Source organism: Dasypus novemcinctus, chromosome 19, assembly GCF_030445035.2.
Source record: "Dasypus novemcinctus isolate mDasNov1 chromosome 19, mDasNov1.1.hap2, whole genome shotgun sequence".
NCBI classification, from domain to species: Eukaryota; Metazoa; Chordata; class Mammalia; order Cingulata; family Dasypodidae; genus Dasypus; species Dasypus novemcinctus.
The window spans coordinates 28,021,960-28,094,048 of record NC_080691.1 but is presented as its reverse complement, the minus strand read 5'-3'; the positions used below and the strand labels follow the sequence as shown (position 1 = coordinate 28,094,048).

General features: G+C 42.1%; 1 long non-coding RNA gene across 1 annotated transcript; it reads right to left on the bottom strand.

Moving 5' to 3' along the window:
- Positions 1-19,999: 19,999 nt before the first annotated feature.
- LOC101430972 (uncharacterized) lies at positions 20,000-66,787 on the bottom strand. Its single transcript, XR_009181847.2, has 4 exons — positions 66,553-66,787; positions 65,928-65,999; positions 40,155-40,321; positions 20,000-20,495 (listed from the first exon to the last, which is right to left on the bottom strand). It is a non-coding gene; the product is annotated as an uncharacterized lncRNA (long non-coding RNA).
- Between the last annotated feature and the right edge of the window lie 5,302 nt (positions 66,788-72,089).

Genomic DNA, 72,089 nt, shown 5'->3' with positions numbered 1-72,089 from the left:
ATTTCAAAATAACAATGATTGAAACATAAAAAGTCTGCAGGGTGGCAGGCCAGGGCTTGCATGGAGGCCCTGCACTCATCGGGGACCCAGGTTCTTCTAACTTTCAGTTTCCTTATCCTACTACATGGTGTGATGGTTAGGCTTATGTGTCAGCTTGGCCAGGTTATTGTGCCCAATTGTTTGGTCAAGCAAGCACTGGACTAATTATAATACACGGGGCATTTAAGAACTTTAGTCACCATTGAATTTACTGCAGTGTCACAGATAGCTGATACAATTACATCCCTGTCCCTGCTATCAGTTGAGAGTTGAGAAAGGGATGAACTTTGAGCAACCCCCACTCCAGTGTCCATAGGTACTCTTGCAGAGGCAAGGCTGGTTCAGGAAATGCTAGGTGCAGAAGGGGCTCGTATAGGAAATCCCTGAGGCCATAGTTCCATGGCGTGGGCACCCCCTGCTCACTGTGGCCCATGCCAGCCCCTCTGGCTCCCAGGAGCTGCACATGAGGAGGACAGCACCTTTGCAAACACGGTCCGAGCAGCGACTTCTGTGAAGATGCTAGTCCTTCCACCCTGGGGGGTTGCACAGGGATCCCTGATGGACAAGCTGGAGGGCCTGGGAGGGGCAACTTCCAAAGCACACTCTGCAGGGACACCTTGGAGCCTTGGGGATTTGCCCTGACCCCCTGAAGTCCCAACCTCTCCTTCACCCTGGCCACGGAGGCTTAGCTGCACAATGGAGAGAAGGGAATGAAGCTTGAGTATGTCCTGGGGATGTTAAGGGATTCTCCATGACCTGGTCAAATAATTACTTGTAATTACTAAACTGCTAAAGTCCTGGATTGATATATCTTATATTAAATATGTGAATGGGAACCCTCCTGGTGAATACCAGTCTCTCTCTTGGGGAGCTTGCAGTTTTAGGGAGCAAATCAAAGGTTGGGGGTTCTGAGCATCCACAAGCAGGGAAGACCTTCTCTATTGAGAGATGGAGGCTTTGCAGTGGCTTTTAAAGGGTGAGACAGGGCTACCTGGAAAGAAAGAATTCGGACTTCATGGCTTAGTGGGTGTAAAAGAATTAGGTGGGAAGGTAAATATTTATTACAACTCCAGCAACAACTTATGGATTTGAATGACAACACAAAATTCACAAGCATACCTGTTATGGGCATCCCAGAGAGAGAAGAAAAGGGAGAATGAACTGAAGGAGTATTGGAGGGAATAATGGTTGAAAATTTCCCAACTCTATTGAGGAACATGGATGTACATGTCCAGAAAGCGCAGCACACCCAAACAGTACAAATCCTAACAGGCCTACGGCAAGACATGTACTTGTCAAGTTGTACAAAACTCAAGACAAAGACAGAATACTAAAAGCAAGAGACTGGATATCCATCACATACAAGGGAAGCTCGATAAGATTATGTGCTGATTTCTCATCGGAAGCCATGGAGGCAAGAAGGATGTGACATGACAGAGTTAAGGTTCTAAGACAAAAAAAACTTCCAGCCAAGAATTCTCTATCCAACAAAGCTGGCATTTAAAAATGAGAGAGGGTTCACTATATTAACGGATTAATAGAAATTAATAGAGTATGCCAATAAGAAACTTGGCCTTCAAGATATACTAAAGGGAATTCGGGAGGATGAAAGGAAAAAACAGAAGTAAAGGTGGAGGAAGTATAAGAACTGAAAAGATGAAGAGAGAAATAAAAACAACATATAGCATACACACAACTAAAGAAAATTTGACTAATATAAGTATTTCCTTCACAGAAATAACCCTGAATGTTAAAGGCTTAATTGTTCAAACAAGAGATACAGATTGGCAGAATAATAAAGAAATAGGACCCATCTATATACTTCCTAAAAGAATCTCACCTTAGACTAAAAGTGCAAGGAGACTAAAAGGGAACAATTAAAAAAACTATTTTATATGCAAACAATAATCAGAAAAGGGTGAGACTAGCCATACAAATATCAGATAAAAGAGACTTTGAATGCAAAACTATGATAAGAGACAAAAAAAAAAAAAAAAACCCGTACACTAATAAAGGGAGAAATCTATCAAGAAGAAAGAATCATTTTCTAGTTACATTATCAACTAGAAAATGACCTTCAATGAAAGGGTCAACTAGGACCAGCAGAATATCTCAGTCTACATATAATACCAGGAGTTAAAAATGCTTTTTGACCTGAATAAAAGGGGGAAATGGAAAGGACAAATTAGTTTATATGGCTATGAGTCTCCAAAAAAGAGCAGGGAGGTTATCAGAGGGGTTGCCCTTATGCACACTTCAGCAGAGTCCCAGAGACAGATAAAGTAGATACAACCCCGGGTATTGGTTCTTCTGAGGGCTACAGAGACCCACAGGTTCTATGGTCATGGTAGATGGAGTTCAGTGCCATGTCAGTTGGCCCTTCTTTGGAGTTTGTGCTTCTGTGTGATGGAGCTGGACTCAGATGTGATCTTTGTTCACAAGCCTCTCCTGTTACTTTTACCGGAACTATAGTTGGTGCTGGGGTTTAATATATACCCAGGGGACCTGAATCTCTGGACTGACCATGTGATAGCCAGGCCCTGAGCCTCAACAGACTTCAGCTCCTACACTCTGGTTTATTGGACTTACCCCACTCAGCTAACACGGAGTTGAAGAAGGTTAACCATGACACCATGGAGCCAAGAGTGCCTACAACTGGCGGTGGACTTGGCCCAGTGGTTAGGGCGTCCGTCTACCACATGGGAGGCCTGCGGTTCAAACCCCAGGCCTCCTTGACCCATGTGGAGCTGGCCCATATGCAGTGCTGATGTGCGCAAGGAGTGCTGTGCCACACAGGGTGTCCCCCGCGTAGGGGAGCCCCACGCGCAAGGAGTGCGCCCTGTAAGGAGAGCCGCCCAGTGCGAAAGAAAGTGCAGCCTGCCCAGGAATGGAGCCACAGACATGGAGAGCTGACACAACTAGATGAACCAACAGAAAGAAACACAGATTCCCATACCGCTGACAACAACAGAAGCAGACAAAGAAGATGCAGCAAATAGACACAGAGAACAGACAACCGGGGTGGGGGGGAAGGGGAGAGAAATAAATAAATAAATAAACAAACAAATAAATCTTTAAAAAAAAAAAAAAGAGTGCCTACAACTGAAAGCAGGATTGCATCCAGCATCCATGTGGAATCTAAGCCCCCTCTTGTTACAGATGTGGAGTGGACACAACCATCCCAAGGTCCACAGGATGGAGGAATAGAGTATGGATTAGAGTGGACTTACTGATAATCTATTCATGAACTATTGTGATTAGTAATTGAAGAAAATGTGGCATTGGTGAGGAGAAAGTGGCCATGGTGGCTGCTGGGGATAGGGAATGGGAGGAAGAGATGAGATGTGGAGGTGTTTTCGGGACTTGGAGTTGTCCTGGGTGATGCTGTAGGGACAGTTACCAGACATTGTATGTCCTCCCATCGCCCACTGAGAGTGTGGACTATGATGGGGACCATTGACCATGAGGTGCAGCGGTGCTCTGAGATGTATTCACCAAATGCAATGAATGTCTCATGATGATGGAGGAGACTGTTGTTATGGGGGGAGGCGTGGGGGGAGGCGGGTGGGGGATATATGGGAACCTCATATTTTTTGAATGTAATACTAAAAAAATAAAGACAAAAAAAATGAGGTTCCGTACACCACCCATCCCTCAGTGCCACTCCTCCCACACCAACAACCTCCTCCATCATTGTGGCACAGTCATAGCAAGCCGTGAACACATGGTGGAGCACTACTGCAACATATAGATAATAGTTTACCCTGTAGTTCACACTCTCCCCCAGTACATTCACTGGGTTATGGTAGGATACATAAAGTCCAGCATCTGACCCTGCAGTATCATTTAGGACAACTCAAAGCCCCAAAAATGCCCCCACATCACATCTCTTCTTCCTTCTCCCTGCCCTCAGCAACTACTGTGGCCACTTTCTCCACCTCAATGTGACGATTTCTTCTATTACTAGTCACAATAGTTTTATAGTAGAATATCAGTAAGTACACTCTAATCCATATTTTATTCCTCTATTCTGTGAACCCTAGGATGGTAATATCCACCCCACCTCTAGATCAAGAGGAAGCTTAGATTCCACATGGATAATGGATGCAATTCCTCTGCTTGCAGTTGTTGGCACTCTTAGTCACCTTCCTGGTAGCTGACCTGGTAAGTCCAAAAAACCAGAGATTAGGAGTGGCAACTCTGCTGAGGTTCATGGCCCAGCTGGCACATGGGCAGTCCAGAGATTCAAATCCCCTGAGTATACACGAACCCTAGCGCCAACCACAGGTTCACTAAAAGTGACAGAAGAGATACGTGTAGGAAGGTCACATCTGAGTCCAGCTCCATCACACTCAGGAGCACAAATTCCAAATAGGGCCCTCTCACATAGCACAGAACTCCAAATCCATCTGCCATGACCATATATACCTGTGGATTTCCATAGCCTTCAGGAGAACCAGCACATAGGGTTGTACCTACTTTGGTTCTCTCTGGGATCCTGCTGAAGTGTGTTTAAGCATGACCCCTCTGATGACCTCCTGACTCTTTTTCTAAGACTCTTAGCCATATAAATTCCTTTGCCTTTGCCATTTCCCCCTTTCATTCAAGGTCAAAAAGCGGTTTTTAACACATGTAGACTGAGATATTCTGTTGGTCTGAATTGACCCTTTTATTCAAGGTCTCTCTCTAGTTGCATCACCAGTTAGTGATTGGTAATAATCCCTCGGTGGCAAGGAGGATCATCCCCAGGAATCATGTCCCATGCTAGGGGGAAGGTAATGCATTTATACGCTGAGTTTTGCCACATTTGAGCAACACGGAGGATCTCAGGAGGTAATTCTTAGACACCTTGTAGGTCTAGGCCTAGTTTACTACCCCAAGTAATGAAGATTGTCACTGTGGGCCCTGAGTGGAGGGGGAGAGAGGTACAGAATAGATGGAAGCAGGACAACTTGGTGGCAATGGAAGTGCTCCACAAGATCATGCAATGATGGACATAGGACATGTTAACTTATACCAAAAGTGTATAAAAGTCTATAAGCTAAAATGTAAACCATAGTGTAAAACACAAGGAAGCTAAAAATTTAGAATTTTATACAGTCTAAAATATAAACCATAATGGAAACCAAAATGGAAACATGTTTGATAGCTATGTTTCAAAATCTGTACATCAGCTACAGAAAATATAACATGAACATGTAAAAAGATCATTGCTGGGGAAAGGGGAAAAAAGGTTTGATGTTGGCTATATGGGAGTCCCGTATACTGTGTATGTGAATGATGATGATCTAAAACTTTTTTGAAGACAAACTTTAAAAATTAGGAAAAAAAAAAAAAAAGGATGCAGACACCGAGGAAGAAATGAAAGAAAGTGCCTTGCCACTGTACATACAGGGCAACAGCTATTAGAATGATGAAAATCAAAATGTTTGAAAAAAAGCTTTATAATATTTTTCATTTTATTAATACAACCGTTAATTTTTACTTTATTGTAGTATTTCTAACTTGTTATGTATTCTATTTCTAAACTTTAAACCCATCACTATATTTCATTTTGCTATTAATTCAATTTGGCAATATATTAGGCTTCATTTTTGTGAAGTTTTGGACCACAGAGAGGTTCAGCTCTGGCAGGGGAGGACACTGGTGTGGGGTGTTATTGATGGGGGGGCACGTGAGTAGGGGGTAGTTCTCCAGGGCATGTGTATAGGGGACATAAAAATGTTCTGATATATGTTGGGTAATTTTATTTTTATTTTTATTTTTTTGACTTGTGGAATTTTTTTTATTGAAATATATCACTTATACACAAAATATATAAACAGTAAGTGCATAGTAATAGTTGTGGACTTGCAAAACAAACATATATAACAGCATATGGGGCTCTCATACTTCACTCTGTCACCAATGCCTAACACTGTTGTGAATCATTTATAACTAATGATTAAAGAGCATCATCAGAATATTACTACTAACCAAAGTATCTTACATTTGGTGTATTTTTCCCCAACCCTCTCTGTTATTTTTTACATGATTTATACATATACAGACATAAACAATGTATATAGTAAAAGTTGTGAACTGACAAAGCAAACATGCATAACATCATACAGGGGTCCCATACATTAACTCAACACCAACACCTTGCATTGTTACGAGACATTTGTTCAAATTATGAAAGAATATTGTCATAATCTCACTACTAACTACAGTCCTTATCTTTCATTTGGTATGTTATTGCTCCAACATACCCTATTATTACTTTTTACATACTTTTTATGACAAAGTTGTAAACTTACAAAACAATCATACACATGTGCAGAATTCCCATATAACACCCCTCTCTCAATACAGCACACTGTGGTGGCACATTTGTTACAGATTATGTGATGATGTCATCAGATTATTACCAGGTCCATAGCTTACATTTGGCACACTTTTTCCATGCTTCCCCATTATCTAAACAGTACATCCTAGGCATAGATGCATAAATGGTACATTATTACTGTTAACCACAGTCTGTAGGTCATTCCAGTTGTATATTTTCCATGCTTGTCCACATTCCTACCACCCTGCAATATGTATATCTGCAGATGTATATCTTCTCTAGTTCACATAGGACACTCTTGCATCTGTACCATCAACCACAATTCTCAGCCACCTCTGGGTTTACTGTGTTATTCATTCCCTAGAATATTCTCTAGCTTTCTGTGAATTGACATGTACATCCCTAGACTACACTTTTCAGCCACATTCCCATTTATACACCAACTATGACTCACTATAATATATTACTGTCAACTCTATGTTTCCACCCTTTTACAGTAAGATTAATTAAAACTTCTACATACATTAAACATCAGTAGTCCATCTCAGCCCTGCTCTTATCCCCTTTAAGAATCTACCATCTGCAGCAGTGCCCCAAAATGTGTTCACTCAGTGCGATGAGTGTGCCACAATGATGGGGGAGGTTGTTGGTGTGGGAGGAGTGGGGTAGGGGGTGTGGGGAGTACAATTTTTAGTGTAACATTTTTTATGATGTATGTATCTTCAAAAATTACAATTTACAAAAATGTGTTGGGTATTTTTATAGTAGTTACAATTACAAACGTCAACTGAGGGAGTGCTGAGTTCCTACCCAGGGGAGCTCTGTCACATTCCCCAGTGGAACAACAATAATCCCCAAGTGTCACGGCAAAGACCAACAAAGAAGAATGGTCCAATAAGGAGCCCTTGATACTGATGACTATGCTTATGAGACTGTGTGCCTGAAATATAAAGTAGGCCTAGAGCTGAGAATTCTTTTTAAACTCTTTAAGCATGCTTACTTTGTATACTGCTTCTGTATTAGTCAACCAGAGGGGTGCTGGTACAAAATACCAGAAATGGGTTGGTTTTTATAAAGGGTATTTATTTGGGGTAGGAGCTTACAGATACCAGGCCATAAAGCAAAATTTACTTTCCTCACCAAATTCTATTTTCATATGTTGGAGCAAGATGGCTCTGGATGACTGTGAGGGTTCAGGCTTCCTGGGTTCCTCCCTTCCAGGGCCTTGCTTCTCTCTGGGTTCAGGGTTCCTTTCTTCCCAGGGCTTGCTTCTTCCTGAGCCCAGCATTCCTCTCTTCCTGGGGCTGGCTTCTCTTTCCTCTGTGAGCATATGTCCTGGGGCCCCAGCTGAAGGCTTCACCATCAAACTCCAACATCATAAACCCTTAACTCTGTCCTTTGCCATGCCTTTGATCTGTGATCCCCACCCACCAAGAGGCAGGGACTCAGTGCCCTAATGACGTGGCCAAATCAAAGCCCTACTCCTCACTTAATCATGCCCAGATTACAAACATAAACCAATATCTATTTTTGGAATTCATAACCATATCAGACTGCTCCAGCTTCATACATTTTTAGTATCTCCAGTTCATACTTAATTTCTGCTGCTTGCTCAAAGTTTCTTTTCAATCTTGCTCAGGGTAAATGGTTTGCTCATCTATTTTCTAAGTATAAAATAGGAGCAATATGTTTGAGTTTAACTTTAGGAATCTTCAGAAGATGTCAAAAGGTGATTTGACTTGGTTTCTGCCAGATGCTATGGACTTAACAATTTGGATGGATTTTCATGCTGTTTCTTTCATTGGGATCCTCATTCTGCGAGAATAGTATAATTCAAATACTTGGATTATATGAGGGAGAGGCTACAGTTAAAAATTATTTGGAAAGATTTTGATAGTAATTATCAAGTTCCCACCAAGTACCAACAAAAGCTAGATGTTTCATTCACTTGGGCATCATCTACATTTTTCTAAGTTCCTCTTTTCAATTAAAGACAAAGATCTTTTGCAGCAGATATGTGACATTTTGATTACATGGGATTACATATCCAGCTCCTCCAATTAGCCAAGTTGCAAGGCAGTTCCTCAGTGGGGCTCACATTCAGTGAACCACTAGGATCATGCATTGGGCACAATTTCAAGGCTACCTGGACCCAGTGTGGTCTTTCCATTCTAGATCCAGTCATAAGTTTAATACTCTTTTGATTTTCATTGTTTGTTGAGATTTTTCAAGCGGTGGCTGCTGTGATCCATTGAGGATTTATTACAAGCTCTGGAGAGCTCAGAAATATTTTTCAAAATGGGCTCAGTCTAAATAATCCAGCATTGTGATATTTTCAAGTGGGAGGCCATTTCTGAATGCCTTGTCATCTTAAATTACATTTTAATTGTAAGAATTTATTATTTGAATTGGGCTGAAAGAAATTTTAAAATAAAGTCCAATTTTTAAATAACTTTATTTTTAAAATAACTGTAATTTTACTCAGATAATGTTTAGATATCAAGTACTTCAATAAAAATAATAAAAGTTTTAAAGAACAATGAATCTCATAGTCTCCTGTTGCAGTTACTTCCTTTTTTTTTAAAGATTTATTTATTTATTTATTTTTATCCCCTTCCTCCCCAACCCTGGTTGTCTGTTCCCTGTGTCTATTTGCTGCGTCTTCTTTGTCTGCTTCTGTTGTTGTCAGCAGCATGGGAATCTGTGTTTCTTTTTGTTACATCATCTTGTTGTGTCAGCTCTCCGTGTGTGTGGCACCATTCTTGGGCAGGCTGCAATTTCTTTCACGCTGGGTGGCTCTCCTTATGGGGCACACTCCTTGCTTGTGGGGCTCCCCTATGCAGGGGACACCCCTGTGTGGGAAGGCACTCCTTGCGTGCATCAGCACTGCGCATGGGCCAGTTCCACATGGGTCAAGGAGGCCCGCGTTTGAACTGCAGACCTCCCATGTAGTAGACAGACGCCCTAACCACTGGGCCAAGTCCACCGCCTGCAGTTACTTCTTCAGAACAGCTTCCCAGAAGCAACTTCTTCAAACTATCAGCTCTTACATTATTGACCTCCATACTTTAAAATACTATTTGCCCCATGATTTCATGAATAATTAACTTGACATTTAATTCGACCTTTCCTGTGGTCAGTAAGGACTTTTCTTTCACAACCAAACTCATTATCACCCAATAATCATTATGAAAAATAGTCTCTGACAATTTTGGTGAAATCTTGGTTCTATGCTTACACTATTATGAGTGGGAAATGATTGTGTTCAGTATGCCAAATTTGTATAAACATATTCATTTTTCTAAGATTTGATTTTAATCTAATGTTATCCTTCAATACATTAAAATTTTAATCAGATTAAGTTAAACATTAAATGGCAAGTTTTCTGAAGAGACTTTAATGAAAAACAAAGAAACCTCCTGAAGTCAAGGGAGAATACATAAGGCACATGGCTTGAATTGTAAGTTCCCTGGGTCAAGACGCTGATGGGGAAGTTGAACTGGAGAAAGCTGGTGGAGAAAAGATCTGCCAGTTCTGGTAAATTCTCTACCGAAAAGAAAAATCTGGCCAAAAACATTACAGAAAAGAAATATCTAACCCAAAATTTCAGTAGTGATCATGGGGAGAAACTCTGATATATTTTAGGGTATTTCACACACTCACATACAAAGAAACAAGCAAGCAAGCAAGCAAGCAAACAACAACAAAACAGGCCACTAGGCTTGAGAGAGACGAGTCTCTAGGTGTAAATCAAGAGTTTTAGCAAAATTTCTGGGAGAAAGTCACATTGTCAATGGTCATGGAATTGGTGAATTAGTACACTGGTTAGTAGATATTTCTGCCCAGAGTGAAATGGAAAATTATACTGAAATTATACCAATGAAGTGAGTAAAGTATGTATTTGTAAAATAGGAAGCCACAGAAAACTATGGAGAGAACAAGAGGATGAGGAAGGGTATCAGTGGGGTCAAAGGATAACAAGGTAGTGGGGGATGGGCTGTGGGGACACCTTCCTCTGGTCATCCCCTCCCCCACCAACTGAACCACTGTGGCTCTTTGAAGCCCTGTAATGTCACCTCAGAACTCTAGGCTGGAATGTGCTTCCTCAGTGCCAGTTCCCTGAGGCAGCAGTTGAGTGTGCAGTTTGGAGGTGTTTCTTTTCATTGTAATTCTTTTCAGTATCCTGTGGCTGAGCAAAAGCACAGCCATAGGGGTACTAGGATCCTCTTCTTCCTCTTCCTTGGAAAGGGGCTTTAAACATCTTGACCCACTCTTAAGAAGAGGAAGGTGAAATTTCGGGGAGTCCAGCGACACCTGGACTTGAGTGAGGTAAGGGACCCTGGGATCAGTTAATGGTCGAGACTCACTGTTTTTGCCTATCCCACTTCTCACTTTCTACACCCATTATGTAGGCCCAGAGGGACACCTTAGTAATAACCTCTCACAGAGAAGAGCCTATCATCTAGGGAGCAGGCAGGGGAAGGCTATTTTGAAGTGGGGCAACTATTTCATTTCAAAACTCATAAATCATCCATGTGGGTGTGGCAGAGGGCTCCAGGATAAATTCAGTCATACTTGGTGGCAACGGGTTGTAAGTTTTAAGAAGTTCAGGGTATTCAACTAAAGACAGTCTCCCAACACTTGCTCACTCTTCATATCCCTCAGCAGGTATCCCTTGGCCAAGCGGGTTCCATGTGGCAGGGTTGGTGTGGAGAGCAGTGCTGAGCCCTGGGAAGGCTCAAGGACACATTCTTGTCCAAGTTGGGATATCAGGGACCAGCAGCCTTCTGTGAAGCCACACTTGCTCCTCTAGAGTGCAGATTCTGTGTCCTCTTCATAAGAAGGCTCTTCTCAAAAAAGACTCCACTAAAAATCAATTGATAGCTCATCCAGAAAAAAATGTGTCATTCAAAGATGAAAAGATAATCATTGTAATTAACTCCCTAAAAAGGTTTAGCAGACTAATACAAGGGATACGTTATTGATGGATAGGGTTCTGAAGGTTTCCTTGAAAAGAGAGATTGTATCCCATGAGATCCTATCTTCTTTTTTGGTTTGACAGTGTCAGCGCAGAGGCAAGAGAATCGAGGAAAAGGGTGAATTAACAGGTAAGGTTCTGTTCTCCCAACACACCTGCTCCAAGGGTGAACCAAAGCCTCAATCCTGCACAGCCAAAGTCACCTTCCTAGTCTGAGCCCGTCAAAGTTGTTAAAGACCCTCTCAGAGAGCAGAGGTCCCAGAGCGCATGAACACAAGGAAGACTCTCAGACCTTGGGACACTCTCACATCCTCCACACATCCTGACAAAGAAAGAGGGAAGGGGCGATTTCCCAGCTTGGAGAGCTTGCCAGGGAGGCGCCGTGGGGACACCAGGTGTGAGTCCTCCTCGGAAAAGGTGATTCCTGTTTATTCCCTCTTTCCTGCTCCCCCTCCTGAGCATGGCCTGTGCTCTCCAGGTTCCCAGAGCACTCTCGGGTGGATAAGAGATGGGACCATAGAGACGAACAATGCACAGGAAAGCTGTGGGCATTGGGTCAAATGTCTACAAGAAACCCTGGGACACAAGCAATCAGTTGGGACGGAGGCAGCAGCAGCCCCTCCCCGGCCAGGCCTGCTAGGGCTCCCTGCCCCCTTCTTCCCCTAATTAAAGCCTCTGATTTCTTTCCTGCAGCCCCCTGTGCAAGGAACCTGGACCGGCCAGACACTGTCATGTCACCTGTCACCCGTGGGCCTTTCCACCTCCCCGGGATGACCGCCCGCCAAAGGGGGACCGTGCGGAGGGTGCTGCTCCATCTGGGACCCCTTTGGTGGCCTGGTGTCTGGCCGCCAGGCGACCTCCACACCCACAGAGTGACCCGCCTGTGAGATCTCTGGCTGGGTCCTCTGGGAGACTTGCCTCTGGCGGCCCACTCTTCCCTCCGGGGGCACAACCACCTGCCCCTCTGTGGGAGGCCCCAGCAGCACTGCTGGGGGTGAGAACCTCCCTCCAGGTGGTGTCTGGGGAAGCCCACCCTCCCTTTGGAGGCACCATCCTGGTCCTTTCGTTTCCTTCCTCTTTCCCTCCCTTTTACTCCTTCCTCCCTTATTCTACCCTGGCCACCCCCTCCTCCCCACCACTGGCCATTTCCCTCTTTCCACAATCCTCCCTGGCACTGCCCCCCACATTCTCAACCTTGTTTTTGACCTTTACCCCGGGCCCACTCACCCCTGCATCCTGGCTTCCCCCACTCCGCACCTCTTTTTCTGTCTTCCCAATGTTCCTGTCATCCCCACCGGCAGCTCTTCCATCTCTGCCCCAGGTGGCTTGTGGCCCATTCCACCTGCCAGTCCTCTGTTCCTCCCTTTCCTCCCCCACAACCCTGTCCTGCTCCCTGCCCCTGCCCACCCCTTCCCTTGCCTTGCCTTGCCTCTCCCCTCTGCCCGCTGTGCCTTCAGGAAATCTACAGAGGGCATGGGCAAGAGGCATCCCTCTACCTCACTTACATGCCTTCTCCCTCCCCTTAATTTAGCCCAGTCAAATCAGGGCCAATCCTAGCCTGTGCAGGGGTGTACTGGGCAGTCGCCCTCTACCCCTGACCCCTGCACACCTGGCTACTGCTGCTACAACTTTGAGCAGCACAACTAACCTCCTGTCCTATGGGGTTGAAACCACTATGGACATAGAGCCACAACTCCAAGCCAGCCCAGTGGACTTAAACCTGGAATCAGGTACGTTGGCTTCTGGGGCCACTCAGGCCATGCCCAGGGAGGAACCAGTGGGGGCCTGGCCACTTCTCAGGTGGTGGGCCTTTAGGGAGACCAGGGAGAGCCACCTGTGGCAGGAGGACTTCTCTTAGCCCTCCGTACAAAGAAGCACTATAATCAGACCATGTTCCAGCCACTTCTCCAATAGGGGAACAATCTAAAATCCTCCTTAGAAAATGTCAACCAGAGAAAGAGCTGAGGGATCCCCAAGGCCAAGGGAAGAGAAGCCCCTCACCCAGATCAGAGATTTTCCTGACACACTTTCTTCCATGATCCCATCAGGCCTGGAAAACACACAGCAACCCAGACGAAAGAACATCTTACGGAGGGCCCTTCATTGGATTACACACAAGAGAAAGACAAAGGGGCAGGAAGGACCTGTGAAAGGTGCAAGAGGAAGACCAGCCCCTGGGATGTCCTCCCAAAGAGGAGAAAAAGACTCCAAATTCAGCGGCTCCCAAAAGGGAGCTTTAGCTACAGGGAATGCATGCACTGAGCCTCAGGCTAGACCGGGTAGGGCTGGGGCCTCAGGAAGAAGCAACAAAAACACTGGCCAAAAAAAGTCCACTTTGAGGTCTCCTCAGATTGTGTCATCTGTTATCTCACCTCTCCGCCCTGTGAGCTGCTGCCAGGCACGGTGGTTTTCCACGTTGAAGTGAAAAAACCCAATATTCGGGAGATATTTTAAATGCGGGAGACTATTGTAGAGGGTGTTTTTCCCACATGAACTGAATGGATTCTAGGAATAAACAGTTATTCTTCTTTCAAGCCACTGCCTTTCATGATAATTTATTTCTCAAACAACTCACACACCAAGCACTAAACAATGGAAAAAGCAAAATGCCACAGTAGCTCAAGACTCCCTTACAGTTTGGTAATGTAATCTGAGAATTTCCCCTCATTGAGAACTCTTAAGTGTGACTTTTGAGCAGGTGGTGAGTCAACCCCAAGGCAACACATTCCTCTTGCCCAAAATGAGTCATTCATGGCAGCAATGTCTCCAAGTATTGGCAGGTTACTAATACTTTTATATAGCATCTATGAAACGCTTTGTGTTTGTTTTTTTTGAAAGAATTTTTCCCACACAACAGGGATGATGGAATGCCAGGGTGTCAGGAGCTAAGTGGCAGCACTTGACAAAGACCAAGTAGACGTGGCTAGTGTAATGACCCTAGACTCAAAGCATCAGTCGCAAGAGTCTGCCCTGCAGAAACCTATGATATTGGGTAGGGGATTGTGGGATATGTGTAAGTGAAATAGAAAATCTACTCAATCCTTTCTTGATTTGTATAAGAGAAGGATTTTAGATCAAGTGCCAAAAAACAGAGTCATGCCCCCTCAGTCAATTCCAAAATCAGGATCATTTACAGACCTGGAAACCCTGACTGAAGGGACGCCTGGATCTTCTTCAGAAGGCACTCTGCTATGCTTCCCCAACTTTATACTGTTCATCTTCCTCCCAGCTTTCCCCATGAGAAAAGGAAATGATCAGACACTCAGGGATTATTAGACACTGACTCAGAACTGACATTAATTTAGAGACCCAAAATGTCACTGTGACCCCAATCTTAGCATGCAGTTTTGGGCAACCATGGGGCACACTGAGGGTGAATGCTTTGACTGGTTTGGGATCCCAGAGTTGCAGGGAGGAGGGTATCATCTCTGAAGAGATGTGCCATATGGATGCCACAGAGTCCATGACATTGGTTTGCCCATGAACCTTGGGTCTTAGGGTCCTACCTGAAATAGCACCCTTCTGTGGATTAACGCAGCCCAGAAAACACCAGGGCTGGCAGGTGTTGTCAGCCAAAAGCCCACCTTTGAAGAACAACTTTTGGAAGGCTGGGAGGAATGGTCAGCCTAAAAGTCTTGCTTTTAGGCAAACTGAGTCACATCTGCCCAATGTCTGTCTTTAATCCTCCTGGGGGTTGAAGGAAGTGAGAGACACAGTCAATGGATCAGCTTTTGTGTTTCACTTCCCCATGTGCCTCTGTCATTGTGAGCTTCATCACTGCTCTCACCCCCCATTTGACATAAACAGCATTCCCCTGCAACTGGGCCTTTCAAACTGCAGTTTCATAGCCTGTCCAAAAAGAATGGATGCTTCCATCACATTACAGGCCAAGTGCTGACATCTCAACCTCAATTTCATGGCAACATTGCTCTCTGTAGGCGGCTTGTTATTCAAATGAGAGAGAACCACTTTTACCAAAGAGAAAAAAAATAACAGAAATTTCTGACTTTCTTCTTTAGATATTGCCTGTTTTCTTTTTTCTTTCTTTCTTTCTTTCTTTCTTTCTTTCTTTCTTTTTTTTTTTTTAAGACTGAACTAGTTCTTCTAGAAATTTGGCTCCCTTAAAAGGATTATAAATGAAATGAATGAATGGGTGAATGAATGAATAAAAGTCTTTGCTCAATGTTCAAATGGACTCTTCAGTTTTACTTTGGCACACCCAGCTATCCAATTCAAATGATAAATGGAACAGGCAGCAAGGATTTGATACTATTGAGTCATAAAGGCCTTTACCCATGAAAGGAAATTTGGGCAAGGGGGTGGGGTCCAGCCAGGAGGAAATACCTGAGAAAAGCTCCAGAGGTTCTCAACAGAGATTCTTAACAGAGGCTTGGGTTTTGTGGTGTCTCCTACGTTGTCCTACTGGCCTATTTCAGGAGCATCTGAGGGGGACTGAGAGGGCTCAGTCTGGTCCTTTGAAGTCGACCTGCCTGACCAGGGTAGGAAGTCCTCAGAGGATGTTGGCCATGATGTCCCCATAGCTTCTGACAGAGCCTCTGGGCCTGGCCTCCTGGGCTGGGCCTGGGCATGGAACAGAGCAAAGTACCATAGTGTGGAGGGCCTGATGTTGGGGTTATGCAATGCCCAGAAAAGGAGGATGATGATGGAGATTAGAGTCCACAGACGATCATGAGTAGAAGGAGGAAGGAGCCTGGGAAGATGCTAATGGGAAGATTTGGGGCAGGACCAGGTCAGGAGGGGGAGCTGTATGCAACTGAAGAGGGTAGCAGAGGCTAATGGAATGAGAAGTGACCCCCTCAGAGGGAAGGAGCAGCCAGGGAGGATAAGGGGAGGCCCCGAACCAGGGTTAGCCAGGCAATAAAACTGAGGGCAACCTGTTCTCTCCATCTGGAACCAATTCCCTCAAACACCTGCTTCTGGGCCTGCCATATGGTCATTTCCACCAAAGGGATTAATACGTACGGACACAACATCTCTCATTTCTGTACATTTGTTGTTTTGCCTGCATCACTCCTTTCTCTTTCACAATCTCTTTTAAAAATATATAATGTCATTACAGAAGCCATGAACTTAGAAAACAGTCAGGCATACATGTGGAAATCCCATGCAACACCCCTTCACCAATGCACCACATCATTGTGGAACATGTGTTACAGATTATGAGATAGTTTCATCTGACTATTATCACGATTATCCATAGCATGCATCCGGCTTGTTTTTCCTATGTCTCCTATTATTAATGCAGTACATCTATGGCACTGATACAAGGATATTATAGTATTGCTCTTAACTGTACTTCACAGGTTACATTAATTTTATTCATCCAATGCTTCTCCACATCCTCACCACCCAGCAATAGAGACATCCATCTATTCAAGTTTGCAGAAGGGCATTCTTGCCATTGCACTATTAACCACAATTCTCCTCCATGTCTGGGTTCACTGCTCTTTCATTATCACTTTTCATCCTGCAATGAATGCCCTGTGTGAATCAATTTTCTAATCGTACTCTCTCCTTGTCCCTGACCATTCTGCCAAACCATGGCTCACAGCTCATGAATCATTGTACAAATGCAAATCTGACCATTTCTCCCTCCAGGCAAAATGAACAGCCAGATATACTGCTCTAACTACTGCCCACTGGATGGATTTCCCTTCAACACTGTTTTTCAGGGGTGCCCCAGAATTGGGTTGCAGTGCTGCAACTGTCCACTTATAGATGCTACCTACATATCATACAAAACCGTCTGTTAACTGGACCTTAATATTCTTTTCCTCAACTCTTTGTTGGAACTCTCCAAGAAGCCATAGTGTTGGGCTGGGAAGGAGAAGGTAATACAGTGGGAGTTGGGGAGGAACATGGGCATTTGAACCACTTCATATAACTTACTTGTGCCTTCAGGTCTGGCTTGAACCCAGTCTTGTATATCACACTGCCACTTCATAAGGGGTAGTGCTGTACACACCCAAACTTTATGGCTTTGTGGGTCAGACTACACCCAGTTCATGCTGGCAAGTCAGTTCTCATGGTGACTTGCTGTCCCAGGGTTAAGCATTTGATTTCCACTGAGGCCCAGGAACATAACAAAAACTGTTTCTCAAAAGGAGAGTACTTTATCTGCAGAGGATGGCAGGGTTTTGCTCCAAAAACCTAGGAGTCTGCTGTGATTCTCCCAAAGGGGGCTACTGGCATGTTAGTCTATGTTACAGATCCAGAGAAAGTGAGGGGTGTCATGGGCTGGGTTATGAGAGAGCACAGAGATATGCTACAAGCCAACTCCCTCCGGGCAGTCCAGTGTTTCACCTGGTAAATCATGGTCAGTCTCTTCAAAGGGTGGTGTGCACGATAGTTCTAGAGGAGGTAATTATGGGATGTAATTCCTGGGTGTGACTGGCATAGATTCTTAGGAGAACATTCCAGTCTGTACTGGGTTTGTCTTGACCATGATATGAAGAGTTTCTTTCTTCCCCTTCATGCTCTGATGCATCTCTCAGCCATGAAATATCATCTTTTCTTCCTCCTCAGAAGTGTTTCAGACTTTTCCTGGGTTCCCTGTAGAATGAAGGAGCATAAAACATGGGGCAACTGATGTCCTGAAAAGGTTCCCATCAGAAGCCAGGTAGGAGGCCCCCACCCAGTCAAGCCTGAGGTCCACCTATGGAGTTTCCTGACTCTACCCTGGTTTTGGACTCTGGAAACCCCAGGGAAGCTCAGACACTGACCCCACAACATGATACTGATTCAAAGCAGATATTAACTTCAGGGGACCCCAAATGTCACTGTGACCACAGTCTCAGTTGAGGTTCATATCTCTGGGAACCTGGCCTAAAGTTACAATGCCTTTGATTACTCAGCTGGTTTGTTGGTTGATACACAATATTCAAAAGTATAAACAATTGGTTTGGGTGGACATCCCTAGGTGGAAAGAAGGTAAAGAAATGAAATGGATTGGTAAGTGCCAAATTCAAGATACAGCATCCTTGGGGAGAAAAAGGAGGGATATGTTCAGGAAGAGATTCTGGGAGATAGGTGTAGGAATGGGGATATGTGTTTCCATATATGATAATTGTGTGAATTGTCAAGGTTCATTTCATTCACTTTCTTTTATAGAATATATTTCATAATAAAAAATGATTTAAAAGGTGAGTTGTACCTGAATTTCCATCTTTATCTATGTAGAACTCTTGTGCCACAGAACACATGCAGAACTGGAGAAAGTTTCCATGAGAAATGATTGGCACAAGGTGAAAGAGCAGCCTCTATGGCCTTCGAGGTGATGGGAACAAAGTCACAGTATTATTAATAAAGAAACTGGAAAAACTGGAAAAAAGCCAAGTGCATGACCAAGCTGTCTCACTCTGACCTGATGATACTGACCAAGGCCCAGTACCACCTTCCCTGACCCCTCCCACACACCCAGGGCCTGTCCAGACAGCAGGTAGAAGGAAGGAGATGCCCTCAACATGGGACTCCTCAGGAGGCTCAAAGAGTGTCACAGAGCAGCCTTGGCCTCTCCTAGAGAAAGCCCTAGAGGGAAGTACTGGTTTGTTTCCTCCTTTTTCAAATGTGAAGTCATGGTAGTGATCAGATCTCCAATATCTCAATAAGAAAGGTTTCCTGAATCCAAAGATTCTATATGAAAGGGTAAATAATAATAATAAGGCCATCAGTGGGTGAATGGATTAACAAACATGGCATAGCCATAAAATGGAATATTATTAGACCATAAAACAGAATGAACAATTCATCCATACCACAACATAGAGAAGTCTAGAAAATATTGTCTTAAAGAAAAGGAACAGAAACACAAAGAATGACATACTGTATAAAACCATTATAACAAATGTTCAGGAAAGGCACATCCATAGAGACAAAAAATGAATTATTTACATCCCCTGGTGCTGAGGGATGGGGAAATGGGGAATGACCACTATTTGGGATGGAGTCTTTTTTGGGGGGTGTTGAAATGTTCTAAAATTAAATAGTGGCAATGGCTGCACTGCCTGTGGATATTGTGAAATCACTCCATTATGCCCTTTAAAAAGATCATTTTTTGAAAAAAGAGACTTTATCTTTGTGAATTACCTACAGAAATACTTTTTACTGGGAAACTGTCATGATGTATAGAAGGTAGTCTGGAGTAGTTAAGAAACTGAATACTTTGTGTTTATTTATGGATAAATATTTGGTGAGAGTGAGAGACTCACAAAGAAAAAGAGAAAGAATGATAAGACAGGTGGTAAAATGTTAAAAACTTAGAAAACTGAAGGAAATATAGGAGTTGTTTTATATTTGGTTGGTAATTTTGGATAAGTTAGTAATTATTTCAAAATAAAATGGCGGACTTGGTCCAGTGGCTAGGGCGTCCATCTACCACATGGGAGGTCCACGGTTCAAACCCCGGGCCTCCTTGACCGGTGTGGAGCTGGCCCATGTGCAGTGCTGATGCGTGCAAGGTGTGCCATGCCACGCAGGGGTGTCCCCGAGTAGGGGACCCCCATGCGCAAGGAGTGCACCCCATAAGGACAGCTGCCCAGCACCAAAGTGCAGCCTGCCTATGAATGGTGCTGCCCACATAGAGAGACGACACAAGATGACACAGCAAAAAGAAACACAGATTCCCATGCCACTGACAATAACAGAAGTGGACAATGAAGACGCAGCAAATAGACACAGAGAATAGAGAATCGGGGTGGGGGGCGGGAAGGGGAAATAAATAAATAATCTTTGAAAAAAAAGAGATCAAATGAATAAGAGATTTAATTAGCAAGGAAGGCTCAGGATGGGTTTTGGTCTCACTTGCCCGTGAACTTGGAGCACTGTGGAAAGTGCGGCTGCTCATGTAAACCATGCAGTGGTCATCAGCCTCGTCCTTGGGCTTAAGCCTGGAGATGCTCAGGGAGGCCATGTTACCAGACCTGGAGACTGAGAGGTGACCAGGGATCACTGAGGGGCCTTTGCTGACTTCGTAAATGCAGAGTTTGGGGATCTTGCCTGGGTGCTGTTCATACCAAGACACATATCCAAAAATAATGTCGCTGCTGCTTCCAGCACAGAAGAGGGTGACCATCTGTCCTGGAGCCCTGGACTGTGAGAAGGGCTGAGTGAGGGTAGACTGAGCCCAGGACCCTGAAAAGGAAAAGAAAGTGAGTTCAGGACCAGGTTCCCAATGGGACTGGGACAGGAGAGGAGCAAAGGAAGGGGTCACCCATTCTCCGTTAAAGGGTGTCTCACCTGGGCAGTGAGCAAGGAGCTCTCAGGATGGTCTCTGTGAACACAGTGCAGCTGAATGTGTGTGTGGATGACTCCACCAGTGAGCCCTGCTCTTACCACAACCCCTCAGAGAAGTCCACAGCCCTCCTTGACCTCTGCTCAAGGCTGTCCCTGTTGAGTCCCTGAACTGGGGTGAGTGAACCTGGTGCCAAAATGCAAACATCTTATCATGTCTTAATCAGCGTCCATCCACAGATGCCTCCATTAGATAAAGGAATTTCCCCAGGGACAGTTCTGTCAACACCAGCCCTGTTCAATGGCACGGCCCTGCTCTTGTAATGACTAAAGTCACAGACCCATCCTCAAGCATCCACAAGGGTCTTGAGTTTCCTCCTCATCTCTGTCACACACTCTGGCCACCAAGCAACCCCACAGAATTTGAAAACTTTCCTCAGTTCATATCTCAGACTGATGTACACAGTTGAATTTTTCCTTAGTAAACCACTATCCCTGCTCTTATGTTCTTCCTCTCCATGACCTTCCTTATCTCCCTCTGGCTCACTGTCACCCAACTCCCAGAGCCACGTTTTTTCTGTGGGACACTCTGAGCAGCCAATTCTGGTCTCACCATGACCCCTGGTGGCAAACTTCCTCTAAGGGTAAATTAGACAGGGGATGAGCTCTGGAGAAAGGTGGCAGAGCAAGAAGAGTGAACAGGGATTTGGAAAAGTCCTTGAAGGAGCAAAACCTGCAGAGAAACCCAAGGAGTGTTCATTGTGGAGAGAGGGGAAACCTCAGTGAATCCCACAGGGTCACATCTGCTCCTGTGTCATATTGATGAGGTTGAGAATGAAGAGCAGCTGACATCCTCTCTCCCTGAGGCCTCTGTCCAGGGGCTTTCCTCACACTGGCCTCCTTCTCCTCACAGAGGAGGACACTGGCTCTGTACTGTGCACAGTGGGCTCTGCACATCCTTTTAGCCTGTGCTCTGTGCTCACCTCATTCCTCAGTAAATTTCTCTTGACTCCAAGCAAAGACTGGGTTTCAAGAGGCTCCTAGAAAATGATGCAAGGTCAAAATACTAAATAGAGATGTGAGATCTTACAATGAATGGGAAAGTGCTCATCAGCCTGACTCCAATAAGAATAGGTGGATGGATATAGAAATAGGGGGATGACCACTACCTGAGGTTGATCTTTTGCAATAACAGCCCACCCCACAGCTCCACCTCTCTGAGGCTTAAGACCTGTGGTCTGTAAACCATGGTGAGAAGGGTTCTGAGGTCACTCAGCAAATATTCGCAGTGAGGACTAGGGTTGATGAGGAGAAAATGTTTGTTATACAGACACAGAGCTTGTGTGCTTTCTCTATAGAAGCTAAGAGGACATCCTTTACTCTTCCAGATCTCCATGAACTTTTCTCATTAACTTTTTCTCTATTTTTCTGAATGTTACACTCAAAAAATATAAGAGATCCTCATATATCCACACCCCCTCACCCCGCTCCTCCATCAACAACCTCTTTCATCATCGTCGGACATTCACTGCATTTGGTGAATGCATTTTGGAGCACTGCTCCACCATGTGGATAATGGTTTACATTATATTTTTACAGGTGTCCTTCCATGTAGCACATCACCCAAATGGAAACCTCACTAATGAAGCGGCAGAGCAGGTGAGCTCTTCAGTTGCCAGCACATTGGGGAGTGGGCCTGGTTGTGGAGATGGGATGGAAGTATGTCTCCTGGTGCTGCCATGTAGAGGTCTCCAGTAAAATCCCTACCTCCAAACTCTAAAATCCCTTCCTCTTTGTCTTTTTTTTTATTTAAGATTTATATCCCTCCCCCCTCATTGTTGTACTCATTGTTTGCTCTCTGTTTGTCTTTTTCTTTAGGAGGTATTGGGAATAAAACCTGGGACATTCCCTGTGGGAGGTAGGCACCCAATCACTTGACACACATCTGTTCCTGTTTGTTGTGTCTCGCATAGTGTTTCTTCACTGTGTCTCTTTGTTGCATCATCTATGTCTTTTTGTTGCATCAGCTTGCCATACTAGCCCTTGTGTCAGATCACTGTTTTGATCATCCTCTTGAGGACGCACCAGAAATCTAACCCAGGACCTCCTATATGGTAGGTGGGTGCCCAACTGCTTGAGCTATATCTGTTTCCCTAAGATGTCCTCTAGAAACACACTTCAGATTTACCTCCATTCTGTGAAGTTTATGCTAAAAAATAAAATGTAAAGAACTAAAAGAAACACATTTTACAATGAAACAGTAAAAAATATTATTTGTACCCAGGATTGATCTAGTTGTACAACTTCATTGAAATCACTGAGAATGAGGATAGAGAATACATTCTGCATGCTAACCATACCCAGGGGCTTGGAACACAACCTCGGTGTACTTGCCTGGCACAGACACTTCCAAGGATCTTTCATCTAAGTAAAAGAGGCTTCCACCCATGTGGAAAACAATGGAATTTTCTATGCCATGGTCAGGATGCTGATTATGTGGGGAGATGGACAGATGGATATGCTTGAAGCTGGGGTTAGAGATGTAGGAACGGGTGGATGTCTTTCCATTTAAACAGTTGTTTAAATTGTAAATATTCATTGCATGAACCATTCTTTACATATGATTCATTTCACAGTAGCAGAAAAATGTTTAATAGTGTTACCATAAGCACGGCTATTTCCAAGAGAAGGGCCAGCCTTATCTTTTACACAAAGGTGAAAAATGTCCCTCATTGAGAAGGTGATTTACTCTGCATGCCCAAGGAAGGAACTGGGGGAAACTGCCCACAACCAGGTCCAAGTAAGAATGTCAATGAGGGATTTTATAGGCAAAGGTGAGTGGTAGGGGAGGAGAAAGACAGGTGATGCCAGGTGTATTAGTCAGCCAAAGGGGTGCTGATGCAAAGTACAAGAAATCTGTTGGCTTTTATAAAGGGAAATTATTTGGGGTAAATCTTATAGTTACAAGGCCCTAAGGAGTCCAGCTCAAGTTTGTTTGCTCACCAAACTCAGTTGCCTCATGTTGAAGATTGACAGCAGGCCATCTATGAGAGAGTTCAGCCTTCCTCTCTTTCAGCTATATCCTGGCATGGGGCTTGTTTCTTTTTGGGCTTCCTAGGGCTGTGGGATCACAGTTCTCTCCTCTGCTGTGTCCTTGGAGTTCTTGCTCTCTTCCTGAGTCTTCTGGGTGTCTTCTTAACTGAGTGTCCATTTCTATCAGCCCATCAAAGGGCTGGTGACTCAATCCTGAGTCTGCCCTACTGAATGCTCAAATCAAAGCACCAATCCTAACAGGTAATTTAATCAAGACATGTCAGCTGAATCTAGTGTGTTCAAAGGGTAACATACTCAGAGAAATGCATTAGTTTACAAACATAATCTCTCTTTTTGAGATTCATAAATAAACTCACTCTACCCTCTCAACTCCAAAAAGAGATTAGGGTAATTTAAAAAAACTTGAAATCCTTGCAGTTAGCAATGCTAAATACAAACTCACATCACAATCAGTTTATAGAAATACAGTTTGCCTTGGGGGCAAAGTCCTCTTTAGATATGCACCTGTGAAGCTTACAAAACAAGTTATCTCCTTCTAATATACTAAGGGACAGACATAGGAGAAACATTTCCTTTGCTATAAGGAGAATTTTGGAGGGAAACATGAGTCACTGGTCCCCAACAGTTCTGAAACCCTGCAGGGGCATAATCCATTAGATTTCTGCATCTGAGAATCATCCTTAAAATGATGGTTTCTTCTCATTTTGGGGGCCAAATGGTGCCCCACCCTTTCCACAGGCTGGCCCAATTACCATTTTCTTTGTTCCACTCTCATGAAGCATCTGGTTAGGGACTGAGCTTCAGACCTCACCATCCAAGAACTTTGGGGTGATGGCCACACATCACCCAATCTCTGGGGTAGAGTTGCAGCCCCCTTAGCACAGTGATGAGGTGGTAGCATTCTCCCTACTCTCTGGTGTATGGGCCCAAACCAATCAGAACATTGAATTGGCAACCTGGCCTTCCCTAATCTATGGGGAGTAGGCCCACCCTCTCAGAGCACTGAGGTATTATTGACTTCACTCTCCCCAACCCATGGGGAACAGGCTCACCCTTCTCAGCACAGTGGGGTGGTGACCTGACTCTCAGAAAACACTTGGGTTTGTGCTCTACCTTCTCTGTTGCCTGGGGTGGAAAAATTCCCTGAACAGTGGGCTGGAACATCCATGCTCGTCAAATGCTTGGGCAAACTCACTCACTCTGAGTACATGGCTGGGATTCCTCTCTTGGCCCAAGGGAATGTCTTAATTCCAGAATTCAGCCTCCATGGTTTTCCTCTTAAAGTCATTTTCCCTTCCATCTTTCCCCTCCATTCTCTTTTATTCCAGTCTGAACGTGGTAATGTTCATATAGATCTTGCACAAAACTTGTTGGTTTAGCATGCAGGAAGCAGGGATCCAGTCATCAGACAGTAACATTTTCCACAAGTCTTTCCTGAATAATTGCATTTTCAATCCTGGTTCACAAGGTCCAAGGTTAGATAATTCCTCAAATGGGGTATTATAGTCTGGGATCTTGAATGCCATTGGTTTGGAATTTCTGAAATCAGTTTCTGGTTTCTTTGTGCCCAACAATTCAGTTCTCAGTTTAACTAATTCATCTAGCATTTTCCTATAGCTGCAAGGAGAAGCCAAGATTCATTCTCTGAGTTTACTTTGGAAAGCTCTTTACCAAAATGGCCAGGCACTCCATTTTCAAATTCTGACTTCCATATAACATCAGGGGTCAATCTTGCTAAGTTTTCTGCAATTTGAAAACACACATCAACTTTCCTCCACCTTGCAATAATACTTCTATCATTTCCTTCTAAAGCCTTATTAGAAATAAGTTTAGGCCCCATATTCCTCCCAAGAAGCTCTTCAGAGCAACATAAGCATTTTCCATGAAGCTTTCCACAATTCCTCCAAAAAAGCAAAAACCCTTACCCATTTATAAAAATATGTTCCAGATCTGCAGCTACTTTCCAACTCTTTAGGGGAAAAGAAAGAAGCATTTTTGGTAATTGCAACAAACTGTCCCTCATTCTCCTGGTACCAAATTCCATAAAAGTAGGATTATGTTTACTAACTGACCTGTTCCTCTGGTTATGGTCCCAGTTAGTTGTATTTGGTTCAGATGAGATGTTTGATTAAATTACTTGTTAAAATCAGGGTTGGGTCCCTGCCCCATTCTTGGGCTAATGTAAATGTACATTCACAGAAGACAGAGGGAGAAGAGAGAGAGCGTCAAAGATGTGAAGAGGAGAGAATTTGCTCATTTCGATTCTGCCATGTGACAGAAAGGAGAAGGCTCGAACAGCTGAAGTCTCAGGAAAAGAGATGAGCCCTATGCAAGCCTATAGCAGAGATCAGAAAAAGATGGGCCCAAAAAGCCTTAAGTGGAAGAAGGTCCAAGGGAAGAGGCAGAGATCGCCCACCATCTTGCTTCAACACATGGGAACAGACTTGGATGATTAATTACTTCCTATGGTACCTTGAGTAGGACTCTTTGCGGCCTTGAAACTGTAAGCTTTTTATCACCAAAGTTGTACCCTTTATAATAGCCAACAGATTTCTGGATCTGTGCATCAGCACCCATTAAGCTAACTTAAGCTGTTGGGTTTATAAAGGGTATTTATTTAGGTTAAGTGCTCACAGGTAAAAGGCCATAGAGTGCTTAACTCAAGGTTGCTTTTTCACCAAATTATTTTCCATTCTTTTCCTCACCTGTTCTTTTATATGTTCACTTTCAGAGACCATTTCTTCCACTTCACCAATGCTTTTTTCTGCCTCCTCAAATCTGCTATGATTCCAATGTTTTTTTAATGTCTTTGATTGCACCATTCATTCCCATAAGATCTGCTGTTTTTCTACGTATGCTTTCAAAGTTTTCTTTGTACTTATTCAATGTCTTCTTAATATCCTTAATCTCTTCAGCCATCTCATTGAATTTATTAAGGAGATTTGTTTGAATATCTATAATTAGATGTCTCAACTCCTTTATGTCATCTGGAGGCTTATCCTGTTCCTTTAACCGGGCCATAGCTTCCTGTTTCTTGGTGTGTTTTGTAATTTTTTGTTGGTGTCTTCACATCTGGCTTACTAGAGTATTTTTTCTGGGTACAGTTTTTCTCTTTAGTTTAGGGCTTCCTATCTTTTTTCCCTTGCTGGTTGTGCAGTAGGAGCCAAGCATGTAGTTGGTGCTGTAAGCTGTGGAGGCTCAAGCTGCCCTCATTGCACCGGGGCCCAATGAAGCTTCTGCCAACTTTCTCCTTTGCCAGGGGTAGGGACAGAGTCACAGCTATGTGGGATAATCCATGTGCAGGCCTAAACTGTAGTTGCCCAGGGAGACTGATGATGCTTCATATCCCTTTCTTCCCTGCCTGGGGCAGGGATGGAGCTTCAGGTGTGAGCAGCAATCTATGCAGTGCAGGTCCAAGATGACCACAGTTGCCCTGGTAGAATTCTGAGTTTCAGGCTATACTAGCCACAGTTACCTGCAGTTACCTCTATAGGCTTGTGCAGAGCTCCTCAGCCTCTTTCCCACCAGAGGCAGGGCTGAAGCCTAGGCTAGGGCTACAGGCTGATCTGCATGAAAGAAACTGGTTCCTATCCAGTGCTCTTGTTACCATTTGATGCCAATTCCTTTCATATGTATGAGTTTCTTTAATATTTCTTGTAGGAGAAGTCTTGCAAAAAAGCTCTCCATTGTATTCATAATCTTGGAACATGCTTATTTTTCCTATTTCTTAAAGAAAAACTTTCTATTTTGAAACAATATTAGAATATAGAACAAATAGTACATATTGTAAAGATCATACAGCAGTCCCATGTTCCCTTCAAACAGCATCCTCCAATGTTAAAATTACTTATAACCATGGTTTATTTGTAAAAAATGATAAATCTACATCATTATTTCATTATAATACTATGTACTAAACTAAAGAATTATTCACTTTTCACCAGTGTTTTCAAATAATGTCCTTTTTGAGCTTTGATCATCCAATCCAGAATGTTAAAATGCACTTATTTACTTTAAGTTTTGATTTTTAAAGAATTATTAAATTACACAAATGCCACATAAAAAATATAGGGGATTCCTATATACCCCATCCCCACCCCTCCCATACTTTCCCCCATTAACAACATCTTTCACTAGTGTGGTACATTTGCTACAATTCATGAGCACACAGTGAAGCATTGCTACTAAACATGGATATAGTTTTCATTGTAGATTACACTTTGCCCCATAAAAGTCTCTAGGTTCTGACAAAATGTACAATGGCCTGTATATGTCACTGCAACATCATGCAGGACAATTCCAACATCCTGAAAACAGCCCCATGTTACACCCATTTTTCCCTCTCCCTCCCCTCAGAACACTTTATATAAACTGCCTTTATTATCAATGATAGAGTTTCTTCCATTGCTAGAATAATGAGTCTACTTTACTCCGTAGTTGCTTCCATCCCGATGTTAGTTCCTCAATCTTGAGGATTTGGGGATGGTGATGCCCGTTTCTCACTGAGAGAGAGCTTAGAATCCATGGGACAAACGGATAGGACCGTCTCACTTGCAGTTGTGGATATTCTCTAATTATTGGTATAGGTGTTGTGCATCATCATCCTTTTGTTAGTTGTCCGAGGTGAGTCCAATGCACTGCAGAGTAGGTGTTGCAACTCTGCTGAGATTCAGGGCTCAACTGGCATATGAACAGACTGAAGATTTAAGTCTCTAGGACATAGACTTAATAAGTATAGTTCTAATTATAGGTTCAAATAAAAGGGGCAGAAGAGTCATGTGTAGGGAAATTATAAATGAATCTAACTCAGTTAAATTGGAGAGCATATGTTCAAAAATAAGGCTCACTGGCAGGGTCCCAAATTCTTGAGATTGTCTTCCTTGCATGTAGCGTTTTGATGTTTACAGCCCTCAGAAGACCCACTGTTTGAGGCAATGTGTACTGTGGCAGTGAAAGAGATCCTGCTGAGACATGAATCAGTGTAACCTCTGGAATGAATATCATTCTTCAAACATAGAAACTTAGTAGTTACCATAGTTTCCAAGGGGAGGAAAGGGAAGAATTGAATCGAATAGAATAGAATAGGAGATAGTGAAGCAGGCTAGTAAGATAGGGAATCAATAGCTGGATCTGGAACTTGGCAGAGAGTCCATGTGGACATCAAAAACTCGCCAGATGGCTGCTGGAAGACCTGCACCCCCAAGATTCTTCTATTCAGAACAAAGACTTCTTCTGAAAGCCATGAGAAGCCCCAGATATTCCCCAAGGACTTTATCATTGGGCCTTCATGGGGGATTGATGGGTGCGGTAATCAATCAAAACAGCAAACAGCTGGAACCCCTCCCCTGCCATTAGCAAAGGGGTAGAATAATTAAAAGTTCAAAAAGGTAGGCACGGAGCCTAAGTGCACTCTTGTGCTCTGCTCTCTTGCCTCTGGACCCATTCCTGCCCTCCATGCACTGCTCTCACCATTTTTCCTCTGCCACGTGGCCACACAAGTAAACCTGGGCATTTCTAATCCATAATGGGGAATTGTAGCCCTCTTTTTTTAAAATGTTGATTTCTTTCTTTCTTTCTTTCTTTCTTTCTTTCTTTCTTTCTTTCTTTCTTTCTTTCTTTCTTTCTTTCTTTCTTTCTTTCTTTCTCTTTCTTTTCTTTCTTTTTTCTTCTTTCTTCTTTCTTTCTTTCTTTCTCTCCCCTCCCCCCCACCCCTCACCCCTGTTGTCTGTTCTCTGTGTCTATTTGCTGCATCTTCTTTGTCCGCTTCTGTTGTTGTCAGCAGCATGGGAATCTGTGTTTCTTTTTGTTGCATCATCTTGTTGTGTCAGCTCTCCATGTGTGCGGCACCATTCCTAGGCAGGATGCACTTTCTTTTGCGCTGGGTGGATCTCCTTATGGGGCACACTCCTTGTGCATGGGGCTCCCCTATGCGGGGGGTACCCCTATGTGGCAGGGCACTCCTTGCGCACATCAGCACTGCACGTGGGCCAGCTCCACACGGGTCAAGGAAGCCCGGAGTTTAAACCAAAACCTCCCATGTGGTAGACGGACGCCCTAACCACTGGGCCAAGTCCACCATCCTGTAGCCCTCTTTACCACTTTGCAGTCCCTTCCTCTCTACCTGGGACCTCCTGCTCTGTTATTTTCTCCCATTTCTCTTCCCTCCTTTCCTGAATAAATTACTGGTCTAACTCAACCAACATGCTCTTGAAATTCATTTCTGCAGCATAAGTCAAGAACCTAAATAAAATCTGGTAACAACAGGGCAACTTTAGGACATCAGAACTGCTTGGCATGACCCCGCAATGAAAGGCACAGGACACTCTAAACTCCATCCAAACCTATGAAAGTGTATGGTGCAAATGCTTCATTATATATTCACCAACTGCAACAAATGCACCACACCAAGGCAAAATATTATCAGTATGGGAGTCCGGGAAAGGGGGAAGAATTTTGGTATATGGAAGCCGCTAAAATTTTCCATGTGACTTCTCTGTAACCCAAAGCTTCTTTGAAGATAAAGTGAAAAAATAAGACCCTGGGGAAACATATGGAAGAAATAGTCACTGTAAAAGAAAGGGAACTTATCTTATGGTGATGAAAGAAGCAATGAAAAATTACTTTATTCTATTACTTTTTGTATTTTGATACAATTATTATAATTTTATTATTTTTTAGTGTTTTTACAAATCTTTAGGGTTCTTATTTATTTTTCTTTCAATCTTTTAATACTTCTTTCTTATAACGAAATCCTTAGGTATTATTTTCAACCTTTTTTTAAAGATACAAAGATCACAAAAAAAATGTTAAATTAAAAAATATAAGAGGTTCCCATATACCCCACACCACACATCCCCCTCAACTCCTCCCACATCAACAACCTCTTTCATCATTGTAGCACATTCATTGCACTTGGTGAATACATTTTGGAGCACTGCTGCACTTCATGGATTGTAGTTTACATTGTATTTTACACTCTCCCCTAGTTCATTCAGTGGGTTATGGCAGAATATATAAGGTCCAGCATCTGATGCTGCAATATCATTTAGGACAACTCAAAGTCCCCAAAATGCCCCCACATCACATCTCCTCTTCCCTTTCCCTGCCCTCAACAACTACTGTGGCCACTTTCTCCATATCAATGCTACAATTTTTCCATTACTAGTCACAGTAGATTCATAGTAGAATATCAGCAAGTCCAATCTAATTCCTTTTTTATTCCTCCATCCTGTGGACCCTGGGATGTTGCTGTCCACTCCACCTCTAAATTGAGAGAGGGCATAGATCCCACATGGTTGATGAATACCACTTTCCTGCTTCCAGTTGTAGGCACTCTTAGTTCCCTGGTGTGGTGGTTGATCATTCTCACCTCCCTGTTAGCTAACCTGGGTAAGTCCAAAGAACTGGAGAGTAGGTGTTGCAACTCTGCTCAAGCTCAGGGCCCAGCTGGCACATGGACAGTACAGAGATTCAAGTCTCCTGAGTATACACCAACCCCAGCACCAGCCACAGGTCCAGTAAAAATTACAGAAGAGGCATGTGTAGAAAGGTCACATCTGAGTCCAACTTCATCACACACAGGAGCACAAATTCCTAAGTAGGGCCCACTGACAGAACTCCAGAGCCATTTGCCCTGATCACAGAACTTGTGTGTCTCTGTAGCCCTCAGGGGCACAAGTACCTGGGGTTGTATTTACTTTGGCTGTCTCTGGGATCCTGCTGAGATGTGCATAAGTGCAACACCTCTGATGACCTCCTGACTCATTTTGAAGTCTCTTAGACATATAAGCTCATTTGTCTTTACCATTTTCCTCTGTTATTCAAGGTCTTTTTCTAGTGGCATCGCCAGCTGGTGATTCATAGTAATAGCTCGGTACCAGGGAGAGTCATCCCCTGGAGTTATGTTCTATGCTGGGGGGAAGGTAATGCATTTACATGCTATGTTTGGCTTAGAGAGTGGCCACATTTGAGTAACATGGAGGCTCTTAGAAGGTAACTCTTAGGCACCCTACAGCTCTAGGCCTAGTTGAAATTTCAAGCACACAGGCTCATAAGCATAGTCATCAGGATCAAGGGCTCATCACTGGAACATCCTTTTTCACTGGTCTTTGCCCTTCCACTTGGGGGATTGTTGCTGTTCCATTGGGGAATGTGACAGCTACCCTGGCTCGGAACGCAGCACTCCCTCAGTTGTCATTTGTAACTCTACCTACTGTGACAACATGCAATGAATAACCGAACATTTTTATATACCCTATATATGTGCCCCAGAGAACTCCCACCCATGTGTCCCCCATCAATAACACCCCACTCCAGTGTTCCTCTCCTACCATAGTTGAACCCCCTGTGATCCAAAACTTCTTAAAAAATGAAGCCTAATATATTGCAAAATTCAATTGGTAGGAAAATGAAATAGTAACAAAAGGTTTAAAGATTAAAAATAGAATATATACTAACTTAGAAAAACAAACTAAAAAATAAATTGGGGTGTTAAAAAATGAAAATTATCATAAAACTTTGTTTTTGACATTTTGCCTTTCATCACTGTAATAGGTGCTGCCCTGCATGTACAGTGGCAAGGCAATCTCATTCATTTCTCAAGGTCTACATCCTTTTTTTTTTCAGATTTATTTTATATATGTATTTATTTATTTTATAGCTCCCCCCTTTTGGGTCTTGCTGGCACAGGCCATCAGCTCTCCATGGGCACAGGCCAGCATGCCTTCACAAGGATGCTCTGAGCTGTGAACCCAGGGCCTCCCTATGGTAGATAGGAGCCCACTCGGTTGAGCCACATCCACTTCCTCCTTTTTGTTCCTTTTTTATTTTTAATTTTGTCTCCACAAAATTTTTAGATGACATTTAAGTCATATATACAAAATAGGGGACTTCCATATATCCAACATCAAAGCCTTTTCTGCCTTCCCCAGCAATGATCTTTTTACATGTTCATGTTATATTTACTACAGCTGATGTATAGATATTGAAACATAGCTAACAAGCATGCTTCCAGTTTGGTTTCTATTATGGTTTCTATTTTAGACTGTACACTTTTCTAAATTTTTATTACATTATGGTTTACATTATGGCTTACATTTTAGACTACACACTTTCATCAATTTTTGGTGAATTTTAACATGGCCTATATCCATTATTGCACGATCTTGTGGAACACTTCCATTAACCCCCTGTTCCCCCCACTTCCATCTATTCTCTTTCTCTCTCCCCCTTCCCTCAGGGCCCACAGTGACAATCAAGCTTCACTGCTTGAATGACCAGATTCACAGATATTTGCAACAATGCTGAGGGCTTGACATACTAGAGTGTCCTCCCCCACTAGGAGCCACCAATGCTCTCGAGAGACACCGCTCCCTGTTTGAGAACATCAGGACTCCCCAGGATGTGGGTACACCATTCCACTCACTGTATGGATCTACACCCAGTGATATAACACACCATGAAAAGATGAGCACTCACACACTGCCTAGAAGCCTAACCCTGTGCCAGATGCCCCCCATTAAGCACTTAAACAAGTAACCCTTATATTTTCTAAAGAGTTTTCTCAACATCATAGTTTCAACCACATACCTGAAAATCTCCCATGTTCACCTGCTCCCGCCAACCCTCCCCCCAATTCTTTGGGCCATCTGACCCATCCTCCGAACTCTAGCCCCTATCAAGCCTGCAAAGCCCCACCCAGTAGTATCCCTATGCTCCTGTCTTATCCCTTCCCTGCACAACTACTTACCTCCACTTTATCATAGATTTCACCCATGTAGACATCAGCTCACAACCTTCCTCTCCCCACCAATTTCCTGTAGGCCTATCCTCCAGTCCCTAGCTCTCTGAAATAGCTAGATTTGCTTATTTCATATCTGAGAGTTCATGTTGTATTTGTCCTCCAATGCCTGGCTTGCTTCACTCAACACAAGGTCCTCGAGATTCATCCATGTTATCCCATGTGTTAGTACTGTATTCCTTCTTATAGCTGGGTAGTATTCCATTGTATGTATATACCACATTTTGTTTATCCATTCACCTGCTGATGGGCATTTGGGTTGATTGTGACTTTTGGCAATAGTGAATAATGCTGCTATGAATATTGATGTGCATATATCTGTGTCCTTGTTTTCAGCTCTTCTGAGTATATACCCAGAAGTGGAATTGCTGGGTCATATGCCAAATCTATAGCTAGTTTTTTGATGAACTGCCAAACTGTCCTCCAGAATGGCTGGATCCTTCTGCATTCCCACCGGCGGTGGATGAGGGTTCCCATTCCTCCACATCCTCTCCAACACTTGTAATCCTCTGTTTTTTCAATAGCCACCACTCTAACAGGTGTAAGATGGTATCTCGTAGTTTTGATTTTCATTTCCCTAATACCTTGTGATGTTGAGCATCTTTTCATGTGTTTTTTAGTCATTTATATTTCTTCTTGTAGAACCACCTGTTTAAATCTCTTGCCCATTTTAAAAAATGGGTTGTTTTTCTTTTTCTTTTCAAGATATGGGATTTCTTTATATATGCAGGATATTGGTCTCCTATCAGATAGATGGTTACCAAATATTTTCACTTTCTAGACAAACTCCTTTGAAGTGCAAAAGTCTTTAATTTTGACGAGGTCCCATTATCTATTTGTTCTTCTGCTGCTCTTGACTTGGGTGTGAAGATCATGAAGACATTTCCTATTACGAGGTCCTGTAGATGCTTCCCTACATTGTTTTCCAAGGTCTTTATGGTCTTGGCTCTTATATTTAGATCTTTAATCCATCTTGAGTTGATTTTTTTTGTACACGGTGTGAGATGCTAATCCTCTTTCATTCTTCTGTATATGGTTATTCAGTTCTCCTGTAGATTTTAGAGCATTTTTTGTTTTTGCATTTTTTTAGTTTTGAAAACTAAGCAAGGTACATGCTTTATTCAGTGTTATCTGCTAGTAGGGACTTACAATCATTGTTACAACCTAGAACTCACTTAGTGAACTGTGAAACACAATAGAGATTAGTTTTGAAAACTAAGCAAGATATTTGCTTTATTCAGTGTTATCTGCTCATAAGACTTACAATCAATGTTAAAACACAGACCTCCCTTAGTGAACTTGATACAGAGTTTTTGATGCTGCTCTGTTCACTGAGCAAAGCATCTTGGACAACTCCTCAAAACTAGATCTTGGATATCCCAGGCCAGTAGATACTCTCCTGGATGTGAAACCACTAGGCTTGTAGCAGTGTGCCGGTTCAGTGCTGACAGATGGACCAAATGGCCCTTCAGAGGGGCTAGCCATTCTGATGCCCATTCAGGCAGGGCATTGTCACCACAGAATGCTGGAACCTGTCTGTCTACTCTGTGGAGGAAGGAAGAGCCTCGTTCCCTGGACACCTCCTCTGTAGGCCACACAGCAGGATACAGCCTTGCAAGATCTTACCTCAAACCTTCTGTGTCCTGCCTCCCTATCTCCCTTTCTAGACTCTATCCGGTTGCCTTTCCTGGCTGCCTGCTTGCTGCAGCTTCCTGGTGGACTCCCTTTCTCCACCCTCTTGGTCTTCAAGGACACTATGCCTTTATCTGATTTGGGACTAGATCCTGCTTCACGTGGCACCTTGACTACAGCCTCATCCTTTAAATCGTTCACTGCCCCAATGTTGAGGCAGGACTCTGCATCAATTTTAGCAATTTGTATTTTGATAAAAATGAATGATTTCATCTATGTTTCTAAATTCACTGGCAAAGTTATTTACATTAATCTCATATAATTATTAGAAAATAATTTTTTGTGATGGTGAGTGTACAACATTGTGATTATACTAAAAGCCACTGATTATATACTTTAGTTCATAAGTTATCTGAATAAATCTCAATACAACTGCTTAATAACTAATTGTGAAAAAAACTATTCCTAATTTCAGCCTTTTATTCCTAATATTAATGCCTTTTTCTCTTGACAGTCTTTTTTTTTTTAAAGATTTGTTTCATTTATTTCTCTCCCCTTCCCACTCTTGGCCTTGTTGTCTGCTCTCCTGTGTCCATTTGCTGTGTATTCTTCTGTGTCTGCTTGCATTCTCGGTGGCACTGGGAATCTGTGTCTCCTTTTGTTGTGTCATCTTGCTGTGTCAGCTCTCTGAGTATGCAGCACCACTCCTGGGCTGGCTGCACTTTTTTCATGCAGGGCGGCTCTCTTGTGGGGCACACTCCTTGTGCATGGGGTTCCCCTATGTGGGGGACACCCCTGTGTTTCATGGCACTCCTTGTGTGAGGCAGCACTGCACATGGGCCAGCTCACCACATGGGCCAGGAGGCCCTGAGTTTGAACCCTGGACCTCATATATGGTAGGCAGATGCTCTATCAGTTGAGCCATGTCTACTTCACTCTTGATAGTCTTTTTGGACATTTCCCTATGTCTTTCTTTCACCATTTTTCATTTTGTTGAGGCACCCCATTTTATTTTCCTGGACAATGATTGTTCAGGTTGAGGTTGTTTTTGCTTTTGTTTTCTATAGCTTTACCAAAACAGAATTTACATGCTGTATATTTACCCATTAGAAATATACAATTCAATAATTTTAGTATATTTATTGGGTTGGTTGGCCACCACCACAATCCAGATTTGGAACATTTCTATCCTGGTGTATTTGAAGTGCAAAATTGTTTAATTTTAAAGAAGCCCACAAAGAAAAAAAACTTCTGTAATAATAAATAAAATTATGCCACATCTGAGACATTTTGGACAATTGTTTGATGTCTAACTTTTCTTTTCCTTATGGAACATGCTTTTGGAATCATATCTAAGAACTCTTGGCCTAAATCAAGGTCACAATTATTTCTCCTGTGTTTTCTTCTAGATATTTTATAGTTTTAGCTGTTACTATTTGGTCCATGATTCTTAAAAAAAAAAAAAGGTAAAAAGATAAACCACAGACTAGGAGAAAATATTCTCAAACCATATGGCTGATAAAAGAGTTGTACCTAAAGCATATAAAGTATTCTTATAACTCAATAACAAGGAGAGAAACAATACTTTAAAAATGGGCAATATATTTGAATGGACATTACACCAAAAAAGATAAATGGCTAGCTAAAAAACACAAAAAATTGATATTCAACACTGTTCATCCTTAGGGAAATACAGATTAAAATTGCAATTTAAAATTGCATTTACCCCTACACACACACTAGTATGGCTATAAAGAAGACACATAATATCATGTGTTAAGGAAGGTATACTTCTCATGTATGAGGGCCCAGGTTCAAGATGACACAGCAAAGGGAGACAAGCAGACACAGAAGAATGTGCAGTGAATGGACACAGAGAGCAGATAGCAAGCAAGCCACAAGGGGGGTATAAATTTAAAAATTAATTAATTAATTTAAAAAATATATAAGAGGTTCCCATATACTCCATTCCCCACAACCCTCTGCTCCTGTCCTTTACCATCCTTCTTCCACCAAGGAGGTTGGCTCTGCAGCAGTTCACTGCATCCTTGTTAAGCAACCATGTCCATTCACTCAAATCCCTTGTCTGAATCATACAAAGTTCCCTGAGCAATTCATGATCAGCAACCCAATGTACTGACAGTCACTCTGTGTCCCCTACCTTCCCTAGAGGACCAGTTGGATGTGATTGCAGGTGTCAGGACAAACATGAAGGTCCCATTAAATCCCAAGATAAGTTTGCCTTGGTTTGTATGAGGTAGAAATGTAGCTTTTTTGATATATTTATTTTAAATCATACTCAGATATGAAAACTTGACCATTTATACAATAGAAGATATATATAATATCCTTGCTGGGGGAGTGTAAAATGGGGGTCTCCTACTAACTGACACCTGTTTCTAGATGGCACTCATAATAAGAAGCACAAACTATATATAGGTAGCCTCATCCTTAATATCAGTTTTCCTTTGCTTGATCAATCACTGTTTCCCATCTGCTTTTCTAAAGCACCAAGGGAGCAAAAGACCCATGCAAACACTGTACACAGGACCTATACAGCATTATTCCATAGTGTTTTCTTTTCTGTAATTGCAGGTGACTCAAAGAGCAAGCAGAAAGGTATGCATTATAGAATCACTCACTTCTTAAGGGAAAATTTAGATGAACAGAAAGTCATGGCTTTCTTATGGGATTTAGTATAGTGGGGTACACTGATTACCACTTGCATGTGGGATCAAGGATAGGGTGTATGGTAAAAGAAATTCTTTCCAGACAAAACACTTACCATGTTTCTACCATCACTGAATCAAATGTTTTCTATTTAGGTCATGTGAGCTAGTGTGCCTGGGCAGTGTAATTTAGGATATGAATGTGTCACTGTTTTTCATCTTGACATAAATGTCACATGAAACAGCACAACTGTCAGTGTCAACATTCAAAATAAAAAATCATTGTGCCCTGAAATTATCAAGATGGCAGGATGAGAAGCTTCAGTTCACAGCCCCCTGCAGAAAATTTGAACAACCAGCAAGAACTGGCAGAAACATCTTTATCAAAGCTCTAGAAAGAGTTAAAGGATTGCAGGACTAGGGATAAGACCAAATCAAGAAAATGGCTACTTGAAAGTGGTACGATCTTGTAGCACATCGGCTGGCCGCTTTACCACCCCTTCCACGGCTTGGCACAGAGAACTCTGGCTCACAATGTGGATCCCTGATCCTGGTTCCAGTTCTGGAGGGAGCTGAGTAACTCTTGTGTGCATACTGTGAGTATCTATGTCTGGACCAATCTATCTCAAAGTTACCTGAGTGACTTGCTGTCCCAGACCATGTCCTGTGTGTTGAAGCTAGCTCACAGAGCTCTCATACAGAATCCTGAGGGAGAGAAGTCAAGTGGCTGCCTGAACCAGGGATTGCTCATTGTAGGAGACACAATGAAGCATGATGGATCATGTGGAAATTGTTTCCTCGAGAAAAGGGGACCTTGATATCTGTGCACATATTTCCAACACAATATGTGTGTGCAGAAAGGACCAGCAAGGCCCCTATACTTTAGCTTCAAATTACTGCTTAAGGGAAGAGAATATGGCCTAACGGATAGGGCATCCATCTACCACATGGGAGGTCCACAGTTCAAACCCCAGGCCTCCTTGACCCATGTGGAGTTGGCCCATGCATGCAAGGAGTGCCCTGCCACGCAGGGGTGCCCCTGCTATTGGAGCCCCACACGCAAGGAGTGCACCCCGTAAGGAGAGCCACCCAGCATGAAAGAAAAGTGCAGCCTGCTCAAGAATGGCACCACACACATGGAGAGCTGACACAACAAGATGACGCAACAAAAAGAAGCACAGATTCCTGGTGCCGCTGATAAGGAAAGAAGCAGTTACAGAAGAACACACAGTGAATGGACAAGAGAGCAGACAAACTTGGGGGGGGGATAAATAAATAAATCTTTATTTTTAAAAAATTACTGTTTAAATTCACTGTATGGATGAGCTCTGAAGGAGTGCACTCATGCAGACCAACATGCAAAGACAAGGAAAGGTGTTTTCTGTTTTTCCTACTTTTACTTTTGTTTGTTACTTCCTGACATTCAAGGAAAACTGTCAGAATACTACCTGGATAGATGCTGAAGAGTCTAAATTCCATTGATAGCACTTTAATATATCAAAATACTCAGGTTTCAAGATGATGACAAAACATACAAAGAAACAGGAAGTGATGAACTAAGCAAAAAGGAGTACAAAGCATGAGAAACAAAAGACCTTGTGTAGTAGTCCTTAAAATGCTCAGAGTTAAAGGAAAACATGGAAAAAGAACTAAAGGAAATCAGTAACACAATAGAGGAACACAAGGAAGATAACAATAGAGATGGAAATTAGGAAAGGTCAACAAAGAAGAGTGAAGATCACAGTAACATAAATTTAAAATACCCTAGAACAGCTCAACAGCAGATTGCAGCAAGCAGAAGAAATAATCAGCGAACTTAAAGATAAGACAATTGAAATCATCCAGACTGAGGAGGCAAAAAGGTAGTGTCCATATTCATCTGGCTTGAAGCCATGCAAGTACCCTCTCTGGAGGTGACCACAGCCACAGTTCCTGCTTATACTTTTAGACATTTAATAATGGAAAACATGGAACATTTACTCATATGTTATACCTCATAACATAACACTAATAATACTAATAATACTAATACTAATAAGGAAGCCCACTTAATATTTCCACATCACACAACAGGCAACTGAACACAAAGGGGTGACATAACATTTCCTGGCTCAGGTGGCCTGTGTGGGAATTAGGTCATCAGGCAGCATCTGCCATGTTTTTGGTCACTGTGCTGTGCCACTTTGCTACATTGTCCTAAGTGAACTTCTCTTCCCAGTCATATGTTTCTTGAGTGATTAAGAGCACACAAAACTGTAAGATCTTCCTGAAGCCCAAGTTTGCTTCATAGTGTCACCTGGGCAACAGATGAATAAGAAGTTCTAGTATGAACTGTGAATAACTTAATATAACTTTCCCATGGTTGTCTGTGAACAAGATTTCAAAAGCTCTCTCTAGTATACATACATTTCTGAGGTTCTTTTCTCACAAGAACAGAAAACACAGAGGAGTTCCCTGATCAAAATATCTGCATCCCACAGGCTTTGTCAGGACAGTAGCATCAACACGGGATACTGGCTGAAGAAAAGGTGCACACCTGGATATCTCCAACCACCTTGTCCACAGAAGGTACTCTGGAAATGTAAAACATCATGTACATTCAAAAATAATGATTGAGGCTTATTCAGTGTACAGTATTTAGGAGAAAATTCCTTTTTCATCTGTGAAACACTAAATTAACTAATTCACACAGTTATGCTACAAGCACAGAATTACCGTTGCATTTACAACAAAAGTATCGTTCACATTTAATGTAGACAGCATTGCAGGCTAATGATTATTAGCTAGTTTAGCCATTTGTTAACACTAAGTAAAACAGATAAATCCATGGAAAAGTGCCCCAGTTTATTATTATTCTAAATTAATACACTTCCATCTTTTGGACAGTGTTAGATTAACATAAAAATTGAACAGATAGTACAGAACGTTTCCACACACCCAACAGCCAGCCCGCACAGTGTTCCTACAATTGTCTTATCAATAACACTATGCATTCAATTCAGTACTGGTTAAAATTAATTTACCAATATTGATACATTATTATCAGTGTTCAGGATTTACATTAAAGTTCACTTTTAGTATTCTACAATTCTACATGGTTTTGCAAATGCATACCTTGTATCCACCATTATAGTAGCACATCTGTTATATACTGCCACACTGCCCCATATAACTGTTGAAGTCCTAATCTCCATTACATGTGAATGTGACTTTATTTGGAAAGATTTACTTTAAGAATTGCCACCACATTAAGACAAGGTCATAGGGAAACAAGGAAAGTGCTCAACCAAAATGACTAGTGTCCTAAGAAGAGGGAAAGAGAAAAAACATGCACACGGAGATGCTGTGTGGACCAGACACACCACTGAGGTCCTGACAGCCAAGATGCTGGAGCTTGGATACTGTTGGGAGCCTTAAATCAGACATGACACCAAAGAACAAGACATTCCCTACCCCTCATCAATGAATACACCTCTGTCAGCCAGATGACTTGGAATCAGTTATTTAATTTGTGATTAGCAGAGATTTACCATCAGTCTTAGAGACATGCTTTATATTTAATATTGGTGATTTTTACATTAAACAATATTTATTTACTACTAGTCATTTTAAAAATAGCTATTCTATAAAATAAAGCACATATATAGAAAGGACTCTAAACAAAAAACTTAATGAATTATCATAAGACATTCAAGTCCTCTCTCGGGGAACCCTTATTTTCTCTTAGTTGAGCAAAGCAACTGCATATTTAGATCTTACCATTTGTACTAGTGTCAAATTCTTTATAAGAATTCTGTCTCAAGTTGGCTCACTTGTCCCGAAGGGATCTTGGAAGGAATAGGTCCCCAGATCTTACATGATGACTTGGATGTCAGTGCCTTTTAGACCTCAAAGTCAGTTTCTGCTCGATGTAAAATTTATGGCTCACTATTTCTTCCCTCAATTGTCTTAAACATGTAAAACAAATTATTACTGTAAAAAAGGTTCATGAGATTCTACTTTAGTTTTCTTTATCTATCATTTTTCCCTCTCTCTCCGGATGCACAAAGGATTTTTTGTTTTAAAACCCAGTAATTTTACTAGAATATGTCTTGACATAAGTCATTCTGAGTCTATGCTCAGGTTCTCTTTAAATTTCAAAGCTTCTCTTTTTATTTCCATATAAAAATAAATTGTAATCTTTATATTTTCTTTTTGACTTTTCTTTGATTTTCTTTTTCAGGCATTAGAATCATTCATATATTAGATGTTTTCTGTAGACCTTTAGTTTGGTCAAATTTCTCAAATACTAATGTTTACCTTGAATAATTTTTATCTCAGATCTTCTAAATAATTTCTTCTTTATCACCTTCAGGTCTTCCTAAGGTATTATTTCTTGCTGTGCTTCTCCTAGTTTACATTTAATTTCTGAAGTGATTTTTCCATTTTGTTCTAAAACTTGCCAGAGTTTTGTACCTTCATTTTTGAGTTTTCTACTTCTGATTAAGGAAGAACGAATGGTGCCTGAGAAAAGTTAGGAATATAATGCTGTTGGAATGGAGTCAGCAGGTGGGAACAAGGACCTGACAAAAGGGGGGGGGGGCACAGACTAGGGAGGGTTGTGTTGGACAGTGTTAAGAACTCTAGATTTCACTGAATGATCCAGGTATGGACAGCAAAGAGTAAAGGGGGTCACGATCTGATTTGGTTTTTAACACTACCTTTCTGTTGGATGAGTATAGACTACAGGAAAAACAGGGCACCTGAGACAGCAGGAAGAAGGATATTGCAGGGTTCAGGTGAGAGTCAACTGGGCGGCTTGGAACAGGGTGGTACCAGTGGAAAAGTACCACAGAGTCAGGTTTCACACATATTTGAAATAATTAATGCTGGACACAATCTGTGTTATACATGTGAGAAAGAGTCAGAGGAATTAAAGGAGTTCCAGTCCATGCTAAAGAAGAATTTGGGCATTTCCTATAAATATTTGATTTTTCAATGAAGCAAACAGGTCCCTGACAGAGAGGGCATAGATTGAGATCAACAACAACAAAAATCATCAGCTCCCCATACAATAATACTTTTAACACACAGCCTTTCAACTGACTGGAGAGATGTTCAGCACAGGAGTAGTGGCAGATGACTCTGCTGCCATTATCTCAGAGATCAGTCAGGGGAGTGTGAGATAGTGCTGCTGTGGGCAGTCCCAGTCACGTGGGTCACTGGAATGCTCAGACGCTTCTGCAGTCACCAGGGGCTTTTCAGTGCTGTGAAAAAACTTGTCCCAAAAAATCTTAATGTACCTTCCATGCTTTGTGTAAAGTTGCATGTTTTGGGGTTTATGATGGAGTATTCGATTACCATATTTGCAAGCACACATCATTACTGAGATTCACATATTGGACAAAAAGTAACTTTTTTACTTAAGAAATTTTCTAAAATTTTATTGGAACCCAGCACCCAAGAAGTTCTCTCGTGGCCCCTTCTAGTCCAGAAGCTCACATCCCTAAGGGTCATCACTGTCCTGTCTGTTCATAGCATCAATTAATCTCAACTGGTTTTGTGCTCCAAGAAATGAAATCGTGATTCCTTTTGTACTTTGCTGCTTTTGCTTTACTTTTTGTAATATTCACCATATAGGTGTATGTACTTAAGGATCATTCGTACTTACAGAGAAAAAGCTTACAATTGTTGAAACATGCTAGAATTTATACCTTCCACAGTTGATAAGTGTTTGGATAGTTTATCAGTTTGGGAAATTATGAATAATGCTGTCATGTACACTCCTGGAAATGTGTATTCCTGGAACTGTGCAAGCATTTCTATTGGGTATTTTCATACAGAGGAATCAACAGGTCATGGGAGATGCTTAAGTTCACCTTTGGTGAATACTGACCAAGAGTTTTCCAAATGGAATGCACACCTTATGCTCACACCAACCATGCAAGAGAGTTTGGTTCAACCCCATCCTCACCAATAACTGGTATCTTCTGACTTTCACTTTGGCCATTTTGGTGGATGTGTATAAAGCACAAAGGAAGTGCAGAGATTCTAGTCAGTTCACAGATGCTGACAGTTGGGAAGTACCAAAGCATCACTTCATCAACCCCTGCCAGCACTTGGGTCACTCCTCAGGATTTGCATAAAGCATAAGAACCAGGAAGATATTTTAGTGGTATTTGATAGCATTATGAAGAGCTTTAGAAATATCAAATACTCTGAGCCACACACCTGAGAGACAGTGACAAGGAAGAACTCAAAAGACCACTTTATTTTTAGCTTGGTGTTCATCATCCTTGTTGTAATTCCCTTGCCAGCTGGTATATGGAAGTAAAAACGTATTTCTCTATATATGCACTGTTCTCGATTGGGAAGGGCTTCTCATTCCTAGACAAGTCTAATTAAATTTCCTTTTCCCAAAAGAGTTTGTGCCAATTTTATTGTGAATGTTTTGGGTTTTGCCTAATATTGTCTCTTGCTTTTCTCTTTTCCCTCTTCATATTTTACTTAAAAATTTAGAACTTTATAATAATAAATAGTCACTGTGCTCCTCCATTCTTTTCTTTTTAGTTTTTCCAATTAATTCTGGGGCCCTTTGATAATTCTCCATTCAGTAAATATTATCTCACTTTTCATCCATCTCATATCCTAGTTTTCAGGAGTGTAATATGATAACACATTGGTCAGGTTCCTTCTTACATCTTTCAAAATCACCCCCTCAGAATCTACATAATCTCCTTCCTCACCCCCTACAAAACACATTGGGAGGAAACATTCTACATTGCAGATAGTGCCACCATTGGAAATTGGTTCTCCTGATGCTTCATTCAGGCCCAAAGCTAAGCTGTGGTCACGTACATGATTTGGCAACTGTCTCAGGTTTGAAGCACTTAAACTTAAGAAAATAAATGATACAAGATGGTCTTCTTTCACAGATGGCAGAACACAGATGTTACAACAGACAATGACCCTCTTTGTAGTAAACTCATTTGGTCTGTTTCTGTTGAGAACAGGTCAGACAACTGGTTCACTCTGGAGAACAAACCCGCCCCTTTCTATGGAAGTGGCTCCAGAAAACAGACTCAGGCAGTCACCAACAGAACTTTTTGATACCAGGGAGTGATCCATTCAAAACTGGGTGTGGGTTAAAATAGAGTGGCTGTTTTCAGACAAAGCAGCTGTGCCTCATGGAAACAGCACTGGTCTGAAAGCTCCAACGCATGTATTGAATCCAGTTCTGAGACTTCCTAAGTTGAGAGATTTCAGGCAAGACCTTTGATTTCCAATATGAGACTGCAGTAATCACTGAGTCCCTACTCTCTCAAATGCTTTTGGTATTTGAATGGATATGTCTCCCACAGATAGGACACTCCTACCTCTTCCCTCATTGCCAAACCTGTTTTATTACAGTGGCCTCTGAATTAACCCTCTCACCATCTTCAAAGCTTGGAGTGCTAGGGCTGGCTCCTTTTCTGCACATAGCTCCTGGTGTAGGTACATGCCACACCCAGTTGAGAGGTATCTGAGTAAGGAGACACCTCTAGGTATAGCTGGGGGATACCTACTCCACATTTCACCAACTGAGGCCTAAAATTGCACTTAAGATAACGTTACCAAGAATAAAAAATGCCATTGCCATGTGAAAATTCTCTCAGCACTTATTATGGCAGCCATGGTTTCTGTGGGGTAGGGGTAAGAAACACCTTGTAAAATGAAGAAAGAATCAAGAGCTCTTCCTGAATCAAAGCCCAACACAACCTCAGGCCCCTTTCACGTGTCCTTTGAATAGGATGAATTGATTCATTGATCAATCAATTGATGGGAGATGGTGGTAGTGTAGAATTGATCAGTCCTCCAATGTTCCCATACCAGAGAGCAAAGTGATTGGTGGAAGGTGACAAGGAGAAAGGAAATGAGCAGTCATTAGAAAAAAGAGGCAGGGAAGAGATGAGGGAAGGAAGAAACGTTTCAATAGTCTCACCTTCACTCCACTGATAAGGCAGGGATTCCCCTCTAGGGTTTGGGGGAGGGCCAAACACACAACACCTGCCACTGACAGATGAGATCAACAGTGGATGGTTAATCATACATACACAACAACCTGTAGAATGGTTGTAGAACCGTGTACAGGTAGAACAACCTGTAGAACATGCAGGGCCACACCAGTGTTGCACTTGAGATCACATGGCACACAAGGAGTGGCTGTGGGAGGCAGGCTTTGTGAAAGGGAGCAAAAGGATGAGATGACTCCTGGTTCTTGGCATGAAGATGGGATTGATTTGTTTGGGTGATTATGGAGGCTGAGATGGACCTAAAGCCTGCTCCTGAGGGGTGAGCAGGAATTGTACCTGGTGCCCATGAAAAGGAGGATCACTTGGTTAGGAGACTTATATGAGAGCAGAACAGGGAGGTGAACTTTTAGTTAGGACATTCAAGGCCCTCCAGGTGTTCCCCAAAGTCAAGGCAAATGTAATATTGGGCCATCTACCAAACAATGCCAGGAAAGAAAGACATGGAGACAGTGACTGTCTTCTTAAAGAACAAGACACAGGCATACATCCTTGGCCACAGTTAAAATATTGGAGGGCTGGAAAAGGGATGCTGGAACTCCTAGACCCATTAATTGCAGTGATGAATTGACTGAGATCCTGGAAGAGAAGTATAGCAGTGAGGACAGAATTGGACCCTGGGGTCAGGCTACATCATGCAATGAACATCAGGAGCCCAAGGTCTCCCTCAACCCTAACTCTATCCCCACTGTCCCCGAAGCTTCCCCATCCCTTCTGCTGCTCTGGCCCATGCACAAGTCAACTTCTCAGAATAAGCGGATTCCAAACAAGAGAAAGCAGCAATTTCTTCTCTCTTTCTCTTTTTTTTTTTGAGGAACCATGATGGGGCATTGATTTCTGGACCTCATATTTGTGAAGTCAGGACTGAAATACTGAGCCACATTGGCTCCCCATGTTGGTTATTTCATTTGTTGTTGGTTTTTGTTGTTGTTTTTAGGAGGCACCAGGAACCAAACCTGGTACCTCCCACATCCAAATGTTTGAGCCACACCCACTCCCATCTCTTACTAAAGTTTCTCTCTTTATTATTCATAAGCATTTTCCCATTCCACCTTTCCGTCTTTTTATTGTTCTCAACCTTAAAGACCTGGTCTCTTACACACAGAGAAGAGTATAACAACGTCAATGTGTATAAAACCTTTCTGTGGAAGTGTGAGGGTTCAATGCTGACAGATGGCCCAAATGGCCCTTCAGAGGGGCTGACTATTCTGCTGCCCATTCAAGTAGGGCAACTGTCACCACAGCGTGCTGGGAACTTATCTGTCCACTCTGTGGAGAAAGGAAGGGCCTCATTCCCTGGACATCACCTACTTCAGGCCACAAAGCAGGGTCTGGCAATTCAAGATCTCACCTCAACTCTTTCATATCCTGTCCCCTCATCTTCCTTCCCAGGCTCTATCTGGTCTCCATTTCCCAGCTGCCTGCATGATGCAGCCCCCTAGCTCACTCTCTGACCTTACTCTCTTGGTCTTCAGGAACACCACGCCTAATGCCATTTGGGACCACCACCTGGTCCATGTGGCATCCACACTGCAGCCTCATCCTTCAACACCTTCAGTGTCCACATGTTGAAGTGATGCACTGCATCAATTTTAATAATTTGTGTTTTCATAGAAATTAACAATTTCATCTATGTTTCCAAGGATGTGGCATCAAGATATTTACCTAAATCTCACAGAATTACAAAAATATATATTATGCCTAATTTTAGCCTCTTTTATTTTGAATGTGATTTATTGATGCCTTTTTCTCTTGATCATCTTGCTGGAGACCTCTGTAGTCATTAGTTCTTTTAGGACCCATTAATTTTCCTTAGTTTCTTCATTTTATTTTCTGGGTAATCACTGCTTTGATTGAGTTTGTTTTTTGTTTCTTTTTTACAGCTGTATTAAGGTGTAATTTACATACCATATATTCACCCATTGAAAATGGACATTTCAACATTTGAGTATATTTATTACATTGATTAATTTTCACCTCTTTCTTGTTTTGGAACATCTCTAGCATGGTATTTTCAAGGCACCAAAATGTTTTATTATAATGATGTTCAATAGTTTATCTTTTAATTTATATCTTGTGCTTTTGGAATCACATCTAAGACTCTTTGGATAACTCAAGGTCACAAGGATTTTTGCCAGTATTTTAATCTAGATGCTTTATCATTTTAGGTCTATGATTCATTAAAATAAAGACAAGCCACATACTGGAAGAAAATATTTGGAAATATGTCAGAAAACCGACTTGTATTCAAAATTTAAAAAGTACTCTTATCACTAAATAAGAAGAAGACAACACTTAAAAATGGGAAAAATGTGAATAGACATTTGCTAAAGTAGAAACGCTCAATACTTTTCATCTCTAGGGAAATACAAATTAAAATCTGCTATGAGCTACCACTATACACACACTAGAATGGCTATAATCAAGAGGGATAATAGCAAGTGTTAAAGAAGATAGGGAAAAACTGGAACCCTCAGAGATTTCTGGTGAGAATACAAAATGATGCTGCCACATTGGGAAACATTTTGTCAGTCTATCAGAAATATAAACTTACCAAAATTCTTGCTCATTCCACACTGATAAATCTCTCCAAGATAGATAAAAACATGTCCATGCAATGAATTGTGTGGCAAGTTTACAGTAGCCAAAACTGGGGGAAAAAATACAAATACCCATCAAATGGTATGGGAAAGAAAAGGTAGTACATCCAAACCAGATTTACAGCTTTAATTATTTAAGTTCATTAAATTAACTTCCACAAAATAGACAAGTCAATTGGTATCTGAAAAAATGCCCAAGATTAAACATACTTATATTGTAAACACAAGGAAAAATTACACAATGGCAACCAGTCCTCCATGACTATTACACAATCACTGGAGTAGCCATATACATGGCAAAAAAGCATGATGACATATTTCAAGTAAATCATTTGACTTAAAAATATAAATTATTGAGAACTGGTGTTGTCACCAAAAATGGCATAGTAGGGGTAAGAAGATGTGGCTCAACCTGTTGTGCTCCCTTCTATCATGTTGAAGGCTCTGGGTTCACTTCCCAGTTCTTCCTTGTAAAGGCAAGCTGGCCCACACCCATGGAGAGCTGATGCCCCTGCCCATGGAGAGCTGGCACACCAAGATGATGCAGCAAAGGGAGACAAGCAGACACAGAAGAAAGCGCAGTGAATGGACACAGAGAGCAGACGGCAAGCATCAAAGGGGTGGGAATAAATTAATTAATAAAAAAAAGAGGACAAAACTTGCCTTAAAAAAAAAAAGGCATAGTAAGAAACCTTGAAACTCCTCTGCTAAAGCAATGATCAAGCTTAAAAACTACAGTCAGAATACCTTTTTCAGAGCTCTAGAATCTAACGAAAACTTAAAACAACCAAAAGAATCCATAATAAAGCAGCAGCTAACTTTCAGTAAGACAGTGTTGTGTCTTTTTAACATACCCACCTATCAACATCATGCCTCAACTCAGCAAAAGTCATGGAGACAGTGGCCCATATTCTGCGGAGGCTTGTTAATGCCACAGGAAGAAATATGGAGGTTGTCTCAAAGAAATGCAGTTGTGTGTTTTGACCTGTGTGGTGGCTCCCTGAGGGAATGCCTCAGGGAGTTGTCTTTGTTTTGCCCACTTTGGACATGTCTCAGAACTGGAACAGCCTCCCAAATCACATTTGTTGAAAGCATATAAGGGCAAATACAGTATCCATAGCTGCCTGTGACAAGGTCTAATAGGCAGGGGAAACAGACAGACCAAATGCACTGGAAGAAAGAAAGACTCTGGAGGGGGCATATACATGGGGTAATCAGGGCTTTGAAAAGCTCTGCCATATAGCTAAGGAAGCTGAGAATCAAGAAGGTCACTGAGTTATGCTGGAAAAGACCTGAGAAAACACTAAATGCTCACATCTGGATAACCTGTAGGCTCTACCTAAGCAGTATGTGACGGCTAAGACAGAGTGGTAAACAGTCTGGGTGAAGCATAGGATGGAGTCCTCCAACAAAAAACCAACAAGAAACAAACAGGAGATTTCCCCCAACCCCACCCAAATGGGCCCCAAACATGTAAGGAAGGAATAGATACCTCTACAAATATATTGGGGGACATTAATACACCATTATCACAGAACATCTCAACAGAGACTCAATAAAGAAACAAAGACTTTGAATAATAAAGAATCTGGACCTAATAGACAAACACAGAACATTACACCCAAATAAAGCAGAATATACATTCCTCTCAAGTGCATATGGACCATTCTCCAACAAAGACCACATTGTAGGCCACAGATAAACTCTCAATGAATTCAGAAAGATTGAAATCCTACAAAATAATTTCTGTGACCACAGTGGAATGAAGCTGAAATTCTGCAAGAGCCAGAGAACCAGATTAGGCAGAAAGATATGGAAGTTAAGGAACATACTCTTAAGAGTGAGTCAAGGAGGAAATCTCAAAAGAAATCAGTAACTACCTTGGAACCAATGAAAATGACAACATATCAAAACTTATGTGATGGAGCAAAGCTGTACTGAGAGGGAAATTCATACCCATAAATTTATACATTAAAAGAGAAAAGCAAACTAGAATCAAAGACCTAACTGCTCACATGGAGGAATTAGTAAAAAAACAACAAACTAACCCAAAAGGAAGGAGAAAGAAAGAAATAACAAAGATTGGAGCAGAATTAAATGAAATAGGAAATAATAAAACACTAGAAAAAATAAATAAAACAAAGAGCTGGTTCTTTGAGAAGATCAATAAAATTGACAAACGATTGCACAGACTAACAAAGAAAAAAAGAGAGAAGATGTAAATACACATAATAAGAAAGGGGATATCATCACTGACTTCACATAAATAAAGACTATCATAAGAGGATACTTTGAAAACATATGCCAACAAAAAAGGACAACTTAGAGGAAATGGAAAAATTCCTAGAAACACATAAGCAGCCTACATTGATGAAAGGAGAAATTGTTGATCTCAACAAATGAATCACAAGAGATAGAAACAGTCATTAAACACCTCCCAACTAAGAAGTGCCCAGGGGTAGATAGCTTCACAGGTGAATTCTTTTTTTTTTTTTAAGATTTATTATTTATTTATTTATTTGTTTCTCTCCCCTTTCTCTCCCAGTTTTCTGTTCTCTGTGTCTATTCACTGCTTGTTCTTCTTTGCCCGCTTCTGTTGTTGTCAGTGGCACAGAAATCTGTGTTTCTTTTTGCTATGTCATCTTGTGTCAGCTCTCCGTTTGTGTGGCGCCATTCCTGGGCAGGCTGCACTTTTTTTCATGCTGGGTAGCTCTCCTTACGGGGTGCACTCCTTGTGCGTGGGCCTCCCCTATGCAGGGGACACCCCAGTGTGGCACAGCACTCCTTGCGCACATCAGCACTGCGTGTGGGCCAGCTCCACATGGGTCAAGGAGGCCAGGGGTTTGAACTGCAGACCTCCCATGTGGTAGACGGACACCCTAACCACTGGGCCAAGTCCACTTCCCCACAGGTGAATTCTAACAAACATTCTGGAAAGAATTAACACCAATCTTGCTTAAACTCTTTAAAAAAAAATCGAAATAGAAGGAACACTGCATACCTCATTCTATGATGCCAACATTACAGTAATACCAAAGCCAAACAAAGACACCACAAGAAAGGAAAATTACAGACCAATCTCTCTAATGAACCTGGATGCTAAAATCCTCAACAAAATACTTGCTAATCATATTCAACAACACATCAAATGAAATATACACCAAGACAAAGTGGGTTTCATCCCTGGGATGCAAGAATGGTTCAACATAAGAAAATAATCAATATAATATACCACATAAACAGATTGAAGGAAAAAAATCACATGATCTTATCTATAGATGCAGAAAAAGCATGACAAAATACAGCAACCTTTCCTGTTAACAACACTGCAAAAGATAGGAATAGAAGGAAACTTTCTGAACATGATAAAGGCTGTATATGAAAAACCCACAGCTAACATCATTACAATGGTCAGATCCTAAAATCTTCCCCTCTAAGATCAGAAACAAGATGAGGATGCCCACTATCACCCCTCCTATTTAAAATTGTGGTAGAAGTACTCACTCGAGCACTGAGGCAAGCACTAGATATAAAAGGCATTCAAATTGGCAAGGAAGAAGTCAAAATTTCACTATTTGCAGACAACATGATCCTATACAAGAAAGTCCTGAAGAATCTACAACAAAGCTTCTAGAACATACAGATAAGTTCAGTAATGTTGCAAGTTATAAGACTGATGTTCAAAAATCAGTAGCATTGGGGAGAACCAGCAAGATGGCGGCAGAATAAGGAGCTCCTAGAATCAGCTCTTGCTACAGGGTATTTAGCAAATACCCAGAGCAATTTGGAGCTATCCCAAGCACCTGTTTGGGGGCTCCAGGAGACCAGAAGAGCATCCTGCAACATCCCTGAAGCAGTGGAAGGAGGAGACTGCCCATGTGCAGAGAAGACTCATAAGTAGAGTGCTCCATCCTCCACTAGATGCCAGTGCCCATCCTCCACTAGAGGCACAAGTTGCCTTAGGAGCTGTTCTGTGCTGGAATTGAAAGCGCCACTTCCCCAAAACAGGGGAGGAAGAGATGGTTGGGCACCAATTTCAGTTACTGAGGAGTAAATCCAGCTAAAGTATAATCCTGAGAACAGCTGAAGGTTGAGCCTGTCCAAGTCAGAAAGAGGCCAGGAGCCACCATCTTTACTCTGCACCTGGCACAAGGGGAAGGAGGGTGGACTGAAAATTCCAGTTCTGGTGGGGACTGGCTTCTTTCCACCCAGATCACATTGCAGCTCTAGCCTAGACCCCAGCACCACCTCCAGCAGGGCAGAGGCTGCAGGGACCTCCACCAGCCTCTCCGGGAAGTTGCCAGCCAGGCCATGGGGGCCGGTGATTGCCCTACTCTGGCTGCATGAGCTGCCCCAGGATGGTTGGCTGCTGATTTCAGCTACTGATTGGTGTACTTGGCTGGCTGAGGTATAGCCCTGGGAATGTTGGGGTATGAACCAGCCCAGTCAGAAGGAGGCTGGTAGCTGCCATTTTGACTCCACCCCCAGCCTAAGGGGAAGCCAGGCTGACTGAAACTCTCAGTGTTGGCAGGAACCAGTTTCTTTCATGCAGATCAGCCTGCAGCTCTAGTCTAGGTTTCAGCCCTGCCTCTAGCAGGGAGGAGACTGAGGAACCCTGCACCAGCCCATAGAGGTAACGAAAGGTAACTTTGGCTGGCATAGACTGAAAATCAGAAGTCTACCAGGTGTTCTGCTGGGGAACTATTGTGATTAGTAAGGGAAGAAATTGTAATATTGATGTGGAGAAAGTGGCCATGGTAGTTGCTGATGGTAGGGAGATGGAAGAAGAGATATGATGTAGGTGCATTTTCAGGATTTGGAGTTGTCGTGGGTGGTGCTGCAGGGACAGATGCTGGACATTATGTGTCCTGCCATGGCCCACTGGGTGGAATGGGGGAGAGTGTAGACTACAATGTAGACCACTGTCCATGTGGTGCAGAAGTGCTCCAAAATGTATTAACCAAGTGCAGTGAATGTAACATGATGATGGAAGAGATTGATGTGGGAGGAGTGCAGGTGGGGGGCGGTATATGGGGACTTCATATTTTTTAATGTAACAATTTAAAAGAAAATAAAGAAGAAAAAAAGTAAAAAAAAAAAAGAAGAAGTCTACCAGGGCAACTGTGGGCATCTTGGACTCACGTTGCATAGATTGCTACCCACACCTGCAGCTCCATCCCCGCCCCAGGCAGGTGAGAAAGGGATGTGAAACTCCATCAGTCTCTCTGGGCAACTACAATCTAGGCCTGCACTTGGATTGTTCCACATAGCTGTGACTCTGTCCCTACCCCTGGCAAAGGAGAAAGTTGAAAGAAGCTTCATTGGTCCCTGGTGCAATGAGGGCAGCTTGAGCCTCCACAACTTACAGTGCCAACTACATGCTTGGCTCCTACTGCACAACCAGCAAGGGAGAACGGATAGGAAGCCCTAAACTAAAGAGAAAAACTGTACCCAGAAAAAATACTCCAGTAAGCCAGATGCGAAGACACCAACAAAAGACTACAATCCACACCAAGAAACAGGAAGCTATGGCCCAGTTAAAGGAACAAGATAAGCCTCCAAATGATGTAAAGGAGTTGAGACAACTAATCATAGAAGTTCAAGCAAATCTCCTTAATAAATTCAGTGAGATGGCTAAAGAGATTTAGGATATTAAGAAGACACTGGATGAGCACAAAGAAGAATTTAAAAGCATACATAGAAAAATAGCAGATTTTATGGGAATGAAAGGTGCAATAAATGAAATTTAAAAAACATTGGAATCACATAATAGCAGATTTGAGGAGGCAGAAGAAAGGATTGCTGAGCTTGAAGAAATGGGTCTCTGAAAGTGAACATACAAAAGAACAGATGAGGAAAAGAATGGAAAAAATTGAACAATGTCTCAGGAAATTAAATGACAGCAAAAGGCATATAAATATACGTGTCATGTGTGTCCCAGAATGAAAAGAGAAGGGAAAAGGGGCAGAAGGAATATTTGAAGAAATAAAGGTAGAAAATTTCCCAACCCTACTGAAGGACATAGATATCCATGTCCAAGAAGGACAATGTGCTCCCCTCAGAAAAAATCCGAATAGACCAACTCCAAGACATGTACTCATCAGAATATCAAATGCCAAAGACAAAGAGAGAATTCTGAGAACAGCAAGTGAAAAGCAATACATAATAATATAAGGGATACCCAATAAGATTAAGTGCTGATTTCTCACCAGAAACCATGGAGTCAAGAAGAAAATGGTCTGATATATTTAAGATACTACAAGAGAAAAACTTCCAGCCAAGAATCTTATATCCAGCAAGACCATCTTTCAAAAATGAGGGTGAAATTAGAATATTCACAGATAAACAGAAACTGAGAGTTTCTAAGCAAGAGACTAGACTTTTAGGAAATACTAATGGGTGTGCTAGAGCCTGAAAAGAAAAGACAGGAGAGAAAAGCCCGGAAGAGAGTCTAGAAATGAAGATTATATCAATAAAAGTAACTACAAGTGGCAAAAGAGTGGTGAAAATAAATTAGGACAGATAAAACTCAAATAGTCAGGAATAAACTTAAACAATGATATAAAGCACTTGTATTCAGAAAACTGCAACTCAATGTTAAAACAAATTTAAAAAGCCCTAAATAAATGGAAGAACATTCCATGCTCTTGGATTGGAAGACTAAATACCATTAAGATGTCAATTCTACTCAAATTGATACACTGATTTAATGCAATCCCAACAAAAATTCCACCAGCATTAAAGAAAAAATTGAAAACATGATCATTAAATTTATTTAGAAGGGTAAGGGGTCCTAAATAGCCAGAAATATCTTTTTTTAAAAAAAAGATTTATTTATTTATTTAATTCCCCCCCCTCCCCCGGTTGTCTGTTATCTGTGTCTATTTGCTGTGTCTTGTTTCTTTGTCTGCTTCTGTTGTCGTCAGTGGCACGGAAAGTGTGGGCGGTGCCATTCCTGAGCAGGCTGCACTTTCTTTTGCGCTGGGCGGCTCTCCTTATGGGGCACGCTCCTTGCGTGTGGGGCTCTCCTACGCGGGGGACACCCCTGCGTGGCACAGCACTCCTTGCGCGCATCAGCACTGTGCATGGGCCAGCTCCACACGGGTCAAGGAGGTCCAGGGTTTGAACCGTGGACCTCCCATGTGGTAGATGGACGCCTTAACCACTGGGCCAAGTCCGTTTCCCCAGAAATATCATAAAAAGGAAAAATGAACCATCATCTCTAGACTTTAGATCATAATAACTACCTATAGTGGTAAAAACAGCATGGTACTGGCCTTAAGACAGACACAATAGACAAATGGAATCAAACTGATGCTTCAGAAACAGACCCTCACAGGTATGGTCAAGTGATTTTTGACTAGCCTGTCAAACTCACACAGCTTAGGGAGAACAATCCATTTAACATATGGTGCTGAAAGAATTGGATATCCATGGCTGAAAGAAGGAAAGAGGACCCCTATCTCACACATTATCCAAAAATTAACTCAAAATGGATCATAAAACTTCTAGAAGAAATTATTGCAAAATATCTTCAAGACCTCATGGTAGCTGGTTCTTAAAGGAGATAAGAGGAGGACTGAGTGGACTACTGATGTTTAATGTATGTAGAAGTTTAAATTAGCTTTACTGTAAAAGTGTGGAAATGTAGAGTGGAGGGTAACATACAGTGAGTAACAGCCAGTTTATAAATGGGGATGCGACTGAAAATGGTAGTCTAGTTATGTAAATGCCAATTGACAGAATGCTGGAGAATAATATAGGAACTGGATGGTACAATAACCCAAGAGGTGGATGAGAATTGTGGTCGATGATACAGATGCAAGAGTGTAATTTGTTAGCTAAACAAATGTATATCACTACTGCATGGTGTTGGGAATGTGGAGAAGCATGGGAAAAATACAGTTGGAGTGACCTATGGACTGTGGTTAGTAGTAATAATATAGTATACTTGCATCTATACCAAAAATGTACTGTGTTGGTACTGAATCAGTATGGAAAATGTGAGCCAAATGTACACTACGGACATGGTAACAATCAAATGATATTATTTTATCTGTAGCAAATGACACACCAAATTGTGGTATGTTGATGGAGGGGTGTTGTTTGGAAATTCTGCAATGTGCATGATTGCTTTATAAGGTTACAACTTCTGTCATAAAAAATATATTTTAAAAATAATAATAGGGTGGGTTGGGGGAAAAACACACCAAATGTAAGATAAGGACTATGATTTATAGTAAGATTTTGACAGTGTTCTTTCATAGTTTGTAACAAACGTCTCATGACAATGCAAGGTGTTGGTGGACACCTTGTATGGGACCGTGTATGGGACCGTGTATGATGTTATGCATGCTTGCTTTGTAAGTTCACAACTTTTACTATTCAGTTAATTGTTTATTTATGCTCATATATAAATGATATAAAGATAATAATAACAGGATTTGTTGGGGGAAAATACTTTGTTTACTAGTAATATTTTGACAATGTTCTTTAATCATTAGTTAAAAAGGTTTAACAACAATGCAAGTTATTGGTGGTAGGGTGTGTTATGAGAGTCCTGTATGATCCTATGTATGATTGTTTTGTAAGTTTGCAACTATTATACACTTATTGTTTATGTATGAGTGCATATACTTCAATAAATTTTTTAAAAACAGTAACATTTCTGTAAACCAATAATGAGCAATCTGAGGAGAAGATCAAGAAAGAAATACCATTTACAATAGTAAATATAAAAATCCAATACCTAGGAATAAATTTAACTAAAGATGTAAAAGACTTATACACAGAAAACTACACAACACTGTTAAAGGAAATCAAAGAAGACTTAAATAAATGGAATACCCTGTTAATGGATAGGAACACTAAATATCACCAAAATGTCTATCCTACCCAAACTGACCTACAGATTTAATGCAATCCCAATAAAAATCAAAACAGCATTTTTTAATGAACTGGAAAAACTTTGAAATTTATTTGGAAGGGCAAGAGATCCTGAATGGCCAAAAACATACTGAAAAAGAAAAATGAAATCAAAGGAATCATACTACCTGCCTTTAAAACATACTGCAAAGCTATAATGATTAAAATGGCATGGCGTTGGCAAAGGGATAGACATACTGACAAACTGAACCAAGCTAAGCGTTCTGATATAGATCCTTACATATACAGTCCTCTGGTATTCAACAAGACAACCAAGCCCACTAAACTGGGAGAGAAAGGCCTCTTCAACAGATGGTGCTTAGAGAACTGGATATCAATATGCAAAGGAATGAGAGAGGATTACCATTTCACACCTTATACAAAAATTAACCCACAATGGATCAAAGATCTAAATATAAGAGCCAAGACCATAAAGACCTTGGAAGACAATGTAGGGAAGCATCTACAGGACACTGTAATAGGAAATGACTTCATGAATTTCACACCCAAAGCATGAGCAGTGAAAGAAAAAATAGATAAGCGGGACCTCAACAAAATTAAAGCCTTTTGTACCTCAAAGGAGTTTATCAAGAAAGTGAAAAGACAGCCTACCCAGTTGCAGAAAATATTTGGTAACTATGTGTCTGATAGGAGCCTAATGCCCAACATATAGAAAGAAATCCTGTGTCTCGAAAACAAAAAGACAAACAACCAATTCAAAAAATGTGCAAGAGATTTCAACAGACACTTCACCAAAGAAGAAATACAAATGGCCAAGAAGCACATGAAAAGATGCTCAACATCACTAGCTATTAGGAAAATGCAAATCAAAACTACAAGGAGATACCATCTTACACACAACAGACTGGTTGCTATTAAAAAAAAAACAAAAACAGAGGACTACAGGTGTTGGCGAGGATGTGGAAGACTGGGATCCCTCATCCACTGCTGGTGGAAATGTTGTAAGATCCAGCCATTCTGCAGTACAGTTTGGCAGTTCATCACAAAGCTAGCTATAGATTTGCCATATGACCCAGCAATTCAACTGCTGGGTATATACCCAGAAGAACTGAAAATAAGGGCACAAACTTATATATGCACACCAATGTTCAAGGCAGCATTACTGACTATTGCCAAAAGTTGCATAGAACCCAAATGCCCATCAGGAGATGAATGGATAAACAAAATGTGGTATATACATACAATGGAATACTACTCAGCTGTAAGAAGAAATACAATACTAACACATAAGATAACATGGAAAATCTTGAGAACTACATGTTAAGAGTGCCAAGCCAGGCAATAAAGGACAAATACTACATGACCTCTCTGATATGAAGTAAGCAGATCAAGCTCTCTCAGAAAGCTGGAGACTGGATGATAGAATTACAGGAAATTGGGAGTGAGAGGAAGTTTGTGACCTGACGCCTACACCAGAGAAACCTATGATAAAGTGGAGCTGAATAGTTGTGCAGTGAAGGGATAAGACAGTGGCATAGGGATAATATTGGGCTGGGCTTTGCAGGCTCAGGGGGGGCTAGGGTTGGGAGGATGGGTCAGATGGCCCATGGATTGGAGGGAGGGTTTGGGGGAAGGAGGTGAACATGGGAGATTGTCAGGTACACGGTTGAAACCAAAATATTGAGAAAACTCTTTAGAAAATATGACAAGGAAGGGTTACTTGTGTAAGCTGTTTGACAGGGGGCATCTGGCACAGGGTGCACCTGGGGCAGGTTCTAGGGAGTGTGTGAGTGCTCAAGTTGACATAATGTGTTATATCAGTGGGTGGAGATCCATACAATGAGTGGGAAGGTGTTTTACCCCTATTCTGGGGAGGCCGGATGTTCTCAAACAGAGGAGAGGGTGTCTCTCAAAAGCATGGGTGGCCCCCAGCTGGGGAGGACAGACTAGTGTGTCAAGCCATTAACATTGCTGCAAGTATCTATGAATCTTGTCCTTCAAGCAGTGAAGCTTGGTTGACACTGTGGGCCCTGAGGGGAAGGGGAAAGAGGAATAGAAAAGATGGAAGAGGGGGTAACTGTGGGGCAATGGAAGTGTTCCACAAGATCATGCAATGATGATATAGGCCATGTTAAATATCACCAAAAATTTATAAAAGTGTATAGTCTAAAATGTAAACCATAATGTAACCAAAAATTTAGAAAAGTGTACAGTCTAAAATATGAACCATAATGTAAACTATAATGCAACCATGGTTAGTAGCTATGATTCAATATCTGTACATTAGCTGTAGCAAATATAAAATCCATATGGAAAAAGATCATTGCTGGGTGTAGCAGTTTGATATGGTTATGAATAACAAAAATAGATATTGGATTATGCTTATAATCTGATCTATACTTGGGCACAATTGAGTTACGATTAGGGTGTTGACTCAAGACCCCTTGGTGGGTGGGGACCCACAGATAAAAGGCATGGCAAAGAACAGAGTTGAGGGTTTCTGATGTTGGAGTTTGAATGTTGGAGTTTGATGCTGAAGATTTGAGATGGACCCCTGGCAAGTAAGTTCACAGAGGAAAGACAAGCCAGCCACAGGAAGAAAGGAACCTTGAACCCAGAGAAAAGCAAGCCCCAGGAACACAGGAACCCAGAAAGCCTGAACTCTCACCGACATCGGCAGCCATCTTGCTCCAAATAGACTTTGGTGAGGGAAGTGACTTATGCTTTATGGCCTGGTATCTGTAAACGCCTACCCCAAATAAATATCCTTTATAAAAGCCAACCCATTTCTGATATTTTGCATGAGCAGCCCTTTGGCTGACTAATACACTGGGAAAGGGGAAAAAGCGTTTGATACTGGGTAAATAGGAATCCCCTATATTATATATGTGACTTTACTGTGATCAAAAACTATTTTGAAGACAAAATTAAAAAGTTTTAAAAAATGATCTAGACACTGAGGAAGGAATGGAAGAGATTTCCTTGCCATGGACACACAGGGCAATACCTATTACAGTGATGAAAGGAAAAACATCAAAAGCAAAGTTTCATGATATTTTCCATTTTTTAATACCCCAATTTATTTTTTACTTCTTTAGTTTTTCTAAATTATTATATATTCTATTCCTAATCTTTAAACCTATTGTTATGATTTCATTTTCCTACTAATTGAATATGGCAATATATTAGGCTCATTTTTTAAGAAGTTTTGAATCACAGAAGGGTTCAACTATGGCAGGGGAGGAGCACAGTTGTGGCGTGTCATTGATGGGGGACACATGGTTGGGAGGGAGTTCTCCAGAGCATGTATATAGGATATACAAATATGTTCAGATATTCACTGGGTATTGTAATAGTAAATAAAGTCACACATGACAACTGAGGGAGTGCTGAGATCCTAGTCAGGGGAGCTCTGTTGCATTCCCAATTGGAACAGCAACAATCCAGCAAGAGCAAGGGCAAAGACCTGTGAAGAAGGATGGTCCAGTGATGGGCCCTTGATCTTGATGACTATGCTTATGAGCCTGTATGCTTGAAATTTCCACTAGAGCTACAGCTGCAGGGTGCCTAAGAGTTACCTCCTGAGAATCTCCACGTTGCTCAAATGTGGCCACTCTTTAAGCCAAACTCAACATGTAAACGCACTACCTTCCCTAGCATGGGACATGACTCCCAGGGATGAGCCTCCCTGGCACAGAAGGATTACTGCCAATCACCAGCTGGTGATACCACTAGAAAAAGACCTGGAATAAAAGGGGAAATGGTAAAAACAAATGAGTTTACATGACTAAGAGACTTGAAAATGAGTTGGGAGGTCATGAGAGGGGTCATGCTTCACACGTCTCAGCAGAATCCCAGTGACAGCCAAAGTAGATACAACCCCATGTCCTGGTGCTTCTGAGGGCATAGAACACAGGTTCTATGATCATGGTAGATGGCTCTGGAGTTCAGTGCCTTAACAGTGGGCCCTACTTAGGAATTTGTGCTCCTGAGTGTGATGAAGTTGGACTCAGGTGTGACCTTTCTACACAAACCTCTTCTATCTGAACTTGTGACTGGCACTGGGATCAGTGTATGCTCAAGAGACTTGAATCTCCAAACTGCCCATGTGCCAGTTGGGCCCTGAAACTCAGCAGAGATGCAACACATACTCTCCTGTTCATGGGACTTACCCAGGTCACCTAATTGGACAGTGAGGATGGTCAACCACCACACCAGGGAACTAAAATGGTCTACAACTGCAAGCAGGAGAATCACATACATCAGTCATGTGATCTCTAAGCCCTCTCTCAAATTAGAGGTGGAGTGGACATTGCCATCCCAGCATCCACAGGATGGAGGAATAAAACACGGATTAGAGTGGACTTACTAGTATTCTACTATAGAACTACTGTGACTCTAGCAATGGAAGAAATTGTATCATTGATGTGGAGACAGTGGCCACAGGAGTTGCTGAGGGTAGGGAAAGGGAAAAAGAGGTGTGATATGGAAGCATTTTCAGGACTTGGAGTTGTCCTGAATTCTATTGCAGGGACAGATGCAGGACATTATATATCCTGCCATAATCCACTGAATGGACTGGGGGAGAGTTTAAACTACAATGCAAAATATATGCAGTGCAGCAGTGCTCCAAAATGTATTCACCAAATGCAGTAAATGTGCCACAATGATGAAAGAGGTTGTTGATGTGGGAGCAGTGGAGGTGGGGTGGGGTATATGGGAACCTCATATTTTTTAATGTAACATATTGTGTGATCTATGTATCATTTCAAAAAAGATAATAAAAAATTTTGCTAAAATAAAATCAGAGACAAATGAAATAGCAATGTACTACTGGTGAAGTTTAGATTGAGATGTAAATACTAAGGGGTGCAGTATTTTTTTTTTGTCTAGGTTTTTTGCTTATTATTACTATTAATGTTTGTATAATGAAAATAAAATTATTGAATTGATGAATGAACAACTGTGTAATTCTTCCAAATAACGTTGATTATACACATTGCATAGATTATATGCTTTAGTAATATGTATCAATAAAAGTGATAGGTTCACTTTTATTGGGAAGGTTGTTTTCATTTTATTTTGGACCTAGAAAATCATCCAAAAACACTGCACCTCATCTAGAGAGTTTGGGACTGGCATCAAGATTCCTGGGCTGATACAAATAAGGAAAGTAAGCTCACTTCTCTGTAAGAAAGGAAAATGACAATTCTTATTCCTCAGCAATTCTTGTCGTCCTACTTTTTAAAAAAAGCATGACGCCATGAATACAGCTCTTTGTTTTGTCAGGAATATAGATGGATGGGCACTATTGGGTGGGAGGAACAAGCTAACTTAGTTAATAATTTTTAAAAAGACTATAAATCTCACAACTTTCCTCTGATGTAGGTATTTTCAAAAAACATTTTCACTTTTACAAGTGAGGAATAGGCACCATGATTTTAAGCAATTTGTATAAAGTTACTAAACAAGTAAATTCTAAATCCTAGATACAGATAAATTGGGCTCTACTCTAAAGAATGGCAAATATCAAGTCACAAGAATTCTAATTCCATCCAAGTTGGGTTGATTCCAAATGACATACTGTGTAGTGTCTCCACTACACTGACTAGTTAAAAATGCAATTCTTTTAAAGCATTTTATCACATATGCATCATAAGAGTCCCAGAAGGAGAAGCAAGAAAAGGGCAGACAAATTATTTGAAGAAATAATGGCCCAAACTTTTCAAGTCTGATGAAAGACATGAATCCACATTCCCAAGATGCTCAACAAACTCCAAGCAGGACACATTACAAGAGATCCACACCTAAACAGACTGCAGACAAATGATCAAAACCAAAATGAAAACGACTTTTGAAAGGAACACTAGAGAAGCTACTCATCATAGGCAAGAGATCCTAAATAAGATTAACTGGTGATTTCTCATCAGAATCCAAGGAAGCCAGAGGAGAGTGGAATTATATATAAAATCCTGAAAGAAAAATGAATCAAACCAAGAACTCTCTATCTAGGAAAACTGTCCTTCAAGAATGAAGCAGATTCTGCAAAGTGGTGGAGAACAAAATGAATATTCAAAAATCGGCATTGTTTCTACACATGGATTTGAGTAATCCAAAAAGGGAATCGAGAAAAAAAATCCATTTACAGTAGCAACCAAAGCATAAAATAAATACGAATAAATTTATCAAAGTATATAAAGGACTTATATGCAGAAAACGTTAAGTCATTACTAAAAGAAATTAAAGAAGACCTAAATAAGTGGAAAGATATTTTGTGCTGAAGGACTGGAAACCTTACTATCATTAAGATGTTATTATTATGCAAAGCTATCTACAGATCTAAAGGACTTTCAATAAAAATTTCAACAGCCTTCTTTACAGAAATGGAAAAGCTAATCATCAGGCTCATATGGAAGAGCAAGGGACACTGAATAATCAAAAACATCTTTGAAAAGAACAAAGTTGGAGGACTCACACTTGCAAATTTCAAACCTTAAAGCTGCAGTAATAAAAAATATATAATACTGGATTAGGACAGACATACACATAAGACCAACGGAACAGAGTTCTAAGGGTAGAAATACACCCACTCATCAATGTCCAATTAATTTTTAAAAAAAGATTTATGTATTTATTTATTTATTCCCCTCTTGCTTTTTTTTTTTTTTTTTTTTTGCTGTCTGTTCTCTGTGTCCATTTGCTGTGCATTTTTTCTGTGTCTGCTTATCTCCCTTTGTTGCATCATCTTGCTATGTCAGCTCTCCTGGCCAGCTTGCCTTCACAAGGAGGCCCTATAACACCAACCCAGGGCCTCCCACATGGCAGATGGGAGCACAGCTGCTTCCCTCCAATTAATTTTTGACTAGGGTGCCAAGTCCACTCAAAGGGGAAAGAACACTCTCTTCAACAAATGGTATAGGGAAAACTGGATATCCATGTGACAAAGAATAAATGTGATCAGACAAAACACAATATCTACTGAAAACAGATAACAACCTTGATGTAATAACTAAACCCATAAAATTCTTAGAAGAAAACATAGGGAACTATCTTCAGGACACTGTATTAGGCAAAGGATTCTTATTTTTTATTAGAGAAAACATATGTTTAAAGCAAATTACACATAAAATACAGAGTTCTCTTATACCACCCTATTATTAACACCTTGCATTAGTGTGCTACAGTTCTTACAAGAGAAGAAAGAACATTTTTATACTTGCACTCTTTACTATCATCTTTTGTTTACATTAGGGTTTACTCTGTATTGTACAATTCTATGGTTCCTTTAGAATTTTTATTCTAGTAATATATATACAACCTATTAACTAAACCCTATTAAAACAGCTAAAATAATGGAGTTGAAGAAGGACAACCACCACACCATGGAGCCTAGAGTGATTACAACTGAAAGTGGGAGGATTGCATCCAGCATCCATGTGGAATCTGAGCCTCCTCTTGACATAGAGGTGCAATGGACACAACCAATCCAATGTCCACATAGAAGAGGTGGCATTGAATTGGGAAAAGTGGACATGGTGGCTGATGGGTATGGGGAAAGGCAGGAAGAGATGAGAGGTGGAGGCGTCTTTGGGACATGGAGCTGCCCTGGATGGTGCTTCAGAGGCAATCACTGGACATTGTATATCCTCACAGGGCCCACTGGATGGAATGGGGGAGAGTATGGGCCATGATGTGGACCACTGACTATGAGGTGCAGAGGTGCCCAAAGATGTACTTACCAAATCCAATGGATGTGTCATGATGATGGGAGAGAGTGTTGCTGGGGCGGGGAGAGGTGGGGTGGAGGGGTGGGGTTGAATGGGACCTCACATATATATTTTTAATGTAATATTATTACAAAGTCAATAAAATAAAAAAATTAAAAATAAATAAAACAGCTAAAATATAAAAGTGACAATACCAAATGCTGGTGTGAATGCAGAGAAACTGAGTCTCTTATACATTGCTCAAGGGAATGTAAAATGGTACAGTCACTCTAAAAACTAGTTTGAGCAATTTCTTATAAAACTAAATATATACTTACCATAAAACCCAGCAAGTACACTCGTGCACATCAATCAGTTAGAAGTGAAAACTTATGCCCAAACTAAAGCATCAGTTTGTTCTTTGAAAAGATTTATCAAACTGATAAACATCTAGCTAGGCTAACCAAACATAAAACACAAAAGATACAAATGAGCACTACCAGGAATGGAAGAGGGGTCATCACCCCTGGTTCCACAGACATTAAGAGATAATAAAAAATAAAAACAAAATAAAATAAAAAAAGTAAAAATAACAGGATACTCAAAGAAGACTAGGAACAACCCTATTGCCAATAATTAGATAACTTAGATGTAATGGGCCCAACTCCTTGAGAGATGCAAACTCTCAAAACACACAAAAACATAGATAATCAGAATAGTCTTATAACCATTAAACTTTTGAACCGATAATTGGTAACATTCCACATTTGGATGTGTCACTGGCATACTCTACCAAACACTGAAGGAGAAATGAAACAAACTCTCCACAATCTCTTTCAGAAAACAAAGCAGAGGGAATATTTCTTGACAAACTCTAAGGCCAACATTATCCTAATACAAAATCAAATAAAGATAGTAAAAGAATGGAAAATTACATACCAATATGTCTCGTGAACATAAAACCAAAACTTTGTCCCATTGACTGGTAAAGTCCAGCTGACTAGGGGCCTCCTGAAAGGAAAATTCATATAACACACTATAGTTCATAAGCCTGTCTTGGTCCATCCACATAATCATTATAATTAAAGTGCATTTTGTTGGAAAGTCACACTTGCTCATATGAATAAAAGCCAAACCATATTTGAAAAAGGTATACAATTAGAGGTGTGCCTCCCTCTCATCCAGCCCGTTCCCTCAGTTCTACCCCTCCCAGGCACCCACTTGCCAATTGCTTGAATATCACTGCATGAAGAGGCCCAGGTACAAGCATGAATGTCTACGTCTGATTGTACATCCTATTTTTGTGTGCCTTTTTAAATTTTTGACTTCAATTGTTATTCAGTCAAACTTTTTAAGAGAAATTTCCACAACAGACCTAAGAGCATGACCATATAACATAAAGTCACATCAGGAAACTCAGTGAAAGGGGGTGACATTAAAAGGTAGGACGACAGATATAACCCAGGACTGCTGCAGACAAATGGGAACATGCAGTCACCCTGGAACTAACCACTCTTTGTCACAGCTTTACTGCCATCCAGCCCAGGGAAGCCCGTTAACTTACAAATCTGTGATCTGAAGTTCCCCTGGGTCCACCGCACACAAATCCACCACCTCCTACTCCAGCCAAGAGCGTGGGGAGGTTCAGTGGATTAAAGAGTCAGAAACTCAGCAGAGGGGTCAGTCCCCCGTCAGTGCACAGGACTAACACCCTCCACAAACACCCCCAGGCCACAGAGCTCCAGGCGGCCGAGCACCTGAAGAGCGACAACGACCGCCAACAGCTTCCAACAGCCTAAGTCTGCAGCCTGCCCCTAAGCATCATGGGAACCGAGGCAGCTTCTGGCCACACCCCATGTAGGCTCCGCCCCCAACCTGCTGCAGGCGGCCAGTGCCTCTGACAGTGGGGGGCCCCGCCCACTTCCTGGAGGGGAAACCGTTTTCCTCCTGGAAGGGCGGTTCCCTAGCCCCCTCTCTGGTAGCTCGCGGTAAGGCAGGTTGGCTATTTAGGAAGGCTGTGCCCAAGGGTGGCACCGTCCCCCCCCCCACATCTGAGTAGCAGGAGGCCACACCCAAAGAGGTGCCCCCCAGCCACCCCACTCAGAGGCTGAGGCCAGGTTCCCAAAGCTCTGTGCACTGAGCCACTAGGCCCTGGAGAATCCGAATAGTAGGGTTTCAATGATAAAATAGGAGGCCTAAATTAAAAGATGAATTTTCCTGACTTTGAAACTTTTACTAGCAGAGACAGAATTTTACCCTACACAGGAAAACTTATAGCACTCTGCTCTAAAGCTCTATGCAAGTGAGAACCAAGTCCATGCCTCTCATGAAATCGGAAAGACAATCCAATGAAGAGGCACGGTGCAGTCCTCAGTGATCCAGAAATCACTGCCAATCATCAGTGGAGGAGGAGGGGCCTGGGAGGCATTTCCACCCTGAGCTGTCAGTACCCGGACTGGCTGCTATAGATGGTGACTCCTGGGCAGATGGTTTGGTTCCTGCCACCCACTTTGCAAAGTCTCGCTCTAATAAGGAGCTGAAATTTGGGAGCGTATTACATAAAACTGGGAAAATAATTCATTACTCTAGGGTTATGTGCAGCTATTTACAGCAACTAGTTGAACCCTTTAGAGTCCTCCAATTAACAAAAACTAAAGCACCAGAGTTTGCCTCATCTGCGCATTTCTCCAGGCCTGCTATACTGAAATCATCAGAAAAATTATAAAACCAATACAAAATCTTACATATTTTTACAGAGCAGAGTGTACCTATAGGAGAGAGTCAGAGGGAGGTCTGCCACAGAGCTGAGGGAGGTGTGGAGATGGAGGAGAGGGAGACTGGAAGATGCCACCCTTGATGTGAAGTTACACAATCAGAGCCACCAGGAGCTGGGACAGGCAGGAACAGATTCTCTTCTACAGCCTCAGGGGAACAGAGCCTGCCAACACCTTGAATATGGCCCAGTGACAGTGACTCCAGACCCCCAGCCCCCAGAACTGTGCACAAATATGTTTCTGCAGTTTTAAACCACAGAGTTAGTGCTCACTGGTTGCAGCAGCCACAGGAAACTGCATCAAGGGCCTTCTGTTTCTGGATCTGCCCCTTCCTACCCTGTGGCCCTGTCTGATCCCTGGTCACAAGTTCTCCTCCCTGTTTAAACAGGGATTCTCACCACTCCTTGTCCACAGCAGAGGTGCTGGTGGGAACTACCTTGTAGCTTTGTGATGGTTTCAGGAGGGAAGACATGTAAAGCACAGATAAGTCACGGGCACGTAATAAGTGCTCAAGAAATGGGAGCTATCACCGCCACCACCGATATCATCATCATCACCATAGGTGAGAGAAGCAAAGAGGCCATATATTCTGTTTTTATTCATCCACTTTAGATTCAGCATTTAAAGGTCAGATAAAAAACAAACAGTTTCAGTACTGATGTCAGATGTGATATTTATTTCTATGATTTTATCTTATACAAACAAAAATAAATCCTCTTGTCATTGAAAAATGTAACAAAATTTCAAGTATACATTTTACTGCTATAATAATTAGAAAGGAGGTAAACGGACTTTGGCCCAGTGGTTAGGGCGTCCGTCTACCACATGGGAGGTCCGCGGTTCAAACCCCGGGCCTCCTTGACCTGTGTGCGGCTGGCCCATGTGCAGTGCTGATGCGCGCAAGGAGTGCCCTGCCATGCAGGGGTGTCCCCCACGTAGGGGAGCCCCACGCGCAAGGAGTGCGCCTCATAAGGAGAGCGAAAGAAAGTGCAGCCTGCCGAGGAATGGGGCCGCCCACACTTCCCATGCCGCTGACGACAACAGAAGCGGACAAAGAAACAAGACGCAGCAAAAAGACACAGAGAACAGACAACCGGGGGAGGGGAGGGGAATTAAATAAATAAAAATAAATCTTAAAAAAAATTAATTAGAAAGGACTGAGAGAGGAGCACAGAAGAGACTTAATGAGTACCTATGAATTCCAAGAACTCTTCAGGTCCACTCACATTCCAATCACCACCACACCCTTATAATACAGGGATTATTTGTGTAGCTTGGGAGACAGAGACTTAGAGAGGGGAAGTAACTTTCCCAGGGGCACACAGACAATGAGAGGACCAGAACTTAAATCCTGGTCTCAGTTCTGCTCAGCACAACTCATCAGGCTGCCTCTCTCTTTTAAACACAATGGCAAATAAATTACCTCTCTCCTCATCTGGGGAACCATTTGCAGGAGCAAACCAGGTCTGAAGATCAGGGGGAAAGACACTCCCAGGACAGGTTGCAAAGAGCCCGCACCCTCCCCCAGGACAGCTATCTCTGGGCCTTGGGAGCAAGAATTGTGTTTCCCCTGCATCCCTTCCTCACCAGGTGTGGGCTGAGCATTGGACTGACCAGTGAGAGGCCACAGGCCCCACTGAGCCCCAAGGTCTCTGCCACCTGAGCCCAGAGGACAGCAGAGGCCACCCACACCCAGACAGGAGTGGAGACTCCTCAAACTAATGTGCACACAGAGGAAGGACAGGTTGTGACATTACAGGTGTGGCCTGGGGACAAGAAAAGGGATAGCAGCCCCCAGGAGCCTCAGTCTTAGGGCCTGGGAGAGGGAGGATGGGCAGCTTGTCTCCTCCACCTCTCCACTCCTCCTCTCGGCCTCTCTCTTCCCTGCCACCTGCCCTCTCACTCCCTCTCAAACTCTGTCACTCTGAGTTTCTGAGTCTCTTTCTCACTTGGGGATGTTTTGTGTGTGTGTGTCTGTAAACATACGTCGCTCCCTCCCGTTGTCCCCCTCCTTTCTTCCTTCAGTCTCTCTTATCCTTCACTCCCTCAATTTCCCTTTTCTGCTTGCAGTGCTCTCCTATCCCTGCTTCTCTCCATGCTTGTTGCTGTCTCTGCCCAGCACAGAGCTGCCCTTTCTCAGTCCCCCAGTGCACCCACAAGTGACCAGCACAGACAGGCCAGATGCAGGAAGGCCAAGTCCTAGTCCCTGGGAGAGAGGCAGTGTGGGCTCTGTGGAGATCAGGGGCACAACTGGGGCTTGAGGGCCACACTGGAGAGAACAGGTGCCACTCCTGACCTAGGCCTGATGTGCAGACTCCCAGCACCTCCTCCTCCCCACCCTACTCCAAGGAGCTCTAGGGCACAGGCAGGGTGAAGGCAGGTCAGGAACCCAAGTCCAGCCCGGCCTTGAAGCCTGGTTAGGACCCAGCTCAGAGCATGGACTGTGGAGCCAGGCCACCTGGGAGCAAACCCACTCCAGCAAGTTACAGATGGTGACAGTGCGTTAAACCTCTGCAGGTCTCATTCCTCAATGGGAAAACAGGAGTGATAACAATCTGTGCCTACTTAGTAGAGATGTTCAAAGAGTAAATTTAGATTAATGTATGTAGAGAGTTTAGAATGGATCTGACACAAGGTAACTCCAGTTAATGTTTGTCATCATCGTCATCATCGTCGTCATCACCAGCATTACACGACAAGAGAGGGTCACAGCCCAGGAGTCCCTTGAAGAGGCCGGCCAAGGCCCTTCATGAGAGACCACCAGGACACACCCGAGTTGACAGCTGTGGTTAGTGCTCACTGCAGCGTGGGAGAGCATGCACATGGGAAGCGTGGGGTGTCCCCTGAGAGGGTGTAAGGAAGAAATGATTCTCAGACTAGGTTTCCTTGGGGGACTTTGGGGAGGGTCTCGTGGTGCTCTGGATGGGACGCTGTCAGAAAGTGGGGATGATTTATGATTGTATCTGAATACATCTTATATGCAGGGAGGACTGGCCAGAGCAAGGAGGAAGCTACATGTGATTGGTAAAGAAGTAGCAGCCATTCATTCCAGCTAAAGGGAAAGATGTTTGACCTGTTGTGGGCTGAGCATGATTTTTCTCACCTTCTCATAGTCTCAGAGTGGCCTTATCAGATGTTGACATTCTGTGAGATTTTGTCCAAATGAAGAACATCATGTCCAAATGTTAGTGTCAATCCTGTTTCCACATGGCAGGTGCTGTTTCTCTTTCCAGGCCTCACCACTCACACATTCATCCAACAAACATTAAATGAGTCCCACCTGGGTACCAGGCCCTGTGGCAGGCACTGGACACAGAGAGGTGGGCAAGAGAGGCATGTCCCTGCCCCCTGGAGCTCCAGCATAGAGGGGAAGCAGGGGGAGGAGAGAGAGAAAAGGGAGGGGCAGGCATCACTGTCTGAAGGGCAGAGGAGGGTTCCCTCAAGAAGGGACAGCGACACCATTGGGAAAGTGTTGGCTGGTGGGGAGAAGGGGCAGCTCCTGGAGGACCAGGGATAATTTAGAGAGAGAAGCTGCAGTGCTAGGCCAGGGCTGGAACTCTGGGCCTCGGAGCCTATGTTAAGGCTTCTCATAGCCTGTGGTTTATAGAGACAATGAAAAAAACAGAAAATGAAAGAAACTAGGCAAGGATTCAATAACTTTTCATATATATAGCACTATTCCTAAGTACCTATTGGTATGGTAGTGTCTGCAATATATTAAGTTAAAAATACCCTGAAATTACTGAAGACTATGTAGAAAATTCTCTAATTAAAAAACAGTAACACATATTATACCTACACTATGAATGTCCAAATGCAATGTGACACCAAATCTAAGTCAGTTTTTATGATGGAGCAATAAAATTATTTCCTGTGACACAAGAAAATCTGTTGAGATTTTTCTGATTATATATATACTTAATGAAATCAAATGTTTGCTTATGTTTATTAGTTACAATGCAACTATATATTTAACTTATATAAGAAGTAACATATATTGTTCTTTTCCGCTTTCAAACAAAAAAATACATTTATACCAGCCACCTTATCTCCCTGTGCTAATTTAAATCAGCATCTTTGCTTTCTGAATCCAATAGTGAAAAAGGAAATCCAAGCTAGAACTACAAATGGCATGTATATACTCTCAAGGCTGGGTATGAAAGTGTTCAAATACTTGAACATATGCTCTAAGTAAAGCTTTCCTACTGACTCCAATGTGCCATTTTCCAGGTGGAGTCCTGCCATAGATACTACTACAAGAGATGTTGAGTCAGTGGGACACCTCCAAGGTATTCAGGTGTACCAGGAGTACAAACAGAAGAAGTCG